The sequence below is a fragment of the Hypomesus transpacificus genome, chromosome 18, assembly GCF_021917145.1.
Source record: "Hypomesus transpacificus isolate Combined female chromosome 18, fHypTra1, whole genome shotgun sequence".
Lineage (NCBI taxonomy): Eukaryota > Metazoa > Chordata > Actinopteri > Osmeriformes > Osmeridae > Hypomesus > Hypomesus transpacificus.
Window position 1 is genome coordinate 1,414,977 of NC_061077.1, and position 58,586 is coordinate 1,473,562.

The 58,586-nt window shown below is 44.0% G+C and overlaps 1 protein-coding gene across 1 annotated transcript; it reads left to right on the forward strand.

The window, feature by feature from the left end:
• The first annotated feature begins 2,457 nt into the window (after positions 1-2,457).
• On the forward strand, positions 2,458-42,273 carry LOC124481168 (neural cell adhesion molecule L1-like protein). The gene is given in 29 exon segments (XM_047040998.1): positions 2,458-2,625; positions 18,172-18,363; positions 19,996-20,104; positions 20,661-20,848; positions 20,988-21,110; positions 21,813-21,983; positions 22,386-22,424; positions 22,643-22,754; positions 22,873-23,054; positions 23,543-23,677; positions 23,807-23,947; positions 24,456-24,567; positions 24,901-25,070; positions 25,426-25,591; positions 25,903-26,027; positions 26,215-26,316; positions 26,420-26,617; positions 26,976-27,046; positions 27,629-27,851; positions 28,738-28,853; positions 29,772-29,976; positions 30,190-30,312; positions 32,617-32,723; positions 32,725-32,797; positions 35,597-35,650; positions 36,600-36,761; positions 37,189-37,365; positions 38,927-38,996; positions 41,483-42,273. Coding segments are annotated over 28 exon segments (3,720 nt in total). The 5' UTR covers positions 2,458-2,625; positions 18,172-18,281; the 3' UTR covers positions 41,667-42,273.
• The last annotated feature ends 16,313 nt before the right edge of the window (positions 42,274-58,586 follow it).

Consider the following 58,586-nt stretch of genomic DNA (forward strand, 5'->3'; position numbering starts at 1 on the left):
TATGGAAGCAGCTGTGCTGTAATGGTTGTGATGGAGAACGATGTCGACGCCTACGTCTCATCCTGGCACCCCATCTGTGTCTCCTCTTATGAGTGGTAAGCATTACGAGAGAGGAACCATTGTGTCTGACCGCATTCTCGTGCCAACCCATTTTTTATCACCCCGCATGCTGGTTGTAAAAAGCTTTACTGAAAGACCGGATTCTCTGATTGGTTTGTTGAGTTTGTGGAGATCCTACTATGACAATAAAAAATAAGACAATGTTCAGACTTCAATGTTCACGTTGAAATCACAAGTCGGTCAATTGCAAGTAGGCCTTAATGTGGGTCTTCAACTACAATCCGAACTACAGCATAAAGTAGAATTATGTGTCAACTCTTGTGTCATCTTGCAGAATCCCCAGACGTTGTGTCGTCAAGCCCGTTTATTTAAGCAGCGATAAATATTTTAACTGTAAACGTGTCCAAGAGAACGATACAAAAGGACCCACAGCAGAATATCTATTATGTATAAATATTTTATGTCTAATTTCACCAGCAATCCCATCGACTGTGTGTGTGTGTGTGTGTGTGTAAACAACCACTAGATGTCATTAATAACTCGTCTGCATGGTGACTAGTGATATACTTTGATTCAAAACGAAAATATGAATTCCTGAGGTGTGTGTAGTGTGTTTTTGTGGGGTTACAGCCAGTGTGAATTCCCAGTGTGAATCCCCCCCCCCACCGTCGTGGTGCAAAAGGTGGGTCACGATGACCCGAAGGTAGCACAAGGGGGAATACAGTGGAGCCAATAGAGCAGCTCACTTTCATATGAGGGGCCGTTTAGGAAATAACTTTACGCAAACACATGAAACACATACACGTTGACATATGAAACGTTAACACACATTCATATTCATCTGAAAAGTCACATCCACATTTGTGAAATGCTTGCATAGACACATGAAACACATTCACTTGTGAAATGTTCACATACGCATATTAGCCTACTGGAAACTTACTGACACAAACAAAAAAATGCAGATTGCAATATCTGGGATACAATTTTTTGGGTGCGTGATTTCTTTCAGACAGAATTTTTTTCGCTCAAAAAGATTTTTGGCTCAATTTTTTTGGCTTAGTTTGGTTCTAAAACATTTTTCTCAATTTGACCATTCGAATTCGAAACGATTTTTGTGCAATCAGAATCTTTTCTGTTCCCATTTTTCAGCTCAAATTTTTTCAGCTCAAATTTTTTCAGCTCAAATTTTTTCAGCTCAAATTCTTTCAGCTCAATTTTTTTCAGCTCAAAATTTGTTCAGCTCAAATTTTTTCTGCTCAACTTTTGTCAAAAATGTTGGTTCACGTTCGTTGCTATACGGTTTGAATGACGAGTTATAAGAATTTTGTGTGGAGAATAAGATAATTTTTTCGTCTCAAATGTTTTCGTGTGAATGCGTTTGTGTGAATGTGTTTCACATGTGTCCATGCAAGTATTTTACTTTACGTTATGTCGAGTTTGAAGTAGTATGAATGCTTGTGTAAACATTTCACACGTGACTGTGTTTATATCTGTTTGTGTAAGTATACAGGACAGTCTGACTTAGGCTATTTCCTAAACGGCCCCTTATACTTAAACACTTTGACACGATTGTTTGAATCCGCGAAAGACGTGTTTGTTGGCAGAATTACATTCATCTGAGTGTGCAACACAATCAGAACTATAACAATCACCATAAAACATTATACTGCACATTCAGACAAAATGCACAACACAAATATGTTGAGTAAACTATAAAAACAGCTTTGTAAAGCAAAGGCCGGTTCTGTACTTTTCAACAGACTGGCGGGATGTTGAGGACAGATGCAGAAATTTATGTTGAAAAAAGCCGAGTCTCATTATGGCCGCTATGTGTTGTGGCAGATTTGCTTGGCTCTCATATTCCATGAATGATGATGAGCTGGTTAAGGGCTAAGACAGCTGTTTCACCGCGCCTCTGTGAGCTGTCCAGCGTCCATGGTGTGGAACCTATGAATTATTCAAAAGTTTTAATTAACATACAGTGTGCTTTATTAGTCTTCATGCTGACTTTTGATTGCACTTGAAAAATAGGGTCAGAGGGTTATGAAGACACATTCGCCTCCGTGATGTGTGAAAGATTAAGGTTGTTTTGCAAACAACACTGTAGACAGCAAGTTTGCCAGACAATGTTTCAAATGTGATGCCATAGAACCCCAGCACTTTACAGAACTGCATTGCGACACACCTAGCCTAGCCTAGCCTATATAGATCAAAACTTAGGCTATGTGTGTATAACCAAACTCCGGACGACTCCCTCATCACACTTTAAAGGACAGTACAAGGGCGGATGAGCAGAAGTTCTCAAGAGAGTGCACAAACGACAACGACCATTAAGGCCCTCCTCTCTCGGCGTTAGAACTGGTGAATATTTTGAACAAGGAATTGTCGCCATCTACTGTTCACGCGCAGTACTGAGTCCGTCGGGGTTATCGTCTATTGGGCTAGTCGTTATTTAGCCAACTACTCACGGCAAGGACATACACATTTTTTTTACACGAGTGGACAGCTGAAAGTTCTTTTAACTTCGTGGACTTTTACGGATCGACCACATTTTGACGGGTGGTAAGACATTTTCATTTTAACACTTCCAGTAAAGTCAGTTGATATCTTGCTTCAAAGTTAAACTGTTCCTTTCGCATATCACACAGGATATATAAGATAATGTGACCAATAAATAGATTAACGTAGAACGAGCCGTCAAAAACAAATATCTAAAATATTCTTATATTGGCTTATTGCAACTTTTTAACTTTAATTCGGAAAAGTCAACTGAAAGGGAATGAGCACACAACCTTTTGTAATTTTCGTTTCTAGTCGTTAATCTTCGCTTGATTCTTTTTTATCTGACAGCAGAGAAACTGGCCACAGCGAAGCTTGCCTCTTTAAGTCCTCTGCACCTTTTTGTACGGTGAAATGGGGCTCTTTCATCCTAACTGAACTTGACTGAGGGGGTAACTGGGGGTAACAATTCTGGGTTACAAGTCTCCTGCTGTGAGTTTTCAGCGACATCCATGATATCCGCACTGCCGCACAGTCCAATCCATCACGACGTCTACACTACACACTTTAAAAAGCACAACTACCACTGGTAGTTGGTTTTGTTGTTGCTCCAGGCACATTTCAATGTATGCAACAAGCCTTGCAGGAAAGATGCAAGCTCCTTCCATGCACACGCATTTCTTCAGAATTCTGAGACTCAGTTGTAAACACGCGCACTCAAAAAGAACACCTGTTCATTCCATCACAACAAGTAATTGCAAGGATCCTCGTGAGACACGGTGTGTATATTAAACATTTGAACTAATACATGTCACTCTGATTCATAGCTAACCGATGGTAAACGAATGATATTCTGGCGTCTTTCCAAACGGCATTCTAGAAAGCCACCGTCAATGCATTTCGCAATTAGAATGTCAATCGGCAGTGTCAAAGGGAAAACCTTATCAACCTGGAAACAATGTGCCTTATCTTAGTCGGTTCACTTTGATGTTGCGTATCGTGCCGTCTTGAGGTTTTGAGATGGATCACATCTCGAATAGCCGGGGTGATTGAAGCACTCCTGATAGCGCTTCAGTCAACCCGTGTGTTATGACTCAGACTCATGAGCGGAAATCCCGGGGGGGGGGACAGGGGGGATACGATCCCCCCGTCCTGGGAAAAATATGATTTGTCCCCCCCAATAAATCACTGTAAACACAACTAAGTAATTTCAATAATATTAATAATACGCAATGAACGCCCTTTGCTGATTATGGACCTAATAGCGCTTTTTAAATATGCTGTGTTACAGCAGTAATTTTGGTGTCCCCCTTAGGAATTGCCTAGTGAAAATGTCATATAATTGTCCCCCCCAAAGTTGATAACAGATTTTCGCCAATGTGACCAGTGTGTCCCATGTCACATCCGACAACTTCAAAAAACAAACAATAAACAAAGATTTGTTTACAGTCTCTAGGAAAGTAAGCTACATGGGGGCTGTTTCTCTCACCACCCTACAATCGGAGTCTACAAATCTCCTCCTGATAGCAACAGCGCTAATAGCTCCATAGTGATTCCTCCTGCAATTATCTTACTGGAACTTGCAGGGAGATTTACTGTGTCCTGTCCACTCACCAACAGCACCATACTTGGTGGTATTCATAAACGAGGTATTCCACAACTTGCATTTACATTTACTCATTTAGCAGACGCTCTTAACTTGGAACCCAATACCTCACGCACTCTTTACGAAGAAACAAGGGAAGCTAAGTGCACTGTAGCACAAATGTTTATAGCAACGTCCCAAAGCCTACCCCCCCCAAGCCTCAGCGATGCATTTGAACTGTAGAGTACAGTCAATGTCAAGTCCCTGAACATCCTGTTGTTATCCTCGAGGAACAACCCAGTGTTCAGGAACAGCTTCACCAGGCGGGAGGGCATTCCTGAATCACTTATCACCTCAGAACAGGGAGGGGGGCTGAGCAGTGTCTCACCTCAGAACAGGGAGGGGGGCTGAGCAGTGTCTCACCTCAGAACAGGGAGGGGGGCTGAGCAGTGTGCCAGTCAAGATAATTAACATCCAGGTGGGATCCACCTGCAAGGCGGTCCTCAAGATGTTTTCTGTTGAAAGGATGTAGTATAAATACCAAAGAACCCCCCAATAATCCAATTTACTCATAAGATGGAACCATCTAGATTGCAAATACCCCCCCCCCCCCCCTGCTTTGCGAGGAGGATTTTCCTGGGGCTAATGTCTGGGCTTGGATTATGCCAACCATTTTCAAAGATCAGAGGCTGGAGAGTCCGGCTTCCTCTTGTGTGTGCCAGTGGGGGGGGGGAGCTTACTTTCCTATGCAACGAGGAATGGGCAGAGCAGTCTGTCTTGTTTATTGCTGACAAACACACACTCGGAGGTTGAAAATAAGCGATAGAGGGGAAGCATGAGGGGCCCATGCGTGTGTGTGTGAGCCTGTTTCACCTGCGTGTGTGTGAGTGTGTGTGTGTGTGTGTGTGTGTGCGTGTGTGTAAGCTTGTTTCACCTGCATGTGTGTGAGTGAGTGTGTGTGTGTGTGAGCCTGTTTCACCTCTTCCTGTATGAGCATTTCATATGTATGAATTCACGTGTATCTTTACGAACATTTCATAATAAACTGTTTCACACGTGTTTGTGTAACAACAGTCTGAAATGTTTCCTAAATGACCCCTCATAGGGACGAGTGATGTACTTGTGTGTTTGCTGTTGGATGTCTTTGTAAACACTTCCTGGAAGGTTGCATTCAACAGGTTTCTGTGTTCTGTAGACACAGCAGGATACAGTTGATCAGAGTTCATTATTGGACTGCTATGACATTTCTTCATAGATAATTCAAGGCTTCAAAAGTTAATGTGAGATTACAGCAAAATGGCTTCCCTAAACCTAAATTAAGTTCTAGCTTTTTGGTGCGAGCTGGGATCACAAAAGCACTCATTTATGGTTGAGAAAAAAACATGACAGATTCCCAATATATTTACTTTCCCAGAGAGGGAAAACAATTGTGAGTGTGTTTAACATATCAAAAGTCTTAACAGTCTTGTGCAGTCTGAGAGAAAGCACTCAAGCACATCAACTATTCAAACGTGCTTTTGAAGCAGATAATCTACAGATAATGCACATATGCAAATTAGGCAGTGAACACGTACACACCAATACACATTCCCCTACCCGCAATCACATACAAAAACCCTGTACCCCACACACACACATACACACACACAGACACACACACACACATAATCACTCAGTTTTCATCAAAGGAGCCTATTTTTATTAGTCTCCACCCAGCAAACGTGGCTGATCGTCCAGCACTGTGGTGTCCCAGGGACCGGACTGCATCCTGCTGTGCTCTGCACTGCGATGTGCTCTCCATGCCTCTGCACAGGAAGCGCTCGCTCCTAATTTAAGTTCCAATAATTGGGTTAATGATGATTTGTGGGCTTTGTTTGGTTGATGGAGGCGGGGGAGGGTGGAATTACCAATTTGAGTGCTCTCGAGTGTGAAAAGAAAATCTCCCAGTGGATGATTATCTCTCTCTCTCTCTCTCTCTCTCTCTCTCTCTCTCTCTCTCTCTCTCTCTCTCTCGCTAAATGTTTATTAATGCTTAGCTAAGCAAAAACAAATGTGTGTGTGGAGTGGGTGAGTGGTTGTTTTCTCTTGTTTGTATCAGGTCAGATACATATGGTTTAGGCTGTTTATCACCTTTTTAGTCAGATTTCCAGCCCTTCACAAGATGCTTTAGTTTATCCATAGTGGTTTGTGTCCCCTCCTAACCTCAATGGCCTGGGCTGTGTTGCCCGAAAGCATCGCAAGCCTAAGTTGATCGTAGAATCCATCGTAGGACGAATTTTAGTTTTACGGACCGTTCCCAAAGACATCGTAGCTAAAGTGTCTCTTGAAAATTCGTAGCTCTTGAAAGCGCATAGATTAGCCTACTCCTTGTGAGCATGTTTGGGAAACGCACGTAAGAAATATCGATGGTTTCGTTTTTTGCTCGATCGTTGCTACGATCCATCGTTATCGGGAAACGCAACCCAGGTCTCCAGCATTCCCGTTACCATGGTTTCCGGCTTCCAGCCTCCCAGTCCCATTATTCCCTAGTGAGTGGATGGGGGGGTGGGGGGGTGGGCGGGGGGGAGTTGGCGGTCGCGACCCCTCCAGCCACAATCATCCTTTCAAACAGTTGGCACAAATAACTCTGTAACCCCTACGAAAACAGACAGCCGTATCTCCCCTGACGACCACCTGAAGAGAAAAGGGAGATCTGGGCTCCGGGTCGGCAGAGGGACACCAACGTATTTGCTGTCTCACTGCCCCGCCCCCCTCCCCCCCCCCCCTCCCCCTCCCCTCCTATCCCCACACCACTTCTCCTCAACTCTCCCAGAAACCCCGACAGACAATGGACTGCATTCCTTCCAGCAAGTGAGGAACATCGTTTGTTGGCACTTGAAAATACACTTCGTTTCATTCAGCTGGGTGGGGGGACGGGGACGGTATTCTTTGCTTTTGAACAGTGCCCCTCGATGTCCGCCGCCCTCGAAGACAGGCCCTCACCTCCCTGGACCTGAGACGAAGACGCACGGCTCATGCTGAAGGTAGGTCGAAGAACAACAAGAAGTCAACAGATTCTCCGCTGGAGAACTCCTTTGTTACGCACGCCTCCCGAGAGAGGGAACGCAACACCCCACTGCGCGCAAGAACCCTCGGACCGGATGACTGGGATATGGAGTCGTGGTGCAAAGTGAGGGAAGCAAGGCTAACTCTGTCTTCAAACCACGAACAAACAGACACACGGACACAGAACCACTGGGGACGTAACATCCCTCCTGTTGACGTCTTCACACTGGTGTGCGTCCCTGGTCATGGCAGTGGATCACAGAGTAGCCAGAGGCCTTGTTCCCAAGAGAAAAACCTCAAAATGATTAAAAACATTGCTGGCTGGTTCTTTGGTCCTGCAAGAGCAGTAGAAGGTAATAATGAGCGGTCTGTGCTGGGCCTGGCAGGAGACAGGAAGGTGATGATACATGACGGCCTTGTCAGTACATGTTCCTCTGGGCGTGAAGTTCAGAGGCTACGGATGAGAAGAAGCAGATCCCCACAGATGGAAAATTCCACCTCGCTGCACGCCAGATAACACTTTTCAGTATTTTGTTGTTGTTGTTGTTTAATGGCCCTGAAATCCCACACCAAAATAGAGATTTTTGCTTTACCCGAGGGTTGAAAAAGACTGCAAAGTACTTTCTGCACTTATGCTATACAAAGCAGTTCAAATCCTCCACCAGCAATCTATCAATGCCTTAGAGAACTAGGTTCAGGACTCTGGAGGTTGCCATTCATCCGAGTTTCTTTTATTTGTTTGATTTTCTGTCAAGTCTTTTTTGCCCCCCTCTTCCCGGCTCCAGTCTTGGAGCACTCCACAGGAGACCTACCCCTGACCTCCACACTGCTCATCCAGAGCTTGTGCTCCTAACAACGGGATCTATACAGAATGTCAGCCTCTTTCCTGGTCCTGGAATCTTATTCAAATGCTAATGAGTTTCATTCTCATGATTCTCTCTCTCTCTCCCCTGAGCAGCAAATATGACCCCCCTACACACTCTCACATACACACAGGCACATACACACTCAGACATACACACAGGCACGCACTTAAACACACACACAGACACTCACACATGCATCCGCACACGCAGGCAGATTAACACACATGCCCCTCCCACCCTTGGCCCTCCCCCCTCCACTGTACTCAGTGATCTGTTGAGTGGATTCTCTCTCAGGGTACCCAGGTCATTCATGCTTGTGGTTATGGTCAACTCTAGGTGTTGGCATCAAACAGAGTACTTTATTTTATTCAGTAATCATTCTGTATAGGCCCTGGAGGAGTAGTGGCGGTTGTGGTGCACCTTGATGTTGTCAGTGTACACCACCCACATTCGACAATAGTGCCATTAGACGCCTATACTGTGAATTCCTCCTTGATCTGGTGTTTTGTGTGCATTCAATACCCTTTTTTCTGCCTTTTCTGTCCGTTTGGATTAGCCTACACGTATGTCTTCATCCTTTCGCAGCTTGTAGATGTAGGAATACCGTATGGAAAGTAATGAACAACAAATGGAAATACACCTTTCCAGGATTTCATGCTTTTCATAATTCCCATAATGAAGATAAATGTTGTCTGAAAGCTCACTTCTAGCCAAAGTCGTCTTAGGATTTAACAGCCGTTTAAGACGAATTGCAGCTGCAGACTTTGAAGGCATAAGCTTTGAGTAAGTCATATTTATCGGATTTGCCTTTCTCTTTGTCACAGTAAATAAGGTAGTTGAGTGATAACTGGCAGCTGGTAAATTTACCCAAAGGGGATGTCGCAATCCTGCACCAAAAGTAAACATGCTTTTACCTGTGCTTGGCTCTAAAGAGAAGTTTAACCTCATCCAAAACGGCAATATTGATCTGCCTTCTTAAAACGTTTATTCAAGATGTTGGATTTTCTCACCCTCCTGTGGTGTGTACTATTGCACTTCAGGAGCATTTCCCCACTGTGCCTCTGGGACCTACTCTACTCTACAACTTTCCTCTGGGGCTCCCTCATTTGGCGTGCGTTCAGAACAGCCAATTCCATATCCTTGGAACACATAAACACGACTTAATGGACTGTTTCAAGTGGACACACAAACAAGAACAAAACACGTTCATTCAGCTTGCTCCAACATGCTAATGTGGCAAAGCTCACAGCTCTGATGCTTCTTAGAGTTGTGACCTGTCATGACACATTGTAAGACAACATGGAGAACACGAGCCATTCAATAGCCCTACATGGTGGCAAAGACACAGGTTGTCCCATGCAAGCTATTGGCATCAAGCCACTGTTCGAATTTGCATATCCAGAGTAGGACTGCGAGCGTTACGGTAGCAAAGACAGATAAATAATTCGACTCCCCTGTCACCTGTGACATACCGTATGATGCTTGAACTGCATTTACCTGTCATTTATAACACCATCAATTATCCTAGATTGAAGGGTTTGTACAGTTGGTTGGATATCTATTTCAGTTGCGCAAGTTCTGTATAAAAATCCTTGCGACAAAATCTTTGTGACAAATCGTTGTGTGACGATAAGCTTGATCTGCTTTGAGAAGTACGTTGAGCTGTTGACTGGTCCTGTTCATGCTTGCCATAGATACGGTCATATTTGAGGAATGTACCACTTTGTCTCTGGGCTACCCTTGCTCCTCTGTTCTCCCAACGTGTTCCAGCAGATGGTTTCAATCACACGGACAAACAGCTTGTCAGAAATCACCAATCCATTGAGATTCATGGTAGTTTCAATCGTTTTAAGTGCAGTTAAATTGCCATTGTTTAAAATTGTATTTGATTTATAACTCTTATAATGAGTTGTTATTAACATTTATTAATATGATTTTATTCTAGTGTTTACACTAGATTACTATTATGGATTGTTATATCAGTGGTATTTCAGGTTTGATGTATCAAGTCAAACTGTTACTCATGTATTATGTACCCTTGTAGTCACTATCCAAACCTGTTAATACTGCAATGCTATGGTTCAAGCTATAATACCTTTCTGACATCGTTTACCTCAGGGGTTAGAAATAAACTGCAGGTGCAGGTGAAGGCTACTCGAAGGAGGGAACGAATGGTCCAATTGTTTTTTATTTGTCTTGATCCAGACTTGTTGTTGTTGAACTTGAACTTGACACAACATTTTCTCAGTCTGCTTGGGTGTGTTCTGTAAGTAGAAGGTGTGTGTGTGTGTTTACAAGACTGGACAGGTCTAGTTTAGAGTAGTGTCTTTGCCCGCCCTGTCTGAGGTCTTCCGTGGTTTAAACTAATCCCCTAGGTTGAGAGGCAGACCTAGCCCAGGTTCATTCTCAACCTGATAAAAGGTGTTGGTTTTAAGCTGTCACCGGTGCCCAGGTTTTCCTGTAACACAAACAAGTCTGCCTCTCATTTCTCTCCTTGACAGTATAAGAACAGGCAGATGACAGAGTCAGAAGGTACATGTCAACAGGCATGTTCATGTTAGACCACTCGTCATTGGCCAACACAGCTCAGAGAGAAAGCAACCTACCACACCATAGTTAGAGCTCCACACTTAAGTGTTAAGAATGTTTTATGGGGGATGCCCCTCGGTTCAAATTCAGCCTCAGCCCTTAGCTGCATGTCTCTCTCTTTTGCTCTGTGCCTTTTCTGTCATGCTTCACTTGAAACTGTCCAAATAAAGCATGAAAAATGCAAACAAAAATCTGGGTGGATGTACCAGAAAAGTATTTAAAGAGTCGAAGCCTTCATGATTGTGCCTTGACGTCAAATAGACACTTGACACGTTTTAAGCGTTGTGCTTTATCCGAGACAGACCTGGACAAACGCCACACGTTTTTCTACTTAACCTAAATGGCATATGTAACGGGCAATTACCAACTGAAAGATGACTATATTTACATTTAGTCATTTAGCAGACGCTCTTATCCAGAGCGACTTACAGTAAGTACAGGGACATTCCCCCGAGGCAAGTAAGGTGAAGTGCCTTGCCCAAGGACACAACGTCATTTGGCTCAGCCGGTAATCGAACTGGCGACCTTCAGATTACAAGCCCCCACCGCTCAGCCACCTGACTCCCTAAATGACTAAAATGCATACCAGCTGAAAATAGATGGATAAAACCTCATCAGGAAATCATTCCCTTATCTCTGTCTTGGCACGGGTGGTTGGGTGGGCTGGTGATTTCAACACTGGGAGAGTGAGAAGTGTGACCATCCTCACACATCCTGTGTCTAACTAATTTAGCTGAACGAATGTCTTGCTCCACCTCACTCTCTCCCAAGCGTGAACAAACAATTCAAGCGAAAAGGTCGCATTCAGGAGAGTAAGGAATTATGGATAGGCTAGGCAACTACTTAGCTGCTCTTATACTGTACTGTACTGATGAGGTGCATAGAGGGGATCTGGAAGTGTAAAGTCTTGAGTTTTCTGTGAAAAAAAACCCCCACATTTTAATTGCCTTCTACCTATCCAAGCATTCCTCAGGGGGAAAACAAAACCAACAGTGGGTAAAATGTGGTTAGTTGTGTGAATTCTTAATTTTCTCTGGAAATGCCCAAACATGTCTCTGTTTTTTGTTTTTTAGTTGTGAGGGGGGGGGGGGGGGGGGGGGGGGTTGAAATAAGCAACCACTGGCGTGCCAGCCTGATTCTAATGTAAGCAGCTCTTCACGTGTCCCATTCGGAATCTTGCAAAACTCACCACTTAACCCTTGCTTCACCGGTGAGTGGCACCTCTCACAACGTAAATACCGTGCTTAGCCGTGGACTCGAAATGTCTTTTACGTTCAAGTAAACAGTAATTGTCCTTAAAGAGTTACACCGTGCCATGCATTTCATATATTCATTTGCCAAAATCACATCGACTGCATCTGTTTACACGCAGTGCCACCACGGCGATCAATACTTTCAGCAGCTGCGGGTCTTTTCAACTACACTGGGAAAGTTGCCAAATAGGCTACACATGAAAAATGACCGCAACTTCCTACAGCGGTGCTGTTGGACATCAATTATATACCTACGCGGCAATGTTTTGACGTGATACTGTCAAATGACAGGCATTTGAAATATGATACAATTTAACTGTCTTGACACTTGTACATGTAGAATACGCTACATCGAACTGGGCCTTTCAAATGTTTCCTTTTAACACGATACTCGTCATTCAGGTTTGTTTTGGCAGGCGAATGGCTGCCTGGAGGCTTTTCGTGTGAATTCCAGTCAACTAGTCTTTATTACAGGTTTTAGTTCAAGTGTTTTCGTCTCCCCTGAGTTTAGCAGCTGCACAGACGTGCAGAAAGGGCCTGACGCTCACCTAGAAGGTAGGGTCACGTCTGTTTTACCACCTTTGCATTATGAATGTTATGCTGTGTTGGGAGCTTAAAGGTCCCATGACATGAAATGTTAACTTTAGGAAGTAATTTAACTTTAATATGAGTTTCCCTAGCCTGCCTTTGGTCCCTCAGTGGCTAGAAATTTCGATAGGTGTAAACCAAGCCCTGGGTATTTTTCTCGCCTTTGAGAAAATTAAAGCTGAAACGCTGGGTTTTGAAAATGCTGGTTTTATGATGTCATAAAAACCTTAGGAAAGCTTATTGTGGGACTGCTAAAAGTGGCTGTAATTCTGCACCAAGGCTGAATTTCGGGAAAGAAACTTCAGATAAAGTATTAGGGGACCACTAAGGCCTATATAAAAGCATCCAAAAACAGCATATCATGTGACCTTTAAACTATTAGTCATGACATGCTGCCAGAAACACTGACATCTTACACTTGTCAAAATAAGGACTTAAGCCTTTGAAAAAACTAAATATTCCAAATATTCCGGGGCAATAAACGATTAGCTTGTTTGTACTAAATACCTTTCTGTTGTTTATCCATTTTTTCGGCCACAAAGATAGTTAGATGCTAGAATAAAAGAGTAGTGGTTTGGCACGCACACATGGTAGACAAGAACAACACGTAGTCAATCATGTACGTCAGACATCTTACATGAAATTTATCATCCAAACTCAATTAGGCCTGCTGAAAAGATTAATATAATTACTACAGGATATGAGTATTTGGTCCATTTTAGATGTCCATGCTCACTGATAATAACAAACACTTTCAAAACTGTTTGTCATTCATAACGCAGTTTGACAGGAGTTGGGACCAAATGAAATCCATTTGAAAATATTGACAGCAGGTTTTGAAGTTGAAATTGTCTTCATCTTTCTGCAATGTCAGATTTAGCTTGAGTGATTTTTTTTTCGTTCCACTAAAGGATTCTCTAATCAAAGTATGTGTTATCACAGAAGATTGGCAAGTTAGCTTTTGAACTGAAGTGCGCTACTTAAATTCAGCCTGTTGTGTCAAATGAGATGGCTTTTGTGGAAGTGAAAGCTGCCTTGTAGTGTCTTTTCAATAGCGGTATCCTACAGACTTTATTCATCTGTGAGTTGGCTGACAAATGTTTGACGAGGTTGTAATGCGTTCAATTATGTACTTATCTGTGCTTTTAGTGTGTTTGTGTGTTTATTTATGTGTGTGTGGGGGGGGGTGAGGATGAGTGTGTATGTGTGAGAGTGTGTGTTTGCTGCCGTGCACGTGCAAACACACACGGGTTTGTGTGTTGATGCGTTGTGACTCAATTCTGCAAAGGACCATTCCAATTAATTCCCCCTGTCATTGAAATACCTGAGATGACATGCTTTCGTTCCTTTACTGACACCTGCACAGTGTTTGTGTACCACATGGTTTGAAAAATCCTTCTGGCAAATTTAGACAGGAAATTTAAACGTTGGTCTATCTTGCTTGTTAACATATTTGTGTGGATGTGGATAAGTATTCTGTGCAATTACTTCTACGTTTCCTGAACACGCGAAGCATAGTCATTGTAAAGGAATGCTATTGAAAAGGCATATGCTTGAAAGAGAATGCATCCAAACAAAGAGGATGGCAGCTTAGTTATTAAGTCACAGCAGGAGTGTCAGTCATTGCCAAGCCCTCAAAACGGAAATGTTAGTTAAAGCCAGGTTTATCCTCTGCCACATTGAGCTGATAAACACAGGATCATGGGTCACAAGATGTGACCCTTAGAAACATCTGCCATTTTACCACAAACATTTTGATAGCCAACTTCTTCTCTCTGTCTCCTCCAATTTCTCCTCCTCCTCCTCGTAACTTTTTTTCTTCCTTATTTTATACTCGTACTTTTCCCCCGCCACCTTCTTCTCTTCCACCTCTTTCTCCCTCTCCTTCTCCTTCATCCTCCACCCTCCACCTCCTCCCAAAGTGGACAATATTGATTCTCACAGGTGATGTTTGTTGAGCCTAGCTACATCTATCCAGTCTAGGGTTTGTTCAGCTTTGTGTACATAGGGCCCTATGGGCCAACCTTTGAGTGCATATTCAAGTGAAAGTCTGTTTGAGTCTGACGTCTCGCAATGTTTATCTAAGGTTGTCTGCTGTCTATCTGTGGGGTCCAATCGAGAATGAACGGAGCAGAGTTAGGGTGATTGGCCTGGCAGCAATCACACGCTCACTGGACCATCACTTACAACTGTGTGTGGGGTGTGTGTGTGTGTGTGTGGGGGGTGTGTGTGTGTGTGTGTGTGGAAAACCCTCTCTGATGACTGGCAGCCCATAGCCCGCCCCCATGGCCCGCCACGCTTGTCGTTATACGACTACAAAAGCGTAGAAGAAGTGTAAAGTAAAAATTGTATTCAGTCTATATTTAGTTAAAGCAGCATAGCCTATTCAGATCACATCAGACGTAGACCGGCTTATTAGATCATGTCTATGTCATACATGCATAAAAAGAAGACAAAGCTGCTTCCATTAGCGGTAGTGTGGGTCAGTGCAGGCCAGCACACAGCCACAAAGGCAGCCGTCTAATGGCAGCACATGACTCCCTCTCTTTTCACCAGAGCCAAAACACTCTGTAGGATCATTCAAATAGACCAGGTTGTGGTGCTCTGTCAGTGATTAGTGAAAGGATGTAAGGATGGAGGGCAGGAGAAAGGGAGAGAGGGATTGAAAGAGTGTGTGTGTGAGAGAGAGAGAGAGATAGGGGGATGGATGAAAAGAGGGAGGAACAGAAAGACAGTGTGAGAGAGATGATGGAAAGAGAGATAAGATAGAGAGAGAGGGGGATGGATGGATGAAAAGAGAGATAAGAGAGAGGAGGAACAGACAGAGAGAGAGAGAGAGAGGTGATGGAAAGAAAGAGAGATAAGATAGAGAGAGAGATAGGGGATGGATGAAAAGAGAGAGAGAGGAGGAACAGAAACAGAGTGAGAGAGACGATGGAAAGAAAGAGAGATGAGATAGAGAGAGAGAGATAGGGGATGGATGAAAGGAGAGAGAGAGAGAGAGAGAGAGAGAGGAGGAACAGAAAGAGAGTGAGAGAGAGAGAGAGAGAGAGAGAGAGAGAGAGAGAGAGAGAGAGAGAGAGAGAGAGAGAGGAGGAACAGAAAGAGAGTGAGAGAGGAGAGACGATGGAAAGAAAGAGAGATAAGATAGGGAGAGAGAGATAGGGGATGGATGAAAAGAGAGAGAGAGAGGAACATAAAGAGAGTGAGAGAGACGATGGAAAGAAAGAGATATAAGATAGAGAGAGAGAGATAGGGGATGGATGAAAAGAGAGAGAGAGAGAGAGAGAGAGAGAGAGAGAGAGAGAGAGAGAGAGAGAGAGAAAGAGAGAGAGAGAGAGGAGGAACAGAAACAGAGTGAGAGAGACGATGGAAGGTAAGAGAGATGAGACAGAGAGGGATGGACAGAGAGAGGCATGCCTGTACTTCCTCTCCTCCCATTCCCTAATGCTCCCTGAATAGCCCTATGGGGTTGGCTTTGTCCAAGTCATTGTCAGGGGCTTAGAGAGCCTCTTGGCCAAGTGAGAGGCTTTGGTGACATATGTCACTTCAGTGAATCTCCCTTCGTTCCTTTAGCTGCCTGAGTAGAGGGGCGGGCTGGGAGGCGTTTCCCTCGCAGAGCGGCAAAGCGGCGAGAAGGGGGCCGGCCAGGGATGCTGACTCCTGAAGGAAGTGTTACTCCTGCTCTCGTCGGTTCCTGTCAGATGTTTTGGTACTCGCGGCTCACTGGCTCGTTGTAACGTGGAGTTTTGTGAGGAGCTGCGCGTGCTGAGTTTATGAAACCACACTCAGGCTGGTGAGTACTCTGCATATAAGTGTGTGTTTTTTTATAAGACGTGCACAGTGTGTGTTTGCGTGTAAGTTGTTGTGGTAGAGATTAGTAGCATAGTAGGCATTCCCCTTACACAGGGGGCTTGTAAGTATCTAAGTACAATCCCTTGGGATTTAAGGGGGAAATATCCTGCCATGTGTTGTGGTAATAGATCCCTGTTCCTCCCAAACAAATGCTCTTAAACTGTTGACTTGGTTCTGAAACACATGCCAATACTACTCAAGGTTTGACACAAAGACTGGTGTCATCATAAACTACTTGAGTTAAAATTCTAAAACGTTATATTTTTGATCACACTATGAAGTTTTGGGCGTGGACTGCGCATTTGTTGTGGGGATAACGATGCATACTAGTGTCTAATCCACACAGTTCTTTACGTGCAGCAAACAGAGGCTTTGTGATGGTTGAATGAAAGTTGCATCCTTGTCAGATGTTCAGTTGATTCCCTGTTGTCAGGCTCAAGCAAATCTGGATAAAGGCTCTCATTCTGTCACCAAAACATAGAGCCCCGTATGTATTGGGTATTGTTGGCTGGGTGATATTGGTTTTCATCTTGTCACAGAAATTAGGTTAAGCCCTTCTGCAATCCTCCATTTAGGAATCTTTCGCTGTCTACATTTGTAGTAGTCCCTACACAAACGATATGGGGCACATCATCTACATCATTTATCTGTGACCATTTGAGTTTGAACGTTGCGTTGTGATTTGAGTTACCGCATCATTTGTGTGACCTGAATGAACATTACATTTACATTTAGTAATTTAGCAGACGCTCTTATCCAGAGCGACTTACAGTAAGTACAGGGACATTCTCCCCGGGGCAAGTAGGGTGAAGTGCCTTGCCCAAGGACACAATGTCACGTGTACTGGCCGGGAATCGAACTGGCAACCTTCAGATTACTAGCCCGATGCTCTACCCACTCAGCCACCTGACTCCCCTACATATTCTATGTTACTCTGAAAATTAGTCCTACCAAATATTAGATTAATACTTAGTTTACAGAAAAAAGGCCTAATGTTCATTCAAGATTACTGCCCCATTCTCCAATCTGTGAATTGATTCTCAATTTGTGTAATCCCAATCCCAGTGTTCAGCAATTATCACATTAACCCTTATTACAACCCCGGACTGGCACCCGCTGTTCAGGTTGCTGGCTGTCACCGGGCATCCTGGCTGCCTGTCGTGAGATGCATAATTAGTTTGTGATTGGCTGAAGCAACCTTCTGCACATGTGACAGAGAGATTAGTCTTTGAGTGTATGTGTGTCTGTGTACGTGATTGGGTTGTGAGTGGGGGGGGGGGGGCAGTCCATTTGGCATTGCCAACATTGCCTTGTTTTGAGCAATCAAAGCAAACGCTGCAGTACCCATGGGCTTACCGCTGCAGACCAACTTTAAGTCGGTCGTTTCAAGCAATCATCCTGGCCAACAGCTTAGAGATGTGCCAATAGAGGTTTACTCTAAGCGTGCCATTCGATGCCATCATGGGCAGCTTTGCAGTTCAGAGGCTAATCCCCAACAAGCACACTACCATGTCTCACAAGGGTGGAACAATGAGCTACATCACTCTGGAGACAAAGGCCAGGAGCTGGAGAGAAGCCCTCATCATCTCCCAGGCTTTCCGCGAGAGAGCTGGTTCAGTGGAGCTAGCTGGCACGATAAGCAGCAGCCAGGCAGAGAACTTCATTTCCAGGCGCAGGACCGGGGCGTCAGCCCAGCGAGCTGACACAGAGCGTCTCAGGAGCATGTGTTGAGAACGTGTGTGCGAGCGTGATGTGTGACAGCCTCTCTGCCCCCCCCCCCCCCTCCCTCCCCCCCCTCACTCCCCCCCTCCCTCCCTCCCGTCCCCAGGTTTTCTCCTCGGAGCCCTGAATGACACCAGATCAGGTGGATTAACCCTGAGCAGTGCCGTCTGTGGAGCTGTCATCGTGCTGTCACCCTGACCTACTGGAGGAGGGCAAATGAGGTTGCCGTGGAAACTGGGCCTGACTCTCCTGTTGGCCCTGAACTCTAGAGCCACGGGTCAAGACATCCCCCTGGAAGGTCAGTATCACCAGAGGAGGTGATGATGGTGATGATGGTGATGATGATTGTGGTGCTGATGAAGGTGAAAATGATGGTGATGGTATGGTGGTGATGAGGATGATATTGATGGTAGTGATGATGGTGGTGACAATGGTACTGGTGATGATTGTGGTGGTGCTGGTGATAATGACAGTGCTGGTGATGATGGTGATGATGTTGGTGATTATGATGGTACAGGCTGATCAGCTGTGACATTGCCTGTAAAAAGGGCTAGACAAATAAATTATAAATACATTTTTTGATAGTTTGATGGTTTTTGATGGTGATGAGGAGGGTGGTGATGATGATTCGTTCAGACTCAGAAATGTCTCCAATGCCTCGTGTCTGTTTTCAGCTGTCTTCCAAGTCAAAACAGCCATCCGGTATAGTTATTAACTGACAGAGAATTGAGAGAAAGTGACTGCATAGTGAACCAGCCCTAAAGTTGTATTGTCGTAAAAGTTATTACCTTGACGTGACCTGTCTCTTGCAGCATGCTAGACAATGTTTTTTCAAAGCTACAGCTTAGATGTTTCTCTTCAGATTTATGTGACGTGCAAACCAAGCTCGGTATGCCTGTTTGGTTTCATGTCTTTCTGCAGGTTCTTATCCGTTCAGACATGCACAGTGCAGTTTCGCCCCTCGTTTGGGCTCCTCGGAATGAATTTAAGCGGAGAGAAGAATGGAAAAACTCCAGAAATACACCTGAAATATCAAGCCTTTCCACATTTCACATTCCACTTTCCTAAAATGTTCAATCGTAAGCTTGCGGTGTCGACACTGACTGACACCTGTGAGTTGTGCGGTGAGGACACTTGTGAGGTAGAAAAGAAGCCAGGCTAAACTTGTGAAACAGTGAATGATACTGTTCAAATGGATGGACTAACAAGGTGGTAGTTTCAGACAATGCTTAAAAAAGACTGTCTGCACAAAAGGTTCTAAATGCTCTTCAAGGTTCCCGCCCAGTCATTTAAACCATTGTACAACATGTGAGGGAAAACTGGGTGTGGTCTAACCACCTGGATACACTTAGGACAATTAGGACTATTATGACAGTGGCGTGTATGATTTATGATGACTGACAAAAGGAATAATAGGGAATGATTCAGCATGGGCCCAATACAGTTAAAATTAAGTCATAATTATGTGGTCAAACAAATATACAATAAGTCCCTTTGGAGATAGCTTCGGGGGACTCTTCATTTACAGAGTGGCTGATCTGAAACAGGAACAGGCAACACCTAGAAATGGTTGTTAAATCTTGTACCTCGGCCCTGTACATCGCGGGAGAAGAGTTCATACCATGTAGGCTGAGGTTTAACAGCTGCGGCCTTGAGTTTGAACCCAGCCATGGCCCTGCATGTCTTCCCCTCTCTCTCTCTCTCTCTCTCTCTCTCTCTCTCTCTCTCTCTCTCTCTCTCTCTCTCTCTCTCTCTCTCTCTCTCTCTCTCTCCCTGCCTCTCCTGTCACACTTCACTTGCAAACTGACCCGTAAAGCATGACGAATGATAAATAATATTAAAAAATAAAAATCAATCATATTTACATCCGGAACATGGTTTTGTTGAACATAAAGTAACACTCCCTCTAACTGTTCTACTCCTGTGACAGTGGAACAGCTGCCGACCATAACCGCTCAGACCTCAGGCTCGGTCATTGCCTTCCCTCTAGAAGATACGTTCACCATGAGATGCGAGGCCAAGGGCAACCCAACACCAGAGTGAGTGACAACAACAGCATCTGCTATCTTCTCTCATCTGTCTTCACTAGGTTTACTGAATATTAGCGTGAGCTGGAATCCTTAAACCAGTCCATCCTAGAGAGTGGTGGTTTAAAGGAGTGAAGTAGGAAGGTTACAGAGGGACGTATAAATAAGGGGGTGAACAAGTACAAACAGTTTCCTGGAATCCTGACTTCTAGGGAACAGCATGAGGTAAAGTTTCAACATAAAAAAAACATAGTGTACAACTTCTTAGTTTTGTTTAGAGGCACATGGTAATATTGTGACTCATCATGAACTGGGAGGTCCTACTGTCGCCTTACTGTCTGTAGCTAGATGCCATGAGTCATAGAGCTTTGTGAAGTTCACACGATGACCTAGAACCTTGAAAAGACAAGCGTTAAGCCTCAATGAAAACTACCACTATCACTGAATTTCCATACTACCCTGTCTAGCAAAACGATCTGCCCCTTGAACCACTGATTTGTAGATCAGCATCGTCCTTATTTGATGTTCTAAATGTGTTTTGGAATGCTGTATTGTTTGGCCAAAACAGATATAGATGGACGAAAGATGGCCAGGACTTTGATCCATCGCAGGACTCCAGGATAAAGACTGAGGAGGACAGCGGTGGTTTCGTGCTTCAGGGCAAATACCTCACACAGTTCCAGGGAAGGTATCGTTGCTATGCCTACAATAAGCTGGGAACCGCCATGTCAGAGGAAACTAAACTCATCGTCCCCGGTATGTAGCTTGCCCACTGTCAACTTGAACTCTAATAAGATTTTAAATGTTTTCAATGACATGATGTTTGCAAGGTTAGGGTTAGAGAAGGCCAAGGTATTTCAGATGTTGTTGAATGTCGCCGGCTTTTCCCTTCCAGTTGTCCCCAAGTTCCCTAAGGAGAAGCTCGAGCCCATCGAGGTGGATGAGGGCCAGCCGGTGGTCCTGAGATGCGACCCCCCAGAGGGCTTGCCCCCTCGTCAGATCTACTGGATGTCCATAGGTGGGTACCAATGTGGAGACGCAGCACCAAGCCCAGGGAACGGCCCAGACGGCCATTACGGACTGCTTTGTTCGGCCACAGGGATCCCTTTGCGTCACTGTGTTGTTTTCGACCACGTACCGTAGAACGCTGGCAGGGACAACATCCAACGGTGAACGTTCTGAGTCTCCATAACAACGATGCTCCACAACAACAGCCCTTATTCTGTTGTTGAGAATATTCATTAATCTGGATTTCTGACTCTTAATATTAAAGTCATGAGCGAGATCGTAACCAACGGGTCTGTGACTCAAGGTAGAAGTGACACACTGCTTCTTCAGTGACCCAGGTCTGAGATAAAGGCTCCATCCAGCCACACGTCTCCATTAAAGCACACTGCTCTATGAAGGAATACTGCTGTGGGACATTTTCTTAATGGCCGCAGTGTATGAAGCTAGACTGAACGCTTAGTCATGTGTTCTGGGTGCCTCCTCTCCTCAGAATCAGAATCGGAAAGGGATTTATTCACCATGAAAGTTTGCACAGACAAGGAATTTGCTTTGGCAGGAAGGTGCATACAATAAACATATAGGAACCAAAAATTTAAATATGTGGACTATCTATACTAAGGGTACATAAACTAGCAGTACTAAGTGGAATTACAATTAAATAACATATAAAATAAAAAATAAAATATGTAATTTGCTCTGCTATCACCTTCAGGTCTGCAGCACATTGGCCAAGATGAGAGGGTTTCCATGGGCATCGACGGCAACCTTTACTTCTCTAACGCCGTGGAGAATGACAGCAGGAAAGACTACTGCTGCTTCGCCGCCTTCTCTGCCATCAGAACCATTGTCCAGAAAACAGCCATGTCCATGATCGTCAAGAGTTGTAGGTTGACTGATGAGGCAGCGACCCTGGACGTTACACAGAGAGATCTGTTCAGCTGAGCTTAGAGGCAAAGTTACAATTCTACTGCAGAAAGCTAATTCAAAATCAACCTTGTGTGCTTCTTTTCCACAATTTTCCACAAGTCTTCTGTAGCTGAAAGAGCTGGGTGTCTCCACCCTGTTGGTTCCGTTATTCAAGCACCTTGGTAGCATCAAGGATGTGTCAGAGCTATTTTTACGCCACAACACATAAAACACATAAAAGTTTAGCCAATTGGAACACATTAACTTTGGCTATCAGTGACAAGGCACACCACAAAGATTAGGGAAGTAATTACACAAATTAATAGTTTAATGGAGATGCTTTCTTCTGATGTTATTACTTTCCATGACTGTTTTTTAGTGAAACCTGAGAGTGAACTGAATGACACTGAAGCTGGTGGTGAGTTTTAGTTAGTTTTAATTGAACTTTGACACACTCTTTCCACCCATTACACTTCCTCAGCTCCTGAACTAAAGTGCCGACATGTAAAGCATGTTTGACCTGTAAAATGTTAAATCACGTGGTGATCCATTTCATAAACGTTGAACTTTTGACGGTCTATTGAGAAGTGTCTTCAGTAAGATTTGGTCGTTCTGTTATTCTCTGCCTGCTTGAAGCCACTTCGACACCAGGCAGAATCCCTAGTCTCCTAACGCCCCCTGGTGTTCAGTCTGAGGTACACTTGGTGAAGGGAGAGGAACTGGAGCTGGAGTGCATAGCAGAGGGATTGTAAGTCAAGTCACACCAAATTTTCCCCATTAGGAACTTAAACTTTGTTTAATCCGACGACTGATTTGTCACAAAAATGTCCTACCCGTCTCGCAATATCGCTGCTCTTTCCCTGTAGCCCGACTCCCGTGGTGGAATGGCTGAAAATGGGCGAGAAGCTGCCGATGAGGACTAACGTGAAGAACTACGGGAAGCTCCTGACCATACCGGGCGTGGCGGAGGAGGATGAAGGGAAGTACATGTGCAAGGCGAGAAACACCATTGGCGAGGTCGTGCACTACTTCGATGTCCTGGTCGAGGGTGAGTCTGGATTATCAAGATGGAAAGAATTGTGTCTAGTCTAGATGATCAAAATGGAGAGAATGGTTTCAAGTCTAGATGATCAAGATGGAAAGAATGGTGTTTACTGGTAGTCTAGATTATCAAACCGGAAAGAATGGGTTCTAGTCTAGGTTATCAAACTAGAAAGAATGGTTTCTAATCTACAACATCAAACTTGAACAAATAGTTTATATTCTACAACATCAAGCTTGCTATTTGAAAGATTTATTTTAGAAATGGTTTATTTAAACACAGCTTTCATATTTTATCCAAACACCTTGGTAGCGTCAAGAGGGTGTCTGAGCTCTTTCCCTTCAAACTATTTGATTGTTTATTAAATGATGAAATATGATGACATCTGTTACCCAATCAAAGAGGCAGCTATTTAGAGTCTGGGACTAGACTCCCACCAGATGGATGGAGTTCGTATGAAATTAACTGAATAAAGCCTTCCCAACACAACACAGAACCTCCAAATTGGCTCTCGGGAGCTCCTAAAAGCCAGTTGGCTCTTATCGGGGAAGACGTCCACATTAAATGCACCGCTACCGGGAAACCCAAACCAGCCATTGTGTGGAGGAGGAATGGCCAGCCTCTGGATGGTGAGAGAGATGCCTCTCACCTACGTCTTCTGAGCCTAACCCTGTCTTTTATCTTTATTGTCTTCATAGGCCTTAGAAATGTTTAGTTACTCTCAGCCAACCTCTTGATCATTTCCTTTTTGTCCGCAGAAGCCCTTATCACCCGCAGCCAAGTGTTTGAGGACACTATAGTTCTCCACAACGCCAGGCCAGAAGACAGTGCTGTTTACCAGTGTGAAGCCTCCAACCAACATGGCACCATCCTGGCTAACGCTAACATCATGGTTATGAGTGAGTACAGTTAGCGTTAGCATCTTGACACTTGCTGGGGAAAACTACAACTTTCAAACAGCTTTCTCCCATGGAAGCTATTTGAGGATTCCGTTTACGTGCTTGTGTGTTCAGCACAGGCCCAGTGTAGCCTCTCCACGGGACCCAGAACACACTGGCACATCCTCGTTTATTACCCCAGAAGCAGAGCACAACAGAGCTCACAGCTCTTTCATGTCATGAAAAAAACGGAACAAAAGTGCTGCCTCCAGCCCTTCCTCTGCTTTCAACACAGTCCACACCCTCACGGTTTCTGAATATATTCTACCAAAGAGACAGGAGTGGGAATTATCCCACTATCAAACAGGAAGTGTTTTTTTTTTTTACCACTGTAGATGTTGATTTAACTAGAAGCTGATTACATGCTTTTATCCAGCAGACATGGGTTAATTGCAGGGGTCGGTAACTTTAGAGTAAGTAAGAGTAAGTAAGAGTAAGTAAGAGAGATTTGATCTGTGTTTCTGTGCAGATATTCCCCCTGTTATCCTGAGCAAGGGCTACCAGGAGTACGGTGCGGTGCGGGGAGGGGACGTGGTGCTGGTCTGCACGGTGTTTGGTTCACCTCCACCATCTATCTCCTGGTGAGAACAACACAGCTGGCACCGTGTCTTCTTCTTCTGTGGTCTGGTGATGATCTGGCTTCTTCTTCTCTTCTTTCTCCTGCTCGTTTGTCTTCTTCTTCTGTGGTCTGGTGATGATCTGGGTTTTTCTTCTCTTCTTTCTCCTGCTCGTTTGTCTTCTTCCTCTGTCTTCCTCCACCCCAGATCTTTGAAAACATACTTCAGCTTTGTTTATTTATTGATATATATATATATTTTTTTCCCTCATATCCATATGTGAAATGCCTTCACCATATGAAAAACTACGTGTGTGCGCTCCTGATAGCCAGCTCTGAAATGCCTCATTTCCCACAGGAAAAGGTTGGACATGGGAACAGCTGTCGAGGGAAGAGAACGCTTCTCTATTTCCCAGAACGGATCCCTAACCATAAACAGAGCAGAGAAAGATGACAGTGGGGAATATGTGTGCCTGGCCACAAATACCGAGGGAACATCCGCCATCACTGCTTCAGTGGATGTGAAAGGTATTTCAGCACCTTGGACAGCTCCTATACAGCAATTTTTTTAAGGGCATTTCTGCCTTATTTGGACCAAGAAAGTGAAGAGTGACAGGAAATGTATGGGAGAGAGATAGAGATTAGGGCATTCAGGAAACACCCCGGGTTCAATTCGAACCCAGGACCCCTGCGGCAAGTCCTTAGGCTATATGGGGCGTGCACATAACCTGTTAACCACCCCTGGACAGCTGTTTTAATGGTCTACACACATTTCCATCGCCATCCCCAGAGGGTCAAACAAGGCACTCAGAGACAGCCAACAAGCAAGTAGCTGTCTCGGGCTTTGTATGATTTACAGGGACGATGCATGTGCTTGTTTCAGAACCTACTAGAATAGTCCAGCCCCCCCAGGATTTAGAGATTCTACGTGGCACCAATGCAAAACTGGAGTGCCAGGTGGAGTATGACTTCACCCTGCTGAGGGACTATAAATTAGTGTGGACCAAGGATGGGAAGAGGGTACCCGTGGCCTTCACTGAGGAGTCCAGGTAAATGGGATTATCTAGTGGGATTATCATCCAGATTATCACCCAGATCACTGTTGTCTCGTAAAAAAGGTGTATGACTCAAATTGATTGGTTACATTGATCAGAAGGAATACAAATTTTTGTACGTGTATTGTACGTATTTTATTTTGGGATCATTCCCCAAACAATTATACTGAAAGTAAAGGAAATCAGGAAAATATAGAAAGGCCAATGTCTCAAAGACAATACCTCAATCAGAGATAGTGCTGCAGGGATCACACTTGATTACATCTGATATGTATTTATATTTGTATTGATCCCTTCATGATCAGGTACTTTGTGGATTATGGAACGCTGCATATCGTCAATGTGAACCAGAGTGACGAGGGAAGATACACCTGCACTGCCTTGACCAGTTTAGACCAGGACACCGCCTCGGCAACAGTCACCGTGCTGGGTGAGACACACTACACCGTGGACACATCCTCATTAGCTGATAACCTTTACTAGATGTTGTTACACTGTTCTCTGTTACAACAAGGTTTCAGAAATAGTGTTGTCACACAGCCGTAATGTCAAGGGAAGGTTGCTACGTTACGCTAACGTTGTGGCGATGTCATGCTAACGTCGGTGTGTGTTTTCAGATGTTCCTGATGCACCGGAGGATCTGGAGCTGTCTGAACACAAAACCCGGAGCGTCCGTCTGACCTGGGTGCCTGGAAATGAGCACAACAGCTCAGTGATCGGTGAGAACAGACCCGTCACAACACAGCCTACAGGCACCATTACCCCCAGAGAGCGACTGTCCACTCACACAGTGAAACATTGTACTCTTACTGCGGAGTACAGAGTTTGTTGTGGAGTACGAAGAGAACCAGTGGATGCCTGGGAAATGGCGACAGCTACAGAGGGTGCCCGGTAACCAGGCAACGGTGGTTCTGGAGCTCCAGGGTCACCTAAATTACCAGTTCAGGTTGTACGCCGTCAACGCCATCGGAGAGGGGCCACCCAGTGCGCCCACGGAGAGATTCAAAACCTTCCCTGCAGGTTGGGACTTTTCCATGTCCAATTGCTCTATCAACTCAAATTATTAACTCTATATTATACTGTTATACATGTCGAATTCTGTTCTATACACGGTATAGCTTTTTTAAATTACCTATTCATAACCACATAATGGTTACATGTATAATCAATAACGGATAAATGGGAAACTGTTGAAACTGGGGAACTGTAGATGTTAGCAGATGTTGTTGATGTAATGGTATGAGTAGTTGGGGTTTGAGCCCTGTGTTTGGAGGTCAGAGCGTGATTGGAGGTCAGAGCGTGATTGGAGGTCAGAGCGTGATTGGAGGTCAGAGCGTGATTGGAGGTCAGAGCGTGATTGCTGGAAGTCTCTTCACAGCGCCGGATAAGAACCCAGAAAACATCAGAATCCAAGGCCATCTGCCTCACCAGATGGACATCAGCTGGGAGGTGAGACAACTGTTATATTGGTTTCATACCATTCGATTATATAGTATATTTTGGGACAATATAACATTTGATAGCTAGATACTTATTGATTGTCCTCACAGTATTTTCTTATTCCATTATAATTACTACACTGAGGTTATTGTACTTTACTGGCATAATATTTCACAGTGATTCCAAACCTGTGGGCCGCTAATGGTTAACAATCTGTTCTGGTTATTAAAAGTCACTTTTCTAACTTCACCGGAATTTTTAAATCTGGCCTGGCCGTGGTAGTAGGTGACATCTCTCTACAATGTGTGCTTACTGTGGCGCTGATGGACACTGTCTTCTTTGATCGCTCAAATACATTTCTCTGTCAAAGCGTACAGTTTGGCCACCGTGGTGTTGTTAAACATGTGTGATAAAGGCAAATTAAGTGAGTGAATGTGTTGGGCTGCGGTAAAAATATTCGAGCTATGTAAGTGGGCCGCAAAGTGGAAAAGATCGGGAACGGCTTCTCTATAAAGCACTTTGAATTGCATTCACTTGTGTGAAATGTGATTTACGGATTGATTCTACTTTGTATGTGTTTCCCTGTCTCAGCCCTTGCTGCCAGTGGAACACAACGGTCCAGGCCTGGAGTACAAGCTGAGTTACAGGAGGCTGGGGGTGGAGCGTGAGTGGAGGGAGCACCTGGTCAAGAGGCACTCCTTCTCCGTGAAGGACACACCCACGTTTGTCCCCTACGAGATCAAGATCCAGAGCAGGAACAGTCACGGCTGGGGCCCGGAACCAAAAGTGGTGACCGGGTACTCTGGGGAAGATGGTGAGTGACGGACTCACCATGAGAGGATGTTTATTGTTTTTTTGTATTTTATTGTTGGTTATGACATGGCTGTTGTGTGTCGAGTGAACTAGATTTGTTTAAAACTCTTCTAAGCGTTTCTTAAATGTATCGTACATCACTTTCTGTCTTTTTCTATTCACATGTTTGTGTTTTATACTTTTTCTTTCACTTACATTTTGAGCTTCTGTCTGTCATTGACATATTTCCTTTTTTTTTTTTACCTTATCCTATCCCATTCCATATTTTTCATGGACTTCAGTTGTCTATTGGCATTGTCTCCGGGATAATGTCACAGGTTAGGTTTCTTCCTCTTCTTCATGGGTAGCTGTAGTTGTGCTGTAGTCATCCTCCTCTTCATCAGACGTGTTCAGAGGAAGCTACCTCCACTGTATGTGCCAGTCTCAGATGTTTAGAAAGCCGAGGAAGGTCAAGTATCCTAGAAATCTGAACGTATAGAAGCTGTGACCCTTGTCTAGTGTGTCGAGGCTCATAAATTCCCTACCTCTGTAGTTGCTGGTTCATGTCAGTGGTCTGTTACTGTGTGTCGGTATCGGCAAACACTGTGTCTCTTGTCAGTGTTTGCTGTGCTATGTTTCTCCAGTGTTGTTTACTTGTCATTGAATCAGTCAGTTTGTGTGTGTGTGTGTGTGTGTGTGTGCATGTGTGTGTGTGTGTGTGTGTGTGTGTGTGTGTGCTGTATGTATATGTATGTATGTCTGGTCAGATTCTGTGTGAGTGTAAGTGTTTGTATGAATGGTCAGAGTGTAAGTAGGTTTATGTGTGTGTGTACGGTCAGTTGATGTGTGTGTCTGTGTGTATGTAGCGTGTAGGTGTGTGTGTAATGGTGTGTGTCTTCCATGTCCAGTGCCGACAGCCGCCCCCAGAGACGTGGCGGTGGAGCTGGTTAACACCACGCTGCTCAGGGTCAGCTGGAGCAGGGTTCCCCAGGCAACCGTACGAGGCCACATGGGGGGCTATAATGTGAGTGGGTGCACACACACACACACACACACACACACACATGCACACACACACACACACACACACACATGCACACACACACCAATGCACAAATACGCACATGCAAGCAGACACAAACACATACACATAGTGGCACACACGCATAGGCACACACAGACACATACATACATACAAATGGTGTGTTTAATAATGACAAAGTGCTGTATACAAGTGTTAGAGTAGCATCATTAAGATGCAGTGTGATTGTATCTGATGCATGCAACACTTGGTGTAGAGACAGCTGGAGTGTTACAATGTGATCAGAGGGAAACTATGACACTGATGCCAGATGACTTGATTTGCTGCTTGTTATCTCTTCCCCACTTAATTTTTCTGTTTCTCTTTCTATCCATCTCTACCACGTCCATCTCCTTCCTCTCTCCCACGTCCATCTCCTTCCTCTCTCCCACGTCCATCTCCTTCCTCTCTCCCACGTCCATCTCCCTCCCTCTCTCTCCCTCTCTCTTCCTTTCTCCCACGTCCATCGCTCTTTCTCCCTCTGTCCCTTTTTCTAACTCTTACTCTCCATCTCCTTCCCCCTCCCTCTTTTCATTTCTCATCATTTTTCTCTTACTCCATCCCTCTCCCCCTCCAATTCTCTCTCTCTTCTTATCTCTCCCCCTCCATTTCCCCCCCTCCATGTCTCTCTCTCTCTCTCCCTCCCTCCCTCCCTCTCTCTCTCTCTCTCTCTCTCTCTCTCTCTGTCTTTTTCTCTGTCTGAAAATGGCCGACCAAAACCTACAGTATGACATTTTATAAGATTTTTCTCTCACTCTGTTTCTGTTTCTGTTCCTCTCTCTCTCTCTCTCTCTCTCTCTCTCTCTCTCTCTCTCTCTCTCTCTCTCTCTCTCTCTCTCTCTCTCTCTCTCTTTCTCTCAGGTTCACTGGACGAGGAGGTGGAGTCTCCTCCACCCTGACAGACTCCAGGAGGAGAAGTATTCCCTCTCCTTCTCAGGGAACCGAAGCCACGCCCTGGTCCCTGGCCTGAGGCCCTACTCCGAGTACCGTCTGACCGTCAACGTGTTCAACAGGAAGGGCAACGGACCCAGCAGCGACCCCGTGACCTTCCAGACTCCAGAGGGAGGTGAGGCTTGTGGAGGGGAATGGGAAGGCCTGCCGGGATCTGTCAAGCATGTGTTGTGGCTGGTTATTTATTGATATCGGATACGTCAATATTACTATTAAACGCATTGCTGTAAGAGCTTAAAATGTTCAGTAAGATCCAGTAAAACAAGGCTGTGTGGATTATGCGGAGGTGGTGATGATGAGGTGTCATGCTGTTTGTGTGTTCTGACAGTTCCTGAACAGGTGCCCATTCTAACAGCATCAAACGCCCAGAGTGACTCCATCACCTTGGTGTGGGCTCCTCCCTTTGAGGCCCACGGGATCCTGACAGGATACCTGCTGCAGTACCAGCCTGGTATGCCCACATCTCACCGTTTTAGGCCAGTTTCCCAGACGAAGGGATTAAGCCTTAAGTCCTTAAGTAACCCAAAAAATTCATTAAAGATCTTCTTCGAAAAGGTTTTTAGTCTCGTACTGGGTCTAATCCATGTCTGGGAAACTGGGCCATAATGATACATGCTCAAAATATTACTATACTGTTAGTAAACCAGCACTCACTGAACATGTCTTTACATGCTAAGGATATAGCCAATAAAGTGTTACTATAGGAATGAACACAAGATGGTGCTGTTGCACACCCCATTCTCACAATTTAGGGTGCCACACTGCGAAAGCCATTTGGTGCAACTCTCAACTGATGAATGTCATTACATCATCATTTATACTTCTGCTTCGTGTTGGTTTGAAGCCTCCCTCTTTCTCTACACCAGAGGTCTTCAACCCTGGTCCACAGGGACCACCTGTCCTGCACGTTTTAGATGTTTCCCTGCTTCAACACACCTGATTCAAATGAATGGTCGTTAACAGGCTTCTGCCTAGCTAGATAACGACCCATTCATTTGAATCAGGTGTGTTGGAGCAGGGAAACATCTAAAACGTGCAGGACAGGGGGGTCCCTGTGGACCAGGGTTGAAGACCTCTGCTCTACACGGCTTACAACATTGTCTTCATGTATCCCCATGCTAGCACACTTTCACTTTGCACACAGCTCAAGTTGAATGACTCAAGTTGTCCATACCTCTCTTCACTTGAGATAAGAAAAGTAAAGGACTGAGGTAGAAGGATAGATATAGAATGAGGGAGAGAGATGAAGAGAGAGAGAGAGAGGTGGGGAGAGAGAGAGAGGGGTGGGGAGAGATAGAGAGAGGGGTGGGGAGAGATAGAGAGAGGGGTGGGGAGAGAGATAGAGAGAGGGTGGGGAGAGATAGAGAGAGGGGTGGGGAGAGATAGAGAGAGGGAGAGAGAGAGGGGTGGGGAGAGATAGAGAGAGGGGTGGGGAGAGAGAGAGAAAGAAAGAGGGGTGGGGAGAGAGAGAGAGAGGGGTGGGGAGAGAGAGAGAGAGGGGTGGGGAGAGATAGAGAGAGGGGTGGGGAGAGATAGAGAGAGGGGTGGGGAGAGATAGAGAGAGGGGTGGGGAGAGATAGAGAGAGGGAGAGAGAGAGGGGTGGGGAGAGAGAGAGAGAGGGGTGGGGAGAGAGAGAGAGAGGGGTGGGGAGAGATAGAGAGAGGGGTGGGGAGAGATAGAGAGAGGGGTGGGGAGAGATAGAGAGAGGGAGAGAGAGAGGGGTGGGGAGAGATAGAGAGAGGGAGAGAGAGAGGGGTGGGGAGAGAGAGAGAAAGAAAGAGGGGTGGGGAGGAGAGAGAGAGAGAGAGAGAGAGAGAGAGAGAGAGAGAGAGAGAGAGAGAGAGAGAGAGAGAGAGAGAGGGGTGGGGAGAGAGAGAGAGGGGTCGGAGAGAGGTAGAGAGAGAGAGAGGGGGCTGGGGAAAGAGAGAGGGAGGAAAAATAATAATGGAGAGAGAGGGAAAAAATAAGAAGAGGGAGAGAGAGGGGGAGTGAAAGAATGGAAGAAAGATCCTTTCATTACAGCCATTCCATTTTTATAGCACCTGGTCTTTAAGTCTGACATTTCTTGAGATGTTTGTATGGGGAGGTAACATAGCCTTTCCAGCTCCCACTGAGTCTGTCTAGTCTGGAACCCTACAACGGCTGAACACCAGTCTCCTGTCACTTTCCCCTCAAGCCATCTTCTAACCACCCTCATACTCCAACACAGAGCACTCCCTCGAAAAGGACAATAGATAAGTGTAAACACATTATACGTTGCTCAATTTGGAGAGAAAAAAAAGTGTGCATGTTAAATCAGCAAATTAGCATAGGTGTGACTACTGCATGTGGCGTGAGAGTACAGAGTCTGATCTGGAGGATGATGTCGAATTCCACACCTGCTCAGAGGTTGTGGTGGTGAAATATGGCCCTACCAACACACTTGCCTTGGGAAGAACTAAATAACACAGGTATCCACCAGGGCACCGGTATGTTCTACGCAGATGTCACGGTCCCAGTGTTACTGCCAGTGGTGTGGTTAGCTCTCAAGAGAGTTGTAAATCCACCAACTGTAAAATACTGCACCCTTTTCCTTCTCCTTTTATTCTTCTCCTCTCTCCTCCTTTTCTGCTTCCTCATCCTTCTGCTCCTCCTCTGTCTCCTCCCCCTCTCTCCTCCTTTTCCATTTCCTCCTCTTCCTCCTCTCTCCTCCCTGGTCTCTGACCGCTTTCCCTCCAGCCGTCTGAGACATCTAACCTGACGTGTCTTCCATAGTTAACGAGACTCTGGACGTGGGCGACCTGAGGGAGGTGAAGATCAGTGGGTTGGACACCACCCAGTGGCTGCTCCGGGACCTCGAGAGGGCCAGCCTGTACCGCCTCCCACCTCAGCGCCTGCACCCAGGCAGGCTGCGGACCTGCCCTGTCCCAGGAGGCCAGCACCCTGACCTCAGCACGTGAGTGGGACTCCAGGGGTCTCAGATCCAGGCCTAGGGTGGGAGACTGTAGGAGCCGGTCTAGTAGTAGGACAAGCCCTAGTATATGAGGAGTAGTTGTACAAATAGTAGCTTCAGTGCATGAGTAGTAGTAGCAGTTGTACTAGTACATGAATAGTAGGAGGAGGAGGAGTCCTAGCAGATGAGTGACATGTCAGGGGTTTCAGTTAAAAGTTGTGGGTTGTGGGTTAGGAAGCAGGTGTGCTATGTTATACCCTTGAGTGTGGTATGTTATAGTTAAAGAGTCTTTGTTGAGCTGGTGAAAGAGAAGTGGATTAATCTAGTTGAAAGGCTGCTATTAAACATTAACACTAGCTTTGTCTGGATCTTGATCAAATATATACAGTGTCTGTAAATGATGAGTTGTACCCTGTTTAGCTCCTGGGTGGCCCATTCAGAGCTGTTTCCACTAAGACATCAGAGCTGGCCTTAGTGATCGTGGTTGTACGGAGGGTGGAAGAGGGGGGCGTCTCGGTGGAGATAGAGAGGCCCATTACAGAGCCCTGCCTGTGGGGCAAGTCAGTCAGAGCGCAGCCCTCTGGATTTATGGGTGGCAGTATGAGAGCTGGGGGCACCGTGGGTGTAGAGATATTAATGAGGGATGATGGACTGACAGAGCTAAAACATTTCACATCCAATGTTGAAGTTGCTCAACTGCCGGTTCACCACAGCAACGGTGGTTAGCGGATTTAACGTCTAGCCTAACCTTGGCCGTCGTGGCAACTGAAGCGACGGCCGTCTGAAGACAGACTGATTGAGATTGCTGTGGTGAAAAGGGAAGCTGAGTGTTTCCTCACAAGGACAGTGGCACAGCGGTCCAACCGTTTGTTGGACAATAACTAGTGGAAAACCATGTTTTTATCTGTCTGACTTCCAATAAGATTAAGAGATAAAGAATGTGTTGCATGCTGGATTGAAAGAAAATATCTCTGTTGCTCCTGAAATCCAATTGTAGCTCCAGTTCAGTTTATCTGAATGTTGTTTTAAAGATCTATGAGGGCTAGGCTACTGTCTTTAAAGGCTATACTTCCTCTTATTAACCCCAGTGATGAGTGGAGTTGATTACCTTGAATTGATTGTGAGTTGAATAACAGTGAGCTGTATTGTGGTATGACTGTGTGTGCGTTCATGGATGCACGTGTGTATTGAGAAATGCTGCTATAAAGCTGTGTGCCACTGGAGTGTGTGTGTGTGAGTGTGTGTGTGTGTGTGTGTGTGAGTGTGTGTGTGTTTGTGTGAGTGTGTGTGTGTGTGTGTGTGTGAGAGTGAGTGTGTGTGTGTGTGTGTGTGTGTGTGTGTGTGTGTGTGTGTGTGTGTGAGTGAGTGAGTGAGTGAGTGAGTGAGTGTGTGTGTGTGTGTGTGTGTGTGTGTGTGTGTGTGTGTGTGTGAGTGAGTGAGTGAGTGAGTGAGTGAGTGTGTGTGTGTGTGTGTGTGTGTGTGTGTGTGTGTGTGTGTGTGAGTGTGTGTGTGTGTGTGTGTGAGTGAGTGAGTGTGTGTGTGAGTGAGTGTGTGTGTGAGTGAGTGTGTGGTGCAGGACGTGCCTGGTGCCTGGCTGCCTCAGTAATATTGTGTCTTGTTTGAACTTTTCTCTCTCTGAAGATTCATCCCCATCTCCAGCTGTGACTCCCACTGAGTGGAGTAGGTATCCACCCACAGCCTCAGAGCTGCTGGACTCACACTGGAGCATCGTACACACCGGCAGCAGTACATCAGTAGTACTGGCAGTAGTATTAGTAGATATTGGTAGTAGTTGTAGTAGTAGATAATGGTAGGAGTTGTAGTAGATAATGGTAGTAGTATTAGTGGATTATGGTAGTAGTTGTAGTAGTAGATAATGGTAGTAGTATTAGTGGATAATGGTAGTTATGGTAGTAGAGAGGGTAGTTATGGTAGTAGTGGGGGTAGTTATGGTAGTAGTGAGGGTAGTTATGGTAGTAGTGAGGGTAGTTATGGTAGTAGTGGGGGTAGTTATGGTAGTAGTGAGGGTAGTTATGGTAGTAGTGGGGGTAGTTATGGTAGTAGTGAGGGTAGTTATGGTAGTAGTGAGGGTAGTTATGGTAGTAGTGGGGGTAGTTATGGTAGTAGTAGGGGTAGTTATGGTAGTAGTGGGGGTAGTTATGGTAGTAGTGAGGGTAGTTATGGTAGTAGTGAGGGTAGTTATGGTAGTAGTGGGGGTAGTTATGGTAGTTGTAGGGGTAGTTGTGGTAGTAGTGAGGGTAGTTATGGTAGTAGTGAGGGTAGTTATGGTAGTAGTGGGGGTAGTTATGGTAGTAGTAGGGGTAGTTATTGTAGTAGTAGTTATGGTAGTAGTAGGGTGTCAGTTTTAGCTGTAGTCCCTTTACAGCTCTTCAGCTGCTTAATAGTTTAATAGTTTTATGTAATCCAAAACTAGAAACATCCCTTGTGATCCTCAAGTAGTCTTGATTTAATTCGATTCCCTCCCCCCCTCCCCCGTTCCTTCGCAGTGGTAGTGGATTTCAGTTTCTCTTTTTAATGATTAAGAAAATTAGGCCAATGAATATATCCGTTGTGATCGGATCTCAACAATCAGTGGTTGATTTCTTTATTACTCAAACAAGGGGCTATGATTATTTTTCGGGGACAGAAATCTACATCCTTTGCCAACACTCAACAGTCCGCTGTAAAAAAACAGTTTTGCTGTGGTTTCACTTAGACAAACACAGGATTAAAACTGATTGGTTGTTGATCAAGTGAATTGTTCGAGAGGAACGCTAGATTACCATTCTTCTTTTATTTCAGTGACGAACGGTTTTCCCAGCACCGTCCCTATAACAGTCCCTCTGTCCAGACTAGGTATACACACACTCATGTCTACCATCTCAAGACAGACACTGCTTTGTTGTACTCTTGGAAGTATCTTAAAACTGTGTATTTCAAGACACAAGGTTGTTCAATCTCTCCCTGATTTTCTGGTTTGAGGGGGTGTCTGGAATGTCAGCTTAGCTTGTGGTGGAGCACATGACTTCTCTCCACAGTATCTCTCGGTATGAACTAAATCCAACTTCACACAATCAGGACTGGCCTGCATGGGCTTTCAGCTGTCTCCTTGAAGGGTGGCTGGTGGCTGCCCTATTCTGCACTTGCTGGGATCCCATTTGCCTTTGTTAATCCTCTTTGCTGCTGTCTCGGTTTTCTCCCTCCCTCCCACCCTCCCTCCCACCCTCTCTCTCTCTCCCTCTCTCTCTCTGTCCCTCTCCCTCTCCCTCTCTCTCTCTCTCTCTCTCTCTCTCTGTTATTCTCTGCTCCTTTTCCTCTTGCCCCTCCTCCTTTCTTTCTTTATCAGTTCCAGCCCTGTTGAACATAAGCTCCTATGTGAGTGACACCTTCGCAAAAATCAGCTGGACTACCAGGGAGGAGCAACAGGACTCTCGGCTTTACGTGGCTTATATGAATAATCGTAAGCAGCTCTCTGTCCTCGCGGCTCAGCGCTGATAACTGTTGAAAACGCATGACGCTAGCGTGTTCATCTTATGAAATAGTGGGCGCATGCAACTGTAACTGTCAAAATATACAGATAACGAATGCATGAACCGACAGCTTCTGTCTCAAGTCATCCTATTAACCTCACCCATCTTTTCTCTCTGAATCATTTCCCATTCTTCTTCTTCTTCTTCTTCAATAAAAAGAAACCTCATGAACTAGGTTGTTTTCGTGGTGACCTTTTTCAGAGGCTTGTTTATGTGGAGCTGTGCTTCGTCGTGCTAGCCGTAGGAAATGCTAACCGCCGATGCCTGCACTACAGGTGAAGGGAGCTGGCGTCTGTCCCAGGCCATAAACGCTTCTAGGAGTTTCCACGTAATTGAAGGGCTGGAACCAGGGACGTTGTACACTATTCGCCTCATGGTCAAGAGCTTGCTCGATAATGCTAGTATTTTCGAAGACGTTATCCAGACAAGGCTCAAAGGTGAGAAATTAGATAGTTCTGAGCCATTTTGCACAAAAGCCCTCAACTGTTATTAGCCAACCACACACTACCTCACTATCACGTCGACAACATTTTCAACATCTTCATTCCACATTCATAAACAGAGACAGGTCTGCTGAGAATGTCTGTCTGTTTGTGCTCGTACCTACCTATTCCTTCAGAAGTCTGACAAATGTAATGAGGAGGAAACTCAGGGGTGGTGTGTGTGTGTGTGTGACTTGATGTAATTCAGTCTGCTAGCGATTCAGATCGATTCCCAATTATTTTTAATTTTGTATAAATATTTATTTATTTTAATTTATTTGTTTGTTTTTTAAATCTTGGGAAAATCGTGAATCGATTTGAATCGAATCTTGAGGTACCAAAAGATTTCCACCCCTAATAACCGGTGTGGTCTTGTCTGCAGGTTCAGCAGGTCTTCAGGATGCCATCTCCACCCAGGGCTGGTTCATCGGGGTCATGTGTGCCGTGGCCTTCCTCACCCTCGCCGCCCTCGCCGCCTGCTTCGTCCGCAGAAACAGAGGTGGCAAATACGCAGGTACCCCACCTTCGCCTCTGCCAGACATGCCCTCCAGCGACCCAGGTTGGTCTCTCAACATCAGCAGGGTTGGGGTCGGTTTCGTTCCTACTCAAGAGATAAACCATTCGTTGACACACAACAACAAAAAATCTATACAAACATAATTGCTGACTTGCTTCAAGGTAGCTGACTTTCAAGTCAAACACTTAAGACTAAATACTTATTTAGTCTCGTACATAATGACTGGAATTTCAGTTTCTAAAGCTGTTGAGTGAAAACCGAATGGACCTCAACCCCAACCTTGAGGACCCCCTCTCCTCATGCTGATTGGCTGTGTATGTGACCGTGTCCTCATGCTGATTGGCTGTGCATGTGACCGTGTCCTCATGCTGATTGGCTGTGCATGTGACCGTGTCCTCATGCTGATTGGCTGTGCATGTGACCGTGTCCTCATGGGGATTGGCTGTGCATGTGACCGTGTCCTCATGGGGATTGGCTGTGCATGTGACCGTGTCCTCATGGGGATTGGCTGTGCATGTGTCCATGCATGTGGAAGCTCTGCCCCCGTGAACGGACAGTGAAGTGCTTGAACGAGAGGACGCTCAAGCACTCCTGGGGGCTTAGGGACACAGTACACACACTTCCTGTCAGGAATTACACACTTCCTGTCAGGAAGTGTTCCAGGCCGTGAGCCCCTAACACCTCCAATCTCCCCCTCTCCCCTCCTGGAGACCCTGCAGGATTCAACTTTCCTCTGCTGATTACGAGGCCTGTCAGGCGGGAGGTAGGGAGGAGTTGTTGGGCTTCGTTTGCTCCTCGCCCTCACCTGTGCCAGCCCCGGGCGTTTCGCTCTGCCTTTTGTGCTCGCGTCAACGACGCATCTTCAGCTCTTTCAGCACTCACAAAAGATCCTGCCTGCGTTTCTCCTGCCACGCATACCGTTCCTCCTCCTTCTCTGACTCTCTCTCGCTTCCTTTTCCTTTCTATCCGCCTCTCTATCTTTTCCGCTCTCTCTCCCTTTCTCTTTCCCCATACTTTCTCGCCTGCGGTTTGCTGTTGACATGAAATCCTGAATATTTCATCAGCCCCTTGGATCCCCTCCTACTCTGTCTGATGCTTTTCATGAAACCTCTCTCCTGCCCTTCCTGCCTCTCTTCTGACTCTCTTTTGCCTCTCTTCTGCCTCTCCTGCCTCCCTTCTGCCTCTCTTCTGCCTCTCTGGGAAGCCTTGGTTATTTTTTAATCATATTTACTCAAGGAGCTGTTGGATATCGTTTTGTACAGTCCCAGTCAAGCTGGCCTTCGAATTGGTACATTTTGGCAAATATGTTTGCAAGTGGGCTTCTGAGATGTTTCCTTGACCTTGTCCATGTTTGTTTTCAGTAATGTTAATCTTTAAGGTTGGAGTTGAGTCATCAAAGCCTTGTTCCAAACTCACAACAACCATTACAGTGTAACACTTCCCAGGCTGCAGGGTTTCCTCAGAAAGACTTCAGGACTCCAAAGTCCTTTGGTTGAAGTAGTAGCCGTGTGGTGAACACCTGCCAGATGAATATTTCTGGTGTAAATACTCTATAGTATCACTGCTGTACAACTGCAGTAAACTGGGAGTGTTCTTTTCGCAGTGAAGGAAAAGGAGGATCTCAACCCAGATGAGGAGTCTCAGGGAGGAAATGAGGACACCTGTGAATACAGGTGAGAGAGCTGACTGGTCCCCATGTTTTGGGTCAACTGTCAAATGCTTCCACAAAACAAGTCCAATGTTATACTGTTGGTATGCAGTACACTCCAATGTGTGCATTTTAATATTTGAAGTAATGATGTTCTTTAAGCAATGGTTTTGTGGTCAAAACACTGGAAAATGTTGTGGCAGTATCTTATAAATACATTGTCTTCTGCAAAGGAATAAGTGAAGTAAATATAAAACCCGGCAACATTTTGATCAGTCTGATGAAGATCCTGTGTCTGCATGTTCTTATATTGAATTGAATGAACAGTTTTGACTCCAGCACCATGCTAAGGTTAATTTCAAAGTCCCAAGGATTTGATGGTGATGTTTGTTGTTTATGTCTCCTGTCCTCGAAGACAACCTTTCATGCATGCCCATTTCCCGGATCAGCCCAGAGATCAAAGTGTACAAGAGTTAAAGGGCTAGATCCTGCCCTGTGTAGGTAGTAGACATCAGTCTACACAGCATTCTCCCTAGTAGTGATACTGTGTGGTGTATTACAGTAGTTGGTGTGTGTGTGTGTGTGTCTTCATGTGCTGTAAAACCCTAGGTGTGCTGTAAAATGTGATTGCTCCAGACACATGTAGGACAAAAGCCTCTCTCTTAGTAGAATTTCCCCAGCTGCCCCAAAACCAAGCAAGCAAGGGGTCAGAGGCAAGACAAATGTAATTACCCACAAGTCATCACAAGTCAGTGATGCGTTGCCATCTCCCTGTCTGTGACCAGGGGAGACCCGTCCCTCCCTTCCCTGGCAGAGAGAGAGGTAGAGAGAGGGGGAGTAAGAGAGGGAGAGAGAGGGAAAGAGAGAGGGGGAGAGAGAGGTAGAAAGAGAGGTAGAGAGGGGGCTAGAGAGAGAGAGAGTGAGAGAGAGAGAGAGAGAGAGAGGGGGAGAGAGAGGTAGAGAGGGGGTTAGAGAAAGGGGGAGTTAGAGAGGGAGAGAGGGGAAGGGAGAGGGAGAGAGAGGTAGAGAGAGGGTTAGAGAGAGGGGGAGTGAGAGGGAGAGAGGGGGTTAGAGAGAGGGGGAGTGAGAGAGGGAGAGAGGGGAAGGGAGAGGGAGAGAGAGGTAGAGAGAGGGTTAGAGAGAGGGGGAGTGAGAGAGGGAGAGAGAGGGGAAGAGAGAGGGAGAGCTGGACTTGCATCAAGACGCAAAACGAGCCGGGACTCGAAAGCACTCGGCAGCCATTTTATCTCAGTGTGGTTAGTCACACCGTGGGGGGCTGCACTCAGAAACAGGAAGTCTCACAGCAAGATAAACCCACTTATCTGAGCTGCAATTGCTAAAGAAAGAGGGCTTGGTTTGATAACGTTTCCAATAAGGTATGTGGCTGGCTGGATAAAAGCAGAGGAAAAATAGGATAGATAAGCTTGGGGAATGGAAATCCTTTATTAAAGAGACTGATATGGAGATGTACGCACTTTGTATCGGTGCCTAATATTCCAGACGAAATGTTTGATAAGCATTTGAAAGGCATAGTGGCTGGTTATTGGATAGCTTTTCAAGCTACGTTACAAAATGTTGCGTCAAAGACACGCCATAAGCCAACCCTTTCAAGGAACACGTCTTGTTATGAATACTAAACTGTGAACAGATAAAGAAAGGCATTACCAAACATTGATGGCTTGGGTATTAGTAAGGAGGGAATGAGAAAATCCTTGGTTTTGAGGTCACCCTCTGTCTTGTAGTGAGACACCTGCGAGTTGGCCAGGTGCCCAGTCTTTAAATTGGCATCTAATCTCCTTGGCCCGCATGCAGCCCCGGTGGGAATACCAGGAATGACAGGCTGTTTGTCTGGGATCGCATGCAACTAGCTCCCCTCTCTCTTTCTATCTCCCTCTCTCTGTCTTTCTCTCTCTCTTTCTCTCCATCCCCCATCTCTCTATCTCCTTCTCTTCTTCTCCCTCTCTCTCTCCCTCTTCTTCTCCCTCTCTGTGTCCCACTCTCTTCTCTCTTTCTCTCTCTCTTTCTCTCCATCCCCCATCTCTCTATCTCCTTCTCTTCTTCTCCCTCTCTCTCTCCCTCTTCTTCTCCCTCTCTGTGTCCCACTCTCTTCTCTCTTTTCTCTCTCTCTCTCTCTCTCTCTCTCTCTCTCTCTCTCTCTCTCTCTCTCTCTCTCTCTCTCTCTCTCTCTCTCTCTCCCCCTTCTCTCTCTCCTTCTCTCCCTCTCTCTGTGCAGATTCAGACTCACTCTGGCAATTTCCATCCTTGGTTCTAAAAAGGTTTGAAATTGCCTTCAGTCCTGAAGCCTTGGCAATTAGCAATTAGTGAAGTGATGTGATTGTAGTGGGCCCTCCCTTCCCAACCCGCTTGCTGCTTAATCCACCCTCTTCTTTGTGTGTGTGGGTGTGTGTGTTTGCTTACGTGAGTGTATCTGTGTATGTGTGCGCATCCGTGTGTAGCCGTGTGTAGCCGTGTGTGTGCTCTCCGCTAAAAGGAATTCTCTCCGTGCCACAGCGATGAGGAGCCTTTGAAAGGTAGCCTGCGATCTCTGGGCAGGGGCAGCGAGGACAGTCTGGTGGACTATGCCGACGGGGAGGGAACCTTTGACGAAGACGGCTCCTTCATCGGCATGTACTCTGGGCACAAACAAAGAGGCTCCGTAGACGATTCGGACGGAGCGGTCCCCGTCAGCACCTGAGGGCTACTGCTCCTCTGTCACGGACCCTCAGTCCTAACGCAGCGACTGGCTGCGCAGGAGAATTAATGGCGTCATTTGAGTGATGCATGGATTTAATAAGAGGCGTTTGGTACCTATCAATCACAACCCCCTTTACAAATGCTAGTGATTTTCCTGTTTTTTTGGGTTCCTCTGCACTGTGATGGATTTGTCAACTATCTGTTTGGAATGTTCAGTCTTCCTCTGTGTGCACAACTACATCTTCACTTTGGAATGGGTTGAAAGAAAGGACTAGAAATATATATTTTTTGCATAATTTCTATCCTCAAATTCACAAAAACAAAGTGTATATTTGGAATTATTTATCACAATAGAACACATATATAATCACTCCATATGGCTGATATGCAAGACCCTAGTTCAGCATTTCTGCTCTTTTTCACTGCTGTATAAAGGTTGTGCCTATTTTTATATATTTCATTTTCACTGTTAATACTGTATGTTGTGACTTTGTACATATTGTTGAAATTACAAATAACTTTTTCCTGTTCTATATGTATACATGTAAATGTATACATGTAAATTTATACTATCTGTATACTGTGTGTATAAATCGGTTTTATATTAACATTCTCTAATGGGATTCCTTAATAGTATTGAACGCAAGAAAGTGTTACAGCCTTCATCTTTTCAATTTGAGGCGTTGACCCAATACTTATCCATACCACCGCTAAGGAATTTTTTAATGACGTTCGGCTTCAGTGTCGGCTACAGTGTACTCAAAAAACAATTCTCCCCAAAACAACATCTGCACTGAAGGTCTGAAGAAAGGTTTTTGTCTTAAAACCAAAATAATTGATTGAATAAACAGAAGGGGATGCCTGGTTTGGATGTTGGTGGTTCCCACAGAAGACAGACCGAGGCGATCGTTTGCCATCTGTGTTAGCTGGGGATTCTGCCTCATCAAAGGTGCTATTTTGCTTTTAGACACTAAAAGGGAGAGGCTGCACTGCTTTGGTTTGCGATAATTGGAGCCAAGGGACTTAGTAAGCAATAGGGAGAGATTGAGTACAATGTTGTGTCTATATTTTGACTGCAAAATGCAACACCAAATGACCAAGGGTCTTCCTATCTGTAGGCATAAGATAAAACTCAAGTCATTATTTTTTATCACTTTGTTTACATTGTCAGGTCCTGTACTAAATGTCCTGAAAAAAGGCTGTGCAATATTGTATAGACTACTGGGAGATTAATGACTCAATTGGTTGGGTCCCAAACTGTCTTTGAGAAGATTACTGTAGAATAGATTAAATCAAGTTATAAAAAATGTATAGAAAAAGCTGAGCTCGCCCTAGCAATCACTGGGCCCCTAAGGTTAGTTATTCTCTGTGTTCTACAGCAAGTGGTATAGGCTTCGGTTTTTTACCAAACTTGTTTATGAATTGGATTCATATGACCAGGCTACAGTATGAAAATAGACTATGCCAATCAGAGTGCGAAATATACAATGACAATCGGGGGTCAATTTCTTCTTGAGGGCGTAAAGTAATATTTACGATTACAGGTAGGAATGATATATAAATGTATCGACCCCCCGACCTGTTGTTTTTAACTCTTTTGGGGGGGGGGTGTCCAAGTCATAATTAGGGGGTCAAGCCCCCCCGTAATTAGAACCCTGCTGCCAATGAAATACGCAGCGTTTCATTAACCCTTGAGCTCGAACCAGTGATATCCATACATTACTTATTTTCAAGTAGGGTGGTAGAACAGGCCAAATCGCAACCTAATTTAGTTTATCCTTGAGAAATCTTTCAGTAAAATGAATTATACATGTCGAGCGTCTACATTTTGGTGAGCCCAGTGTAGGTTATATCAGCGTTGTTTATTGGGGAATTTGCAAGGTGCAAACTTTACAAAGAAACCACAGGAGTTACCCAACAATAATGTTCAAAGCTAACAAATGGCTCAATGATCTTGACAATCCCACGAAGAGTTCTGGTGATTCATACCCTGGGAGACGGCTGTTTTTTGACAGCAGGTCTGACAAACGGAAAGCAAATCGTTTAAGAACAGGAGTATGATAAATCGTTTTTAAAAAAAAGTTTCAAATCGCTTCACTCTAAAAACGAAAACAAACTTAAGGGGAAAGTTAAATGTAAACGTTTGTTTAGTTTTGTTCTTCCGTCCTAATGTTCAAAGTTGGCTATGCAGACAATTGACTGAACCCGTATGAACCAGTGATCTGAAATTCACAGTCCAGTCTCTTCTCCTTCTTCTGAAAAAACTTGAAAAAGATGCAAAACAAGATGCAAAAGAAGGTGCATTTGATTTCAGACGGGAATGCTCACTTTGAGTTTTTTCTTGTGGTGTTACTGCTTGTTAAGCCCATAACAGCCCATAGGCATAATCTTTCAACTGCACCTAAACCAACCTAATTTTAACCTAAGTTTATAAACCCTCAAAAAAATGGTGGTGAAGAATCAATAGCAAGTATGAAAACACATAGGCTACATGTCCATATGTGGCTTAAATACTCACGAAGTGACGGTGAATAGCCTACCATTGAGGCCACAAAACAGCAGGTAATTGCATGCACCAGGTGGTTACAGTCAACAATGCGCATTTGCTGCTGTTTCCGGTCTGAACTAAGCTTTGCCCCGATAATAATCAACAAAACATTAAGAAAATCCCCTTTCTCTGTATTTGACGTCAGCCATGTCGCCACAGCGCCATGCTGCCCATTATCTTGCATTTGGAACTCAAAAGCGGCTATTTCCATCTGTATGGCCTGGCTTTGCCGTGGCGATATCCCATAGGCAGTCTGTAATCAAACAAGGAACTATGCAGTTGTAAAGCACTCCATGTCTCATGGCAAGATAAAGGTCATTTTAAGAGATAATCCTCGCATTGTAAGGGATTACGCCCTCATCCGTTTTAAAATTGCTTTCTCGGTGGAAAGCTGAAACCACTAAACAACAACAAAAAATTATTATGCTTGGAGCCTGATGATGGCGACTGGCGAGGCCTGAGTGTCACTAGCCGTGTCCTGTCCTCTTTACTCCACCAAATTCATTTGGAAGAGACGCAGGTGACCTTTTATGAAGCTACAATTTAATAGGCCTATTTGTAACTAGCGCAGGCTCTGCAGCGGATTCCAGTGCACAATGTTGACCTAGATACAGTTCTACTGTTCGTTGACTCACGTGAGTAGATCTCCATAGTGTTCGTCAGTGATTATAGATTTTCATTGTTGTTATACATCCAGTGCAGAGTCTTGAGTTTAGCCCACACGTATAGATCTCATCTCAGCGGGTCACTCACTTTCAATCAATGCGATGGGAGCTGATATTTTTCGGCTAAGTACCTTAGAAATTGCCTTTGGGAGCCGATCGATAGCATACTCAAACATGCTTCGGGCTAGGCAGCCCACTGCCCATAGGCCTATTCCAGCTCAGCGGTTAATCATCCAAAACGAATTATCAAGCGGAAGTATTAGGGAACGGGAAAGGTAACTGTACATCACAGTAAGGTAGGAAATATAAATGTATCCCTTTCATGTGCTCTGCAGTTAAGTTTAAAAAGTTTCAAGTGTGTTAACTGTTTGTAACAAGAAAACTAAAAGAACATTCCTGATCCTGCTCCTCTTTGAATTTTCCTAGAAGTCTAACCTAAATCTTATATGGTTCAAAATCTTAATTTTTTACATAAATAATCCTAATCCTCAATGGGTTGACAAGAAGCCTGATAGATGGAGGACAAGTTGCATGTTTCCTTTTGCCAGCCCACATCAATAATGAACATCCAGACTGGGGTTCAACCAGAGGGGAATTATGACAGGTGTTTCTCTGGATGCACTTAAAGAAGTCTTTGCCTACAGTGGTACGCCCGGACTTTTCTAGCAAGATGGCTAGCAACGTCAGAGGAAGCATCAACAACAAAGTCACACACCAACACGGCAGCTTTTTAAAGGCACCAATACAAAAGGGTCCGCCAGGCAGACATTGTTTTGATAGAGCCACGAGCAGGAAGATTCTCGAGGCTGGGTGAAAAGCACTTTCGCAGAGAGGGGTGTTAAAGAGGGAAAGGATTTGAAGGTTATCCTGCTGCATGTTTTATTGAGAGCTGCCTCAGCAGCTTTCCAAAGGAAGAGCTCAAGAGTAGCGTGGAAAGCCGGCCGCTACTGACTGAGACCTCTTCCCTTCTCTTCAACTGCCACTTATTTTAAAAGGAAACAAGGAAGCAACCCCTGTATCCAGTGACATCAGTGGGAATTGCTTCACCATTGGTTCCCACGTCATTATAAAACTCATCTCAATTGGTTGAATCCACTTTTTGGCGCAAATGCTACCGTGCAACCTCCCCCACCTCATTCAATCATATTGATCATTATCAGCTGGTTTGGCTGCCCATGGCCAATGCCAGGCCGATTTGAAAATGCATATTCTTATCATCCTTATCAACGGGCGCTGACCAAAATGCCTCATGGACGCAATTGGATAGAATTAGATGTATACAACCAATCAGAGCAACAAAATGTTAAATAAACTATTGCCATTGGCCCGACCAGTTTCTGGTTGGAGGGATATATGCTTGAAAGGGAGGCCGACCAGGCTCATATGAAGCAGGGGAAATGAGCTGGCAGATTAGTCTGGTTCCAGCATAGCTTAGTGTTGTGTAACAGAGATGTTAATGTATGTTTTACAAGTCTGAGGAGCCAAGATGGAGCCCAGGAGAGGTCAGTGAGAGTTTAAAGAGAAGCAGTGACACATATACACTATGTATGTCATGTTATGTTCATTAAAGTTGAATAAGTAGTTTAAATAAAGATATCTAAACAACATTTGGTTCCATCTATCCATCGTCAACCGCTTATCAGATTTCGGGTCGGGTCTGGTTTGCTTCATGCAGAATCAAACAACTAAAGCTCCCCTGATTTCAGGAAGCTCACCTTCCTGTCATGTGACACATTTCCTGACACACACACACACACAATTCCTGATCATCACACAAATCTCCCACGTTCCACAGAAACACGCTAACACGAACAACCCCAGTCAAGCCCTTTAGCTCGCTGCATCAACGCAGGTGCCCTCGTCAATTTTGTCTGTTTCCTTTGCCATCTCGTCACGCCGCTATTCTCCCCTCCCGCTGAAATTAAATTTGTCTCACTAGAATGCAAATGGTATTGACGATCCCGCATACAGAGGAGCCTTTTAGAGGGTTATTATTTTCTCGTAAAACTGCTTTCGATGCAGGACCAAACCTTTTCAAATGGCAGCCAGCTATTGGACGTGAGTATGCAGATCAAGGGGGGAGGAAGGGATGCTCAGCCGTGGTACAAACTAATGAGACGTGCATTGGTAATATGGTTACTAACTCATCCTAAGCACGATAGAGTGTGGGGTGGAGACATCTGCACTGGCGAAGCGGAGGCTGAAGGGATTTTTGTCTGCCAGTTTCAAAGCCTTTGTCTGCGTGCTGTGGTTTGTGGTTTTATAGAAAAGTCTTTGATTAGAAGTAAGGACTGAGGGACAGTTTTTGGGAGACTTGCAGGCAGAGAAAATAGGTCTGATGCTGTGTTTATTAGACGATCTCCATCTTCATATTTTTCCTCCCAACAACCATTATTAACTGCCAGTCCCCGCTATAAATAGCAGTGGTTCGCAATCAAATAGAAGACATTTTCATTCTGAATAATGTTTCCTGTTGAAGTGCACTGAATGTAAAGTAGGATGATGGCACGCCACTGTCCCTTCAGTGCGGTTTTAGTTCACTTCAGTGACCAGTTGTATTGCATAGTTGCAGATGAGATAAGTCGCTTTAAAGTGTTGTGTGGGAGGCGACTAATTCTCACTTTCTCCTCATAACCTTGAGCTGACAATGCAAGGAGCTGGCACATTCAATATATCATTCTGGCTACAATAAAGATATCTGAAGCTCTTTCAGATGAGAGTGGATATGTGCACTTTCAGTATCCAACATCAGACATGTCTTATACCTGTTGGTTGCATTTGTGACATTTCAACATTGCAACTAACCATTTATAACTGTTTTCCTCCAGACAACTGCACAATTCACCTCTTCAAAACGTTTTTCTCATAGCAGTTTTCACTATACAAAACCAAATCTTTCAGTCCCAAATTGCACATTTCTGTAACAGTGACCCTAGGATTGGGGTCATTCTTGTGGTTAGGTCTTGGCCAGGCTAAGGCTAAGCTAGTGTGGACGGGTATGTAACAACTGTAGCCACGCTCCGTCACGACAAGGCTCATTCCCCACTCACTGGGCTCGAACGCACAACCTCCAACTTGCCAAGCATGACCACTACCAGCTACGCCAAAGAAAAGCTAGCTCTTTGTTGAGGCAGGTGGCCTGTTACATACCTGAGGAGCGAGTTTCACGGTTCTAACTCCGTTACACTAGGTTAAGGATAGGGTTTGGCTAGGGCCATCCTAGGGTTAAGGTTTGAGTTATCCTTGAACTAGGGTTAATGTTAGGGCTAGGCTAGGATTAGATAAGATAGGGTTGGGGTTAGGCTAAGGTCACAGACAAAAAACAGTAGCAGAACAAAAATGGTCGCACTTTGCTCAGATCAGACATGGGGCACTTTGGTTACAAGTTCACATTTTCTGCGATAGAAAAGATCTGTGGTGGACACTGGATAATAGATTTCTGTACTCCTTTATTTCAGATTCCTCCGAGTAATTGTGGGTGAGGCGGTTTCACTTCAAAGACTTGAGATTTATTAATGAGCATCTGATGAGTTGGGCTGGTTATCAAACAGGGGTGATATTTCAGATGTCCAATTTTATTTCTCCAAAGCAGTTTCTTTTTCTATGAATTTGTTCCTGCAGTGCAACCGAACACCGCTCATGAATTATTCATGATAACTTCATTAAAAACACCTTCATTTACATACCATGCAGAAATGTGTATAAGGCTTATTTAGGCTTTTGATCCTGAAATACGTATGTCAAATTATTTAACACTGGACTGGATTGCCAACAAGATGTGATTCCAAAGCTAGAAAAATATAAACAAATTGTTAATAGCACGGTTGGAATTATTTGTTTCTTCTTCATATGTATAGATGAAAGGGCCAGGGTGAACTTCATTGGTGCAATGACCTACTTCATTGAAGAAGTGAATTAAGTAAATTACTGTTGTTTCATGCTTGCAGACTTTACAAGAATGCAGCATTTTTCTTCAAATGAGAGTCTTAGAAAACCGCTACATGATCTTCTTAACAGCAGCTTTTGGATTGTGTTGATCTCTTCATGTTTTGTCGAGCCTAAAGTCAATGGGATTTAACTTCCTGCAATGTCATGGCTGCTATATCACTGACATCATCATCACAACTACTACTGTGCAAAGCATTCACCCATTTACAAACAATTCACCCTTTTCAACCATACTAAAAATAATTTTTAAAATCCTACCCATCCAAGGTACGATAACCCATATTAATAGGGTAAAACGTTTTATTTTAACTTGACATTTATTCCAACAAAAAATACAAATACAACACATTTAATTTATTTTAAGTATTCACTTCTGTGACTCGTCTTGCATGTATTTCTTTCTGTGAATCTGTGACTCATCAGAATCAACCAATTTGTTTCATTTAGTTTAATAAGGTTTAATTAGCTGTCTCTCCAAGCTTATACAACAAACTCTCTACATCTAAATATGTCTCTATGAGAGTAACTATGTACCCAACTGTTAACACCTTTGCAAAGTGTAGAACACTTACTACACTAAATGACAGTTGATCATCATAAGTCTTCAGGGGTCAAAGGTTGCAAAGCAAAAAAACAAATCTTCATACTACTGCTACTAACCAGCTGTGGAATCACGATAGCAGTAGTCTCACCTGGTGTTTTTTTTTTTCCACAGAGTGCGCTAGGGTTGTCAGGATAAACAAGCTAATTTACCTCTTACCACCACCTGCTAGAGAATGACTGCCATAATGGATGTGTGCTTGGTACAGCATCAAAACATTACATGCCTAATAGGCTGGGCATATCTCATGAATATTTGTAGGCCTCATATCTGTCTCCATGACACTTGGTAGCTTTCCAATACAACAGCTTAGCTGGATGAACTAGACTCTCATTAACTGCTACTCAACACATTTCTCAATGTCAAACTAATGTTAAGGGGCTATGCACAAATGTACAACACACAGAAAGGCCGCTTTGAATTATGGCCTATCGAAGTGTCAGAATTAATTTGAAGTTTTTTAGGTTTCAGACTCCCTGAGAACTACTTCTCCGTCAATTAATTGGCCACCATTTTACTCTATTAAACTCTGAATCTCCCAGACGATTTTATGAGGCTTCATTTGTTCTCGATTGTCTCTATGCAGTGAGACACAACAGGGACGACTCTACTTCAATTAGTGGTCAGTCATCCCACTCAGGAATCCATCAGGTATTCCTCCCTCATTTTCTCTGCTGTTCTACCATCTTCCTTTCCACATTTCTTCCTGTGAGAAATCTCTCCTGACAAGCATGATTACTAGAAAGCCTCTTACTGTCCTTTCCCATTATACCTACTCAGCTGTGATAGACCTCATTCTCCCTCCAAGAATGATGAGTGTGAAATTCTGCCCTTTTGTGTCACATTTTTGTGTTTTTCTGGGGACTGCGTGGCAAAGGAATGCTATTTCACACAGTGTCTTCAAATATTCCCCTTGTACTGCACTGTGGCAAATCTTGGACAGTTATTAACAACATTCGTCTTTGGTGTGGGTTGGCAGACTATTGCAGTGTTTCTGGATGAAGACATAATTACCTATTTGAGTCCAGTATCAAAGGTGTTTTTAAAAGCAGCGTGTGCAAATATCTTAATTACTTATTTATCTTAATTTATTGCCATTGAATATCTCATCAAAACAAGATACAATACAAAAGTCACAGAGAAATAGTTTGATAGTGCCTTTTCAACTTTTAACCCCTACTAACTCAATTTGCTGCAAGATTTCAATTTTTCTCACCAGCTTGAAGTACTCATTAATTTATCAGGATTTCTGGATGGAGGAAGTTCCTATAATGCTGAAGGACATCACCCGGACCTCTGAGAAAATGCCCTCACTAAAATATTTAGCGGTTAGTAGCACCTTTGTGGGTTCAAGCATCAAAAAAGTAACTCCGGTATACATTTTTTGCAAGACATTTATAGCATACTTGTGCAATTTTCCTGTCTGCCGACTTGTAGAGGGAAAAAACACTGGCATCTGCCCGCAGTCCAACCAAGGACCAGGACTAGAACAAACTGAATGTACAAGAGATATTCATCAGCCAGTCTCCAGGGATAATGTAAGTTCAGTAAGTCAAAGTCCTATTTCACAAAATGACTGCATTTGTGTGAATCAAGAGATGATTGTTAGTGTGATGTTAATACATTTAATCAAATAAAGAATTATGGTCAAGATGTGTTTTGTGACTAATTATCCTCTGGGACACTTTAAGAATGGTGTAAGTATTGAAAACAAGCATACATATCATCCCCTACCTCCATATCTCATTAAATCAAATGAATTGCAATACCTGCATCCCTGCTTAACACAGGTAGGCAGTTGGATTTGGTGGGATTATAGGCAAACAGGCTGGCATGGCTCCCAGTTTATTTCAATGAAGATGGTAAATCTTTTAGTCATTTCTATTATCTTTTATTGAGGGTACATGCGTTTTCCTCTCCCTAGGCGCTAGCAGCTGGGTGGTATACTGTTTTTGGACACCTTCCATGTCACTGAGCAGAGAATAATCAGAAAACAACAGTGGGTTGTAAAAACTTACATCATCAGGCTAGTTTACTGCTGTTCATTCTGCTGGACCAGATGAAAAGTTTCTGAGACGTTGCAAACAATAAAGTTAACTACTTTATTTGTTGCGTTACATTTAACATTTTATTGATTTAGCATATGCTTTCATCGAAAAAAAGACTGATAATTGTGGAAGGGAAGTGCACAGCTATAAAAGTGGTTATATTTCAGTGCCAAGGAACATTCGGCATGTTTATCAGATAGATCCTTAAACCTTCACATTGCTTTGGACAATAAGAAGGTACATACTTTACCTTGTTTATTGTGTTTCCACACTCAAGTATTCATGCTTTACTATACTGTACATTACATCAGATTCTGTTAGTAGGGTCTATGCTTTCATACAATGGAAACACCCAAATACTGCTTTACAGTATAGCTGAAGATCAAGTGATAAACTCGCCCTGGGCGCACAATGTACCAGAACCGCCACTGGGTGACAGGGTTGTGAACTTAGATCCACTGTCCTATAAACTTGACAACTGTCCTACATATACCACTAGACCACACCCGAGACACCTATTTATAAGTCAGTAAAACTTGCTTTCTCTAGCAGTGTAAAGAAGTTTAACGCCTGGTTAAAAAACATTTTATTATATCGTTTGTGTAGTGCAATGGGTAGCTTATCACTACAAAGCCAAAATATTTTTTTGCTACAAAATGCTAAATGTAGCCAACCTTAATGAACTGTAGCCTCAGTAATAGAACTGGGTAATTCCAACTCTGTATTTTACCTACATTCGAGCCAGATAACATTCCCACAGCTCAATTTACCAAAGCAAACATTTAGCACTCACAGTGGTGTGGGAACATAATTTATGAAGGGCAGATTTAATTAGATCCCTACATAGGATCCTGACATTTATTTAATTGGAGTTGAGAGTTGTTCCATGACTAAAATTGATATCCGTCTTGTACGATGCGATGTGCACACACGGTAAAGAGGCATACAACAAACGTTTTCTTGATCAATGTGTTAAGGCAGTGGATGGCTAACTAGGGCGGAAATGCCCTCCAGCAGAGATCACATGACTGCAGGGTTTGATCTTGTACACCTGCAAGCCTTGATGATTCTCCAATTCTCACTGACTGCGTATAGTGTGCTGTGGGTGCACATGTACAGTGTAGCTCATTGTGCAACATTAGATCAATGAGACCTACAGTAACATAGTATAATGGGTTCTTACGTCCCAACATTTAAGGTGACTAAGCAAAAACTCTTATCATTGATGGTTTCCCACTTCCAGACAGAGGGAACTACGGGTTATGATCGAAATGGTGGGAAAAAGCACGATACAACTGAGACTGCTATCACTGAGACTATAATTACAGTCATGCATTATTCAACACTGCCGTGAGATACGAAGGTTCAAGAATATTTATACTTGAAAAATGGAAGGGCAATTGCGTCCTACACAAACCCAAAGTAACAGCTCAGCATTTGGAATCACCCACTGCACTGTAGCACTGGGATGAAAGAATGTTCATTGTTTATGACGGTTGTGATGATTTTGATAGATTATACTTTTTCTTTTTTTTAACGATGACAGACCATCGTAAAAATATTGGAATGCTAGGGCACTATGGGGTTTTCCAACCCTCCATAAATGCAGTGGTTATCTTTTGTTTATTTCAGGAGTAAGGGACAGGAGGCTGTGTTGTTCAGTTGTGGGCTATTTTAGAGGCTGTGTGTCTGTGCATCCAGCCTTTTACATTCATTATGGTGATTACCAGTGGCAGCTAGCGATGACTCCAGCATGCTGTGTGTCAAAGAGCTGGCGTCACAAGAGCCACATGGCTCACACAATCACTGCGGCCTGCATTAGCACGCACAGCAAATGTGTGCGTGCGACTTTGCTACAGGCACAAACGGATATCAGTCGAGTTCTCCCGTTCCAATCTCTGTCAGACTCTCGAAAAAAAAAATCCCTCCATCTAGCTATGCTTTTTTTTTATACCTGTTTCTCTCCCTTCCCTTATCCATCTTCTCTCTAAATCCATCCATCTTACATCTTTATCTTTCTCTGTCTGTCGTGCCCTTGCTGTTTGTGTTTAATCCCTGGTCTCTCTCTCTTGCGTTCATGATAAGAAATTTCAAAAGACTGTAGGCCAACGTGTTCTCAGGCAAGGAAGGTAATCGAAAGAACCTGGATTAGCAATGGCCTTGTGCATGGAATAATCTCATTCACAATATCGATCTTAAATACTAATCATTCTGCTTTTGTTACTTTAAACTGATATGTTGCTATTATGAACTGCTTGCTGATGGGTTGCCTCCTCAAGTTACACTACTCAATGATTTTTCATTTAGGCGTAATCAGTCCGCCGAAGAGAGGACAAGACAAAATTCTGAACGTGACTTTGTCAGTGGCATCATTATCACAGGAGCCTTTTGTTTTGTTTGAGTAAAAAAAATGGTGGACCCCAAAAAAGATGTGCATATTCCTCATACTTCTTCCCATGAGACCCATAAAAAAAAAAAGATTAACTTATTTCATGTCCCCCCCGCTTGTAATTGCCTGCCATGCCTTTAGACTAGGAGACATCAGACAAGAGTATATGAATACAATATGAAAGAATGTGTGTGTAGTTTGGAAGGGCCAGAAACCATTAGAATGCAAAAACAGTACATTCAGCCTTGGTGGAGTTCGAGGAAGCCGATTGGCTTTGAGTGGGGGGGGGGGGGGGGGGGGGGGGGAGGGGGGCGACAGCATAAATCTGCATCGACCGCACAGCCTTATGGGATGCTGCGCTTGCCCAGGGGTGTCCGTTGATGTATACACACAGGGTCTGATTAGTCTCTGGCTACGCCTTGTTATGTATGGGCCTGGACAGGCAGGTGTGGAGCAGTGTGAAGTCTGTACTGATTGTCAGAAGCTCCATGGAAACCATAGCATCATCTGCTTCTCTGTGTGAGTTGTACTTCCTGGTTGTGTTTGCCCAAGTTTGTTTGTAAGGAAGTGGCATGCAGTCAGTTGTGTCTGCCCCCAGATTTTTCAAAGGATCAAACCGCTCGTTGTTCAAATGATCTTCATGACAGGTCAGGACTGGTAAAAGAACTGCGCGTACTTTGGATGCAAAAATTCTCAACTGAAAATAAGTGGCAACAATCTTGTTCTCACAAACTGTTATTGTATCCCTCATTCATGCAACAGTGTGTCCAGATACAGCATTGCTTGGAGAACTGACACTGGAGGGGGCATGGTCGACCTTACCTTCCACACTACCACCACGCAATGCCAGAAGGACTAGTGGTATTGTTCACTGACATGACAAAATCATATTTTGACCATAGAATCAAATCCGATGTTGCCATGGAAACTGTGAATATCAATGCGGGTCCCAGGGATTGTCTGGCAACTATGATGTCCCTAACACCAGCAGTTGATACCTCGTCTTAACATAAGCCTGGGTTCTTGGTGAAGAAATTGTAGTTGTTGTCCCCCCTCTGCCCTCTGTTTTCTCTCTCTCTCATTCTTTTTTTGATTTATCTCTCTTCTGACTGAGGCCCTTGACATTCTATCTTGTTCTTTTTTTATCTTCATCTAAGCTGCTTAGAAGTACCACCTGATAGAAGGTTTTTGGGTGCAGATGCAATCTGTTCTGAAAGGAAACCAAAAATACAATATAGCCGTAGGAGCCATCATCTGACAATGTACATGTTTATTTTGAAATCCAGATGAGGGCCTCAGTAAAATATAAAAATTGTAGGCCTTCTGTAGATTAGCATGTGAAAGAGAAGGTAAAATACTTTGTCCACATTAAGACTTTTTTTAACCTATTAATGTACACGGGGCAGTATACAGTGTACAGTATACAGTGTAGGCTACGTGTCCAATGCAAATTGGTGATAAATCGGGTACGTAACTTGTTATGCAGGACTAGTAGGCTGAGTTGATAGCTTTAGGCCTACATGGAGTGAGACTACTTTATGACCTGTAACACTCAAATACCGGGTTCCTGATGTTATTTCACAGTTAACTGCACCCCGTTGTGATATGGCGTGCTACGACCCTGGGTTAATTAGCTCTGGATATTACCAGCTTGTTTTCACAGCCAAATACCATCTGGTTGACAGGATTGCATGGAGACTATGTCATTACATTTTCTGTCACTGGTTTCTCCCAGGAATTATTGTAGTTGGCAATCACTGGGAGGTGCTCACCAAACAGGTTATCACCAACATAGAGTAGCACTTTTCATAATTCATGACTTCTGGAGGTTTTTTGCCATTAGTCTTTTGGACCCTCCTCCTTTTAAAGAGTTGTGGTTAAATAAAATGTATACTAAATAAAATTATTAAATCCTTTCCTTTCTCAAATTTTGTACTTTACCATTTCAAATGGTAAGGTATCTAAGAACAGCCATTCGTTACCTTGAGTGACCATTATGATTAGCCAGCTCATCCTGATAACGGTTTTAGGAATCTTTTTTTAATGAATCACTGGGAATTTAGTTTCACCTTAGGGGTGTCGAATCTGACCCAACGGTGCTAAAATACTGCTGTATATTAGCATAATGCTTAGATGTACCCTGCAGGCAATAGCTGTATATCTCCTTAGGGTTAGCATTTCCTGCTAAGTCCTAGCGGGAGGTAACCAAATCTTTGAAATGATGAGCTGTGAAATTTGCTACCTCTATATCCTCTGACATTAAAAATGCATGTGTGAGTCAAGCATTGACCTCAAAAGCATCTTTGTACAGGCAGTAATGAACTCCTAGCTAAAGCTCTAACACAGCTAGAGGAGTACTCCCCTAGAGTACATTGAGGCAGAACCGAGAATGAATGAGTCTTTTGAAGTCATATCTGAACATGGTGGACATTTTATTTAGGTTTTACTTACACAAAAACCAATGCTAATGAAGTACCACGCTGAGCATTTTTTCCACAAAGGTAGATTTCCTGTTTGCTTTGAAGCATCATTAGGGGTGAAATTTAAATGTCTATCCAATTTAGTCCTTGTTTCGAGATGAATAGTCAAGTGCCATATTTCCCTCATTCCGCGTAGTCACAAAAAATGGGAGAAGAATTGCTTTTTCATGTGCCTTGAATATTAGCATAGTTGCTGATTTGATTTACAGCAAGGCAATGTTAGAATTAGCTTCCTGTAATGGTTGTCTCCCCCATTCACATGTTTGTATTTTTGTCAGCCTGCTTGAGAGTGTGGATGACTAACGACATAGGAGGCATCGACAACCTCAGCCTCAAGATGGGAAAGTTAGTGTCCTTGTTATTTACCAATGCCATGTGCATCCACATACCAATCATTTACATTCCTTCCAAGGTCCATATATTTTTCTTTGTCGTATTTAGCCTCTCGGCTTTGTTGTGGTGGTGAGTTACATTCCAGAATAAAGATTGAATGTTACTGTAGACCCAACCAATTCGCTGGCATCCATCAGAAAACCCATATGTTGCATGATACACAATTAGCTTAGGGGGGGTTATCCAATCAAATATGAATAGCCTACATGTTTACAGTAAGCAATAACTGTTTTCACAAACACACATGTGTATACTGCACACATACAGTCCAAGATCAGTGCATCTTTGCCAGTCTTTTCTTCATGGATTTAACCATGCTGTAAAAATATGAACAAACCAGTTTGTTTACGGGCCTTCAAATGGTGAATGCCATGGGAACTTGACATCTAATAGCAGGATTACAGTCCTGCTGAATAAGACGCCAGAGTACATTTAACAGCAGTGAAGCAGCAGGTGTAGATTCACAGCATCAGTTTCTGGACACTGCTAAGGCTGCAGTCACATCTCCGCAAACATATTGATAAAGCACACAGCTTGTATTGTGGTGTAGCAGTCAAAGTAAATGTCCCTATTGTATGTTGTGATATTGTGCCCTTCACAAAGTCAGTTCACAGCTGTCTGTGGCACAGCTATCTATTTGTTTTTACTATCAGTAGCAGAGGGGTGCAATATTCCCTAAATCTAATATTGCCACATCTGGGGTGGGAAAACGAATGCCTCAAAGAAAGGAACTGGACGTCACAACACCATAGACACCATACTGGTGGGAGACCAGGAGGATGGACTGGGCTTTCAGAAACGCGAAATATCATGGAGAGTAACACTAACAGTATTTTACTGCTGTGCTTGACAACATTGCCAGTTTTCTTTCCTTTTTTTTACAGTAAGATTATTAAACCGGCAGACTTTGACATACATCATGGCAGATTCAACAAACGGGATGTAAAACGCTTTCACAAGTGTACATGGTAGTGTTTGCTTTAAAACTTCTCATGTGGAAGTCTCATGTGTTCTTAATAAAAGGAAAGGTTTTGTGAATAGCAGTTCACAGATCTTGACAACCTGGATACCTTGAAAATGGGAATGGAGGATGAAAAGAGAAAGAAAATTAAAGAATTGAAAGAGAGCGTGACATTAATTTGAGAAAGACCTGATAGACCAGGTGAGGCAGAACATGATTGCCAGTTTCAATTGAACAAAAACATGACAGACAAACTTACTTTCTCTGTACGTGGTAACACAGTAATTATGAACATTTGAATTCATGTATGTATTTAAACGTAGAGGGATAGTACAAACATCAGTACCTGCTTGAATTGTTAGGGTAACATTCTTTTCCAACGAAAGGCATAAAGATGCATAAATTCACTCTATGAAACGAGCTGTGATATAAATAAGTATTTTCCACTCTTGTACGCCTAACCGACCCGTTTCTCACATCAGATTGTGGCAGTTGGCGTGTCTGCTGTTTGTGTGTGCCAGCTGGAGAAATCTAACACCTGAAAACAAAAAACTCCTCTTTATGTGGAAAGGTTTGCTTTGTGACTAATTACTTAGATGACAATTAATTTATATCGGCACAGAGTGCAAAGGTTATTTCATTTGCTCCTTGTTATTGACATTCTAAATGTGGTTGTCTTGTATGACCACACTTATGGTTTGTTCTTTCTAGTCTGTGTGAAAAACAAAGTGTCCACCAGCAAAGCAAAGTGTGTCCTTGGCACAGTTTTATTCACAACCATGGCATCCTTCACTGGAGGAGATTTCAAAGCCTTGTTTTTGAAGTAGCCGGGTATACAGAGTGCTTTTTTTGACTTGAAAAATGTTATCAGCGCCAGGACATTTGGGT